Raw genomic sequence first — 63,873 nt, forward strand, 5'->3', positions numbered from 1 at the left:
ATTGTTTAATTTCCATGCCTTTGGGTGGGGTCGAGCATTTTTGTTAGAGTTGAGTTCCACCTTTAGTGCCTTATGGTCTGAAAAGATACAAGGTAAAATTTCAATTCTTTTGATTCTGTTGATATTTGTTTTGTGTCCCAGGATATGATCAATTTTGGAAAATGTTCCATGGGGTGATGAGAAGAATGTATATTCTTTATCTTTGGGGTGGAGTGTTCTATATGCGTCTATCAAGCATAGTTGTTCTAGGGTCTCATTTAAATCTCTTATATCTTTGTTTAATTTCTGTTTAGAGGATCTGTCCAGCTCTGTAAGAGGTGTGTTAAAGTCCCCTGTTATGATGGTATTATCAGATATCATATTGCTCAGACTGAGTAAGGTCTGTTTCAAGAATCTGGGAGCATTTAAATTGGGTGCATAAATATTTAGAATTGAAATGTCTTCTTGTTGTATTTTTCCCTTGACCAATATAAAGTGACCATCTTTGTCTTTTTTGACTTTAGTTGCTTTAAATCCACATGTATCGGAAAATAAGATTGCAACTCCTCTTTTCTTCTGAATTCCATTTGCCTGAAAAATTGTCTTCCAACCCTTGACTCGGAACTTTAATTTGTCTTTTGAAGCCAGGTGTGTTTCTTGCAGACAGCAAATGGATGGCTTGTGTTTTTTAATCCAGTCAGCCAATCTATGTCTCTTCAGTGGGGAATTCAAGCCATTAACATTTATGGAGATAATTGATAAGTGTGGTAGTATTCTATTCGTCTTATTTGGTGAGAGTCCATTGCTTAGTTTTATCTTTTGCATCAGTGTGGAGGTTAGGTTCTGTCCTTTGATTTCTGAGTTCTTACTTTGCTGCTGATCCATTGTGGTGGTCAGTGTGCAGAACAGGTTGAAGTATTTCCTGTAGAGCTGGTCTTGTTGTGGCGAATTTCCTCAATGTTTGTATATCCGTAAATGATTCGATTTCTCCGTCAATTCTGAAGCTTAGCTTAGCAGGGTACAGAATTCTGGGCTGAAAATTGTTCTGTTTAAGTAGATTAAAGGTAGATGACCATTGTCTTCTTGCTTGGAAAGTTTCATTAGAGAAGTCTGAGGTCACTCTGATGGATTTGCCCCTGTAGGTCAACTGGCGCTTACTCCTGGCAGCTTGCAGAATCTTTTCTCTTGTCTTGACTTTGGACAGGTTCATCACAATGTGTCTTGGAGAAGCTCGGTTAGAGTTTAGGCGACCTGGGGTCTGATAGCCCTCTGAAAGCAGTGTGTCAGAATCTTTGGTGATGTTTGCGAAATTTTCTTTTATAATATTCTCTAGTATGGCTTCCATTCCTCTGGGGCATTCTTCTTCCCCTTCTGGAATTCCTATAACTCGTATGTTGGAAGGCTTCATAAAGTCCCATAATTCTGACAGTGAACGTTCTGCTTTCTCTCTCTTCTTTTCTGCCTCTTTTACTATCTGAGTTATCTCAAAAACTTTGTCTTCTACCTCTGAAATTCTTTCTTCTGCATGGTCTAACCTGTTGCTGATACTTTCCATTGCATCTTTAAGTTCCCTGATTGACTGTTTCATTTCCTTCAGCTCTGCTATGTCTATTTTATATTCTTCATATCGTTCATCTCTGATTTGATTCTGTTTTTGAATTTCCTTTTGGTTATTTTCCACTTTATTAGCAGTTTCCTTCATTGTTTCCATCATTTCTTTCATTGTTTTCAACATGTGTATTCTAAATTCCCTTTCTGTCATTCCTAACATTTCTGTATAGGTGGAATCCTCTGCAGTAGCTACCTCATGGTCCCTTGGCGGGGTTGTTCTGGACTGGTTCTTCACGTTGCCTGGAGTTTTCTGCTGATTCTTCCTCATGAGTGATTTCTTTTATCTGTTTCCTTGCCCTAATTTTCCTTTCACTTCCTCTTGCTCTTTAAGTTCTTGTGCCTGTGGACTAAGGGTTACAGGACCAGAAGGGTGAGAAGATTGAAGAGCAAAAAAGGGATGAAAGAAAGGAGGACCGAGTGATAAGAAAAAAAAGAAAGATAGAGAAAGGAGAGGGGGTGGGGATAAGGAATATTGACAAAAAGAAGAGAGGCAGAGAAAGAGGGCGACAGGGCAATACAGGTGTACAGTAGGGTACTTTGTCACAACCTTAAAAAACCCCACCTTCTGGGGGTGCCCAGTTGGGTGGTTCCCTTGAGGTCAGCAGCTCTTTGCTAACCTGATCAGATACAGTACCCCACCTCCACCAAGTAGAGAGGAAAGACAAAAATGCTATAAATCAAACCAAAACAAGCAAACAGAAAACTTTACGGGGATACAATTGGGTGAAAAACCAAATGATAGCGGTAGAAACACTAGCAAAAATGAAGTTGTAGTTATTAAAAAAGACAGCAATGGGAAATTATAATTAAACTAGAAAAATTGAGAAAGAAAAAGGGATCTGTATGGAAAAGATTGAAATTAAAAAACAAAAGAACATCAACAACGTCAAAATAAACAATCAAAAAAACAACCAAACAAAAAAAAAGAAAAAAATACACAACCAAAAACAAAGCAGTTTGTATATGTTATTGAATATTGTCTGGGCAACACGTGGTCTTCTGGGGTATGAGATGTTAGTCACAGTTCTGATACGACTGGAGGCTGCTGATTTCTCAAACCCCAGCAGATGGACACCCTAAATCTCTCTTCAGCCCACTTAAAAGGCACTTTGAACTTGTAAACTTGCTGAGCAGAAGCTTTCCCAGCTTTCTGGCTGGAATCACTGCTGAAGTGGCTATCCACTTACCCAGTGTGCCAAAACCGGTCTCACTCTGCCCCTGAGGGTTAGGGCTGCAAGGCGGCTCAAACCACCCTTAGGCTACTTGGTTGCTGGGTTACCAGCTCCCACCTGTTTCTAGCTCTGCGACCCTGCGGGAGCTTGCTGGTGCAGATCACTGACAATGGTTCCGTGTGACCCACCGCCACACACTATTAGCTCCGTCTGGCTCAGCGGCTCAGACTGGGGCCCTAGACAACAGCCAGAGTTCTCCGCACTCCGGCTCAGGCCTTCCCCAAGGCAGTTCAACTCAGAGCCAAGTCCAAGGACATCAAAACAGTTCACAGGTAAGGCCTTTCTGGTTTGCAGTCTCGCTGCTACTGAACTTACAGTTGTGGGCGGGTTTAGACGGATTGAACACACGCGACCACTTGCCGGTTTTCCACGGTTTTAGTCCTCCTCTTGGGGTCCAGAAGTCTCTCGCTGACTCCCTGTATCCTCATAGGAGTGATGATAGGCAGTTCCCACCAGCCAGAGAAGCCTGGAGTCCTATCTCCCCAGACTCACGTGCCCAGATGCAAGGAAGCTGTTACTCGGCTGCCATCTTGCTCCGCCTCTCGAAAGCAGACAGATTTTCATCTTACCTTACTCCACCATCTTGCTGGAAAGATACCTCTTCAACAGAGGTATAAATAAATATGCTACAAAATAGCATATTTATTGTAAATAGCACAGGCTTTAGAACCATGTAGAACCTTAGTTTAATTAGGATTTAATCTTCGTTAACTCTATGATTTCAAGCACATTACTGATACTTTCTAAATCTACTTAATCTCCGAAGTGAAAATGATTTATAAAAGGGCTGTTGTGAATATTAATAGTAATGGAGTTTTACACACTTTAGATGATCAATAAATATTAGCTCCTTCTCTATCTGCTCAATCTGAAGTCTAAACTATCATCTAAGCTATTTCCTTTAGTCTTTTTTTTTTTTTTTAATCAAGCGCAGGCTGCCTTTTCTCACCACTCAGTGCACTTGCTGTGGCCAGGAGGCAATCCACACCTTCCTCCTGATACACCACTTCCACACCCATTCTCACTCTTCCATCCCCATTCAAAGCTTTTCTTTCACCTAGCTCTACCACCTTTTCTTCTGGTGGCTGTTAACACCTAGTATCTTCCAAGCCATCTGCCCCATTCACTGAGGACTTTCACTTAGTTCAAGTTCTTTTCATTCTTCCTTGGTAATCATGTTGGAGAATTAAGTGTCTAACATGTCACCTTTATGGTTTCTTGACCATATGGTTACTATCTAGTAATCTCCACCCCACAGAGACCACCCCTGCAAATGTCCACACTCTTGTCCGGAGCAAGAATTCCAACTCTGAAATCTTAAACTCCAGTGATTCTATCTTGGTTCAAACCCTCCTAGTCTAGGTTCTCCACTTTTCCTTCTACCTTTTCTTTTCTTTGTTTTTTTTTTTTTTGTAGAGACAGAGTCTCACTGTACCGCCCTCGGGTAGAGTGCTGTGGTGTCACACGGCTCACAGCAACCTCCAACTCTTGGGCTTACGCGATTCTCTTGCCTCAGCCTCCGGAGCAGCTGGGACTACAGGCGCCCGCCACAACGCCCGGCTATTTTTTTGTTGCAGTTTGGCGGGGGCTGGGTTTGAACCCGCCACCTTCGGCATATGGGGCCGGCGCCCTACTCACTGAGCCACAGGCGCCGCCCCCTTCTACCTTTTCATTGACTTAAGATATTCAAGCCCCATATCCTGTCATCTCATTTTGTGTATTTGCATTTACTTTTTTCATGACTAGTTTAGCCAGCAGTTTATTGTATTTTTCCTCCGAAAAAGCTTTTTTTTTTTTTCTTTCATAAAAAAGCTTTCAGAAACTAGCAACCCATTTGTTATAGCCTTAGGTAAAGCTAAAAATGCCCTCAGCTGTGATGAGGATGACACCTTTCCAAAGGTCACAAATATCCTTGTTGCTGCCTGGCTCCCAAAGAATAAGTCAGTATGCACATAGCAAGACTTAATTTATCCCATAAGTATTCTGAGGGGAAGGAGGGGAATGCTATTCTCAAGGATCTAGGAATGTCCTATGTAACTTTGGGAAGTTGTTAACAGTTTGGATTCTACAGTCATTCAACTGCAACAAAACGATTTCTCTTGAAATCCATATCCAGCTCAATCATATTTAAAAATCAAAACTGGATCAAACCTACGGTCATCAAACTTTCTATCATTTAAGAAAAATAAAAACAATTATTGAGGGAGGAAGACTGAAAAGCTGACAATTCCACCTTTTATTTCCCCTTTCCTTCTTTATGGCTTATAAAAGCAGAATTAGGGGAGGATAAATCTTGGCTCTAAACGTAGCTGTGTGATCCCGGAAAAATGACATAACTTTCACAGTCTTCAATGTATTTACCCTCCTAAGGAGTATTTAATGATTTTCAAAAAGCCTCGCTGGTCTAATAGGCTTAATACACTTGGAATCTACTGCCCCCTAATGGCACTTCACCAAATTGCAGATTCTTTTCGAAGCATAGAATCCTAGTTTTAGTGTCTGTTCTATATTTTATCTAATTTTCCTTATTAAAGTCTGTTATCAATCTTCCTACTTAGAAGCCATTAGTATGTATTTTACAACCAAATGTCCACTTAACTAAAGTTTAAAACAAACTTTTGCTCTTCAAATCTTTCCTGATTTCTTTGGACATTTTTTTCCTTCTTTGAACGTTTTGTTGCAATTTCCTACGATAATGATGGATTTTTATAATTTTTTTGTGGTCTTACCAATTTTTGCTTCATATATTTTGAAGCTATTCTAAATCAGTGTATATAGTACAAGATTGAATTATTTTAACTGTGTAGTAAATGGAATTTATCCTTAATGATTTTTGTCTTAAAAGTCTATTTTACCTTACATTAAGGTAACTCTAATAGCTTCCCTTTAGAGAAAATATTTTCTTTTATCACTTTCAAATGTTCTGTGTCCTTATGTTTTAGGCATATTCCTTGTAAAACACATTGCAGGATTTTTTTCTAATTTGAACAAGATTTTTGGTCCAATCTAAATTCTTTTAATGAGTTTAGTCCTCTTGATCAAATACCCTCAAAATCTATTCCTAAGAGTATTTCCTTGGCTCTGGGGGCCAGGATATGCTGCCTAATTTTTGTATTTGGGGAGTGTTGTTTCTTTCCACCCTCGTCAGGCCCAGCCAGGCTTTACTAGGATTTAACTCTAGTTATAGGCAAGCAGACCGAGTAGGTGGGAGCAAGTATTACTTTGAGATCACAAGCAGTGTCCTCTTCAACATCTTGCAGGATACACAAGGTATCGGGTCTTATTAGAGAAGGATGGACTACTTCCACAAGACCAGAGGATCTAGTAGACTGCAGAATCAATTACCTTAGGGGCATCCATCTAGATGTACCCATGGCATGTTTCAAGGTTCTAGGCTTTCCCCACCAGGGCTCTGCCTAACTTTTACAAGATATATATGGCTTGGCTGAACATTCATGTTCAGCCTGAAGCTCAGCTGATTCAATCCTTCCATTGCAGGAGGTAAGACTTACTTGAGAGCTTCACCAACCCTTCTGTAGGACTTCATTACAACCTAGCAACCTAGCAATAACCAGCCAATGTTCTTAGACATTGTTCTCCCATATTTCTTTCTTCCTTTTCTTTTCTTTCTTTCTTTTTTTTTTTTTTTTTTTTTTTCAGTTTTTGGCCTGGGCTGGGTTTGAATCCGCCACCTCCGGCATATGGGGCTGGCACCCTACTCCTTTGAGCCACCCTCTCCCATATTTCTTAAACAGGCACCGCCCTCTCCCATATTTCTTAAACACCTGCTATTACTGAACCTTCTGAAGGATTCCCCTCCATGGGGACATTTTCCTAAGTTATCACTTGTATCTGGGGTCTTTAAAACCAACCCCAAGTTGAGTGATTTGCTGGGATTCATATAACCAAGCATAGACTGATACTTACAATTATGACTTACTGCAGAGAAGAAAAAGCAAAATTAGCAGAGGGAAATGGCACATGGGCAAATCCACAGGAAACCCAGGCACAAGCTCTAGGAGTCATTTTCCATTGTCACAAAGGATGAGCTAATTCCTCCGGCAACAATATTTAACAACATAAAAAGTGCTCATCAGGGAAGCTTGCCTGATTGAGCCTACAAGTCCAGATTTTAGAAGGTGTCAATCACGTAAGTACCCTCTACCTAGCTTCTACCAAAATTCCAGAGTTGCAGAGGAAAGTAGGTGTTCATACAAACCCTATCATTTAGACAAACATTTCTGGCACAGTAAACCACACTTAGGGCCAACTTCACAAACGGGCCTTTCTAAAGACAACAGATTCCGGCCTGCTATGTTATTCTTTTCTACACACCATCTGTGAAGTATCTGGCAACCAAGTCCTGTGGCAAGGACTATATGAACTCCATTTATCAAACCACTTTACCCTCTGAATGGAAGATGAGCCAGTTCCTAATATCCCCATGTTATTACCTGTTTCCTCAGATTTCACTTGTCCATTTATTAGTCTGGGTTCTCCTAGAAGCAGACACCAACACCAAAGGGATTCACTGTGCAAAAGATTTATTAAATAAAAGACAATTCTGGTGGAGGAAAAATAGGGAGCTGAGGTTGGTGGGAAGCTAGGAGGAAACAGACCACAGTTCAGGTATGAAAGGAGGAAGGAAGTTTGGGTGAAAGCAACTCAGACTATGCTGTACTCCTAAGAGGGTTCACAAAAACCATAGGGAGTCCTTCAGCTAAAGTCAGGGAGTGTCTTGTCATGATCAGTCATTGGCTAGCAGCAGCATGGAGAAGCTCAGCTTCAGTAGGTACGCAGGGATGGATTCCAGAGCACAGCAGCTGGGCCCTCACTATGCCATGCTCCCTCCTGCAAGAGAACTGAGAGATGCATTCTCATGGCTGTGACCCTTATGGCTCTCAAAATATACCTGAAAAAGATTTATTATTAAGCAAATATTTAGCACCAACAGCACATGGTGATTTGCAATACTTTTAACTTAAAACAAAGGTTACTCTTATAAATAAAACTACCTAAAACAGAACACTGATTAACAATAAAAATGGAGCTGGGCGTGGTGGCACTTTGAGAGGCAGAGGTGCAAAATAAATGAACAAAAATCAAAACCAATGAAAATGCAAGTCATTTATAAATTGAACAATATCCTATGAGGACAATAAGTCCTGGAGAACAGACTTTTTTCAAATGACTTAGTGAATGGGGAAATGAAACTAACACGCAGGAAGCATACATGTATTAGCACTAAATCAAAGTTAGTCAATAACAAAATGTATTTCTAAATGTTCGTAACTCAAGTCATTCTCTGAAATATGACTTATGTTGTTTTATAAAATTTATTTTACATATAATTTTACTTATACATAAAAACGTATTTAAATACTTATATATTTATATGTTAAAGCAGAAGAATAGACTCTTAAATATTCTCTCTATTGGTTTTCTAATTTTTATCATTACTCCTTCATAGATAACATCAGCTGTCAATATTTATAACAAAAAATTGTTATATCCTTTGCGTGAGCTTTATGACATATTGGTACAAATAACAGAAGCTATTAGAAATAAATAATAAACCAAAATATTTAATGTAAAAGAAGCACAAAATGTTTATTAAAAAATGAGATTAATATCATTTTAGTGTAGATGATGCCATCTTTATTTATTTACAGGCTAATAAAAAATATTAAACTCAACTCAACTAGACATAATACATTTGTCATAAATGGTGTAGATTTGAAGCTGACCATAACAGGAAGACTGAATATGTGGGAATAAAAGACTACATAAAAAGGATGTCCAATAATGTACAATTTACACATGAACCAGTATATCTTTTTCTAAACACAAAAACAAAATAAGTTCACTGTGGTGAGGAAAAACCAGCACCATGGACAAAATGTGCTAATTTCTGCTGACTATTCCATTATGATTTCCAAGACCAACAGAAGTTTCATCTTTCTACACCTCTTTTGACAACAGTCCCTTAACCCCAAGTGTTTCTTTTCTATCACATTGATAACAGAGACACCTCAGAAGAGAATGTTAGAGGTTAAGTGTAAATACACACGTGCACGTGCACACACAAACCCCTCATGTTCCATTAACAATTTTTTCTCAACTGTCCGTTTCTGTATGCATGTGTGTATTTTTCTTTCCTTTTTTCATTGGAATGGTTTTGCAATAGTTTTCTCCTGTTTGGTTTTATTCTAGAAGCTTTAGTGTTTCTCTCCTGTAAGTGTGAAATATTAAAACTGGTTCGTTCTTAGTCCTTTAGAAAGTCATAATTCTTAGTTCATCCCCCAAATCTATAATTTTTAGTTCATCCTCTAACACCTTAGTTAGGTGTTAGAAAGTACCTAGTTAAAAAAGTTCATTTTAGAAACCTAACGGGAAACTCACAGTAGCATCTGAGCAACAGTGTCTCACGTAAGCCTGCAAACCATGGTGATGCAAGAATGAAAAGGAAGATGACCTATGGAATTTTAAACTACTTGAAAAGCTTTTCATTCTTTTTTTTTTTTTTTTTTGCAGTTTTTGGCCCAGGCTGGGTTTGAACCCACCACCTCCTGCATATGGGGCTGGCACCCTACTCCTTTGAGCCACAGGCGCCACCCAACTTTTCATTCTTTTTATCAGCCCTTGAAAGTAACTTATATGATAAGTATCTATGATAACCATCTCATACAACTCTTCAAATAACATAGCAACCTCACAAAATTTCAATTCAAGGTTCTAAAAAAAACCCTTTTCAATACATTTATTAGGTAGTTGTTAAAAATCAAAGTGTCATAGTAGTAGCTTACATTTCCTAAGGATTCAGTCATAGTAGGTAAAGAATGTTCTCTGAAAAAAAAAATGTCATGCTCATTCCATCCCAGGTTGTATTTTAAGAAGAATAACATGGTTTTATGTCAAAGCAAAGAAATTTTCAGATCTGCCACTATATGGAAATTTTTTTGACTTAAACAAATACAGTGGCTAAAATCCAGTTCACAAATCTCATGTCATGCATGGGGGTATTTAAGGGCTGTCCAGAAAGTATCCAGACATGTAGTAAGAAAAATAGAGACACATGTGGCCGCATACATTCTGGACAACCCTCATATGTGCTTGGCATGAGCGAATGCATATGGAACAATTTTTTCTTTTAAGAGGCCCACCCCTTCAAGAGCAAACAATAACATATACCTTGCTTATCATTTGTACAATTAAATACTAGCTTTTGCTTAGAGGCAACGTTATGTTATAATGTATTTTAATATCAGTACCAGTAGACACTAAGAAGTGCGCTTCTATTACACATTAACATGGTGATATACAGATGAACAAAACCACCCAAAACAAACCACAAATGAGCAACAGTTAAGACATTACATTTATAAATAGCAAAATCACAAAATAAAGTATACACATATTATAAATTTTACCTTTGAACAAATATATAGTGCATCTGGGAAAGACAAGAAAATGTGTTTTATCATAGAACATCTGTACGCTACAAATGAAGATACTGGTAATATTCTAAAAGCCTGGTAGGCTTTCTCCCACTTAAAAGTCCCTTCAATATATATCCTTTAAGACGGTGATATTAGCAAAACTATCACTTCTTGAAATGCAAGGTTTTGACTTTGCCCAGCAGATGAGGGCCTGCAGAACAGTAAAAAAGAGAGGAGGCACTCTACGCTTAATCCTGGGGTAAGAGAACTAGCAAATTCATAGTTTGCATATGAAAAGTGCTTTAGTCAAACATACACTGACATGAAAACCCAACCGAACAAGTACCACATCAAAACGCCTTCACCTCATGTTGCCCACCTTTGACCCCAGCTTTTTACATGGGTGAATCAGCTACTAAGAGAGAAAACCACTGTTTGGATGCAATGTATTTTATGACACACTAATAAATTTGAGCTTTTACTTTTAGCAAAATTTATCTTTAAGTGCCAGTACTATCACAAGACAAACTTTGTGAACAACTCACAATGTGTAAACCTTCAGGGATCCCAGAAAATAAGCACTTGAGACTGAACATTAATGGTAAAGGCTCCAACACCATGCATGGATCAACATAATTGAGAGCAGATATTTTACCCCTTCTCTCTTTCTTTCAAAAACCAGTTGATGGTTAAATGTACAGTAACTTTTCAGAAACTATTTCTAGCGCAGCACTGATTGATAAAAGATTGCTTAAAGAAAACTATTTTGGACTGCATTGAATAAAATGGAAAGGCAAACTCATTACAACAAATGATCATTAAGAATTGATTTAGGTATCAGGATGCACAATAAAGTTTTTTTTAAAACAAGCCTACGACCATTCTTCCAGTTAAAAAAAAATTAAGCCTACACTTCTGCAATTCACTGAGTAAAGTTCTGTCCTCTGAAACACCACAGTTAACATTCAGAAATATATAACAGGAATTCACTTACTGTCTGTATTTAAAGGTTATTTCTTATAAAATTCCAGTTAGCACTGTCCTACAATGGAAAACATGCCAAATAAAACAGTAGTGTTTCATTTGGTGCTCAGTAGCCTAGTAATATTCCTTTGGGAAACACATGCTTTGGTGCTTACAATTTCAAGAAAATCAAAACTGCTTTACATGCAATAGCTAATTATGGTGTATCACAGAAAACAGGGGGGTTTATGCATTAAGAATTGTTCACATGAAGCCCTGAGGTACCCTCCTTTCATTTAGGTAAAAACCAGCCTCCCTTGACCTTGTATCATCTTTGTCAACATCTGCCTTAGTGCCCCAAATTCAGTATAGTCTGATTACCAATCTCATCTGGAGATACAGTCAATTTAATAGGATTTTTTATGATATAGACTGTGCAGATCATCTAATTTCGAAGCGCTATCATCTAGAGGATTTTCACTCGAAGTTCCCAGGTCTCCATTTTCATGTGCATCAGTTACTGCCTTCTTATTAAATCCTGAAAGAAACGAAAAGAAGAAAAGTAGATACCTTCTGCTCTAAAAAAAATTTACTTTTATAATTTTACTATGCAAAAACAACAAAGGAATGTCCACTATAATTAACAGTAATGAGAATTCTTCCTTGTTATGGAAGATATAAAATATTGTATAGATTTTAAGGTATCTATTAGCCTTATCTAAAAATTATATTAAATTTCCTAACAAGTTTTCTATGAAACTTAGAATTGATAGGTATAATAGTAAAATTCAATTTTACTTATTATACACAAATAGCTACTGAATTATGAATCACATTTTTATACTTTTGCTTTTGTAACCATTTAACTTTGCTTCACAGAGGCACATACTAATTGATCACTAAAAATCTACTGTGCTATTTATGTCTCTATATTTGTGCCAATACCATGCTGTTTTGATCACTATGGCCTTGTGTACAGCCTAAAGTCTGGTAGGCTGATGCCCCTGCTTTTGTTTTTATTACTAAGAAATGCCTTTGTGCAAAATTAAAAAAAAAAAAAAAAGAACTGCCTTAGCTATATGGGTTTTTTTCTGGTTCCATACAAAATGCAGAATTATTTTTTCCAAGTCTTGAAAGTACAATGTTGGTATTTTAATAGGGATGGCATTGAATTGGTAGATTGCTCTGGGAGGTACAGACATTTTAACAATGTTGATTCTTCCCAGCCATGAGCATGGTATGTTCTTCCATTTGTTAATATCTTTTGCTATTTCTTTTCTTAGAGTTTCATAATTTTCTTTATAGAGATCCTTCACCTCTTTTGTTAGGTATATTCCTAGGTATTTCATTTTCTTTGAAGCTATTGTGAAGGGGACTGTGTCCTTAAATAATTCTCATCTTAGCTGTTATTGGCGTATACAAAGGCTACTGACTTGTGGACACTGATTTTATATCCTAAGACATTACTGTATTTTTTGATGACTTTCAAGAGTCTTGTGGTTGAGTCTTCGGGGTTCTCTAAGTATAAGATCACATCATCAGCAAAGGGGGAGCGTTTGACCTCTTCTGCTCCCCATTTGGATGCCCTTTATTTCCTTCTCTTGCCTGACTGTATTGGCTAGAACTTCAAGCACTATGTTGAATGGTAGTTGTGATAGAGGACAACCTTGTCTGGTTCTAGTTCTAAGTGGAAAGTTTTCAGTTTTACATGATTCAGTAAAATATTAATTAGCTGTGGGTTTGTCTGTACTGCCAAAATGATATCTAGCTAAAATTTAGGTCAATCTACTAAATAGATAATAGGTTTGTAAATAAATGTTAGCTATAACACCTATTTAGCTACAGACATGTGTAAAACAATAACCAATACATATATTTGTTGTGATTTGAGTCAGTCAATAGCAATATATCATATAAGCATATATTACTGGTTATTTAAGTCACATTTTAAGTGTCTGCATGGATGACAGAGAAGGCTTCTAGTCTCAGTTGCAAAAAAAGGAAGGGACATGTTTTCTAATCCTGACAGAACACATCAAAAGGAGTACAATACAATTAAACTGTATATAGCCAGTTGCCTAACCACATAATGTTTTGACATACTGTTACAATAGTTTTGCTCAAGATGCAAAGGAAAACAATTGCTACTGCTATCTTTGTGTAGACTATTCATAACACCCTGGTTTACTGAGAGGGTAACAGGTCATCAGTTCACCATAAAACTATATTGAGAGTTCTCCCAACTTTTTGATCTCAAGATGCCTTCACATTCTTAATAAGCATTGAGAATTCCAAAGAGCTTTTGTTTATGTGGGTCATAGCTATTGATATTTCTCATATTAGTAATTAAAACTAAGAACACTAAAAAAATTACTTTGTTAAAAATGACAATAAATTCAATAAATGTTAATACAAAAACATATTTCTTGAATGACAAATAACTATTTTCCAAGTAAAAAATTTTAGTCAGTAGCATAACTTTAGAATTTTGCAAATCTCCTTGATGGCTTCCTAGAGGATAACTAGATTCTCCTATCTCTTCTGCACCATCTGTTAAAAGTAAAGAAAGTTCAGCTTCACATAGATAAGTAGTTGAACCTAACACAGATAAGTAGTTAGAAAAGGGAAGAGTATTTTAACAGCCTTTTCAAATAACTGTCATTATTCTTCTTTGGTATTAAACCAAAATTTGACAATGTGAAATTTGAAACCTTATCAATGAACTTATAATCTGTTTACTATCTTGCATTTTGAATGGATCTTTTACCCATTAATAATTTTGTAACATTATGCACTGGTCATCTGAAAAGTTATACAGCAATTTCAAAAATTGACACAGTTCATTTTATTCTATCAAAAAACAATATTCATTAATATCACCATCAATCTCATTAGAGAAGTTCTTAGGTATTGGGAAGCTGTCAAGCTCACAAAACTAATGCATGTTTTACTAAATTCTAGTTTTTACTTGAGAGCTCACATTTTTATCACTGGAAATAATATTGTCAGTTATCTTTCTTGAAGTGATTATGCTCATTTTTAAAAAAATGCTGCCAAATAGTCTGAATAACAGTAATTTTTCAGAATTCCTTCAAGTAAAAATGGCCTTCCATGAAAAAAATGACTAGTTCAGCTAGTAATTTAGTCACTTGTGTACTTTTCCTTGAGCCCAGTATCTTTGTTCAATATGCAAATAAATGCTTTATGCTTCCTTCCCACCTCACCAGAATATTAAAATAACATGACTCAAAGTCAACATTTAATACAACAACTTTTACTTTTTCATCAAGAATATTTTTAGGCCAGGCACAGTGGCTCACATCTGTAATCCTAGCACTCTGAGAAGCTGAGGCCCAGCAGATAGCCTGAGCTCACAATTCGAGACCAGCCTGAGCTAGAGTGAGACCCCATGTCTAAAAATAGCTGGGTGTTGTGGTGGGGGCCTATAGACCCAGCTACTTGGAAAGCCCTGGAGTCTGAGGTTGTAGTAAGCTACAATGCCAGGGCACTCTACCGAGGGTGACAAAATTAGACTCTGTCTCAAAAAACAAAAAACCCAAAAAGAATATTTATTTATTTATTTGAGACAGAGTCCCACTATGTCACCCTCAAGAGAGTGCTGTGGCATCACAGCTCACAGCAATCTTAAACTGTTGGGCTTAAGAGATTCTCTTGCCTCAGTTTCTCAAGTAGCTGGGACTACAGGTGCCCACTACAATGTCCAGCTATTTTTTTTGTTGCAGTTGTCATTGTTGTTTAGAAGGCCAGGGCCGGGTTCGAACCTACCACCCTCAGTGCATGTGGCTGGCACTGTAACTACTGTGCTACAGGTACCAAGCCCAAAAAGAATATTTTTAAGTGAAATTGGCATATTCTTCTTTTTACCACGATAGTGGATAACAAGAAAGAAAACAATGATTACTAGGTACAGCTGGGTGCCACTGCCTTGATTCATGTTAAGGCACCAGAAATGTGACCTCAATGTTTCTGTACCATTGGTACAAATAACAACACAGCAAAAGAAGATAAATGATGTCTTAGTTTTATTATGAAACATTTTCACCTCATAGGCTCCCCTGAAAGATCTCAGGGACCCTCAGAGATTCATGGATCACAATTTGAGAATTGGTACTCTATATAAAAGAAAATGCTAAATTTTTTCCTTCAAATGTGTATAAATAATAGCAAAAGAACCAAACCAAAGATCCTCAAGATAATACAACCTGGTTCTAATAGCAATCATAAGACAATGGCTTAACTTCTCATTCATTCTTAGCCTATAATTCATTGTATCAATATTATGAGAGAAGAATTTACCTTAAGACAAAAAGACTACGATATATTTACTCGAAATAGCATGTTGTCTTTGTTTCAGAGTCTAGAAAACTTGAATTTTATTTATTTTTCAAGGATCATTTATAGTTGAGTAAATAGTAATACACTTAACAATCAAAGATCAATCTAGTAAAACATATATGTAAATAAAATGTTAGCACAGTTACTTGTGTATAATAAGGTGTAAGCTAAGGGAAAACTATTCATTCCTTTGGTTTCTCCATCATAAGACAGCGTTATTGAAAAACATCTGTGGCTGAGGCCTTTATATTTCAAATAATTTATTAATAATTAATAAAGTAATAATTTTTAGAGTTATTTTTACCTTGTAACACTTTGATTTCCCCACTTGTATCTTTGCAACTAGCACCAGGACTACTACCTCCTTCTAACTCATCAAGGTATAAACGGTAACGATGTCCACTCTCATCTTCATACTCTACATTTTCATCGTCAGAATCCACTTCAGGAGCCACATAAACTACTTCAAATTCGATCTCTCCTCTCTAAAAAGGAAATGAAAATGAGAAAGTCAAGTTATTGTTACTGTACCTAAAAAAAGATTTCCAAACTCTATGGGGGGAGGCTTCTGAGTAGGGAGACTTCAGATATTTCTCCTGAATATCTAGAATCTAAAGAGATTAGAATGGGCCTGAGAGGTCGTCATGTTCAGAGCAACTCTATCAATCCCCTCTACAAATAATTTCCTTCAAACATTATTGTAGTTCTTTCTACTGATCATGATATTTTTGCTAATCTATTTAAAATGAAAAAGGTAAGTATTAAATTTATACTTGTTTTGGAACAAGTCTCCAGTTTAAAGTCATTCTGCCATTTTGTACTTCACATAGCAATTTAGCAAATCCATCTAAATAGTCAGATATTAAATAATCTAGCACATAAGGGTACTGTACAACCTTTTCTAAAACTAACTCAGGAAACCCCTATATGACGATTCCTTGTTTCTTACTGAATAGGTCTTGAACCTTTTTAACTTCCACCAAGTACCACAGCATTAATAAAGGTATTCTGTCTAGTGCTAATCATAGTTACTATACTCATTATGCAAAACTACAGCCTTCAATATTCAGAATAACCCTGTTATAGTCTATTTTACATGAATGAGCAACTGAGCGAGTCCTGGAGAGAGCAGACAACTTTGCCAAAGTGATAAACAAGAATGCAGGAAAACAGAAATTGGACGCCAAAGTTCTTGCTCTTTCTACTGTAATAGACTAAATGTGTAATACTTGTATTGTCGTTCTTTAACAACAAATGCACATTCAAGTAATAAGTTACACATTGTTATATGTTAAAAAAAATTCCAAGCCACAATTATTATTTAATAAGAGACTGCAATCAATACCAACAAGCCTGGCGTTTGCAACTCTCTGGAAATTATGTCCTGCTTTTGTTCAAAAAAAAGTATACCACTTTTGACAGCTACCCACAAAGTTATACTCTCTTTGGTGCTCCTCTTTCCCCGCATTTTAAGGTTATACCTCAGAATTAACATGTGCTTAGCATTTACAACTATTGGCAGCTCCTTTAGGACAGCTGATAGTTATCCCACAACTTTAGGTAATTCATCTAGTTGTGCTAGTGAATGAATGGCAAGTTGGGCTGAGAAAACACTAACTAAGAGTCTAGGGTAGCATTCTTAGATCTCAATCAGACAATGCCAAAAATACCATCTGGCAGAGAAAGATGAATGATGCAGTTTTAGTAAAGTTTTAGATGACAGAATCAGACCTGTGAATAGCAGTCATGGAGACACAGATTTCAGGCTTAATAGGAGGAAGAGCTTCTAAAAATCACCACTGTACACCCAAGGAACAGAATTCTTGATCATCAAAAAGCGAGTCCTCCCACGATGCAATTATTTAAGTAGTGACATTGCAGAGGTTTATGCATCGTGTAGAGTTTAATTGATGAGCTACAAATTCACTTTCAACTCTCAAGTTAAAAAAAAGTATATATTATGCTTTAATCATCAATGACAGGCATACTACACTGATGATCTAAGAAACATCTCAATAAACTACCAACACCTCTCTAATTCCCTCACCCCTATTCTTGAAGGAAAATAAACACAACATTTTAAGTACACTGGATAACAGATATGACTCTTGAATATGAATCTCAATTCTGTAACTTACTTGGCTCTGGAACTTTGAACAAATCTTTTAGTCTCCAAGAACCTTAATTTAGCCGTTTTAAATGAGAGAGTCAGGCTAGATGATTTCTAAAGATCCCTTCAGTTCAAATAGTCTACGACTAAAATCAATTCACTTTTAGCACTGTCTTTTCCGCAATATTTTATATTCAGTATATGTGTATAACACATACATATGTTACATATTAAAAAGTATATCTTATGCTTTACAGAGAGAGAAAGAAGGAGGGCAGGGTGGGGGAAAGAAAGAGCAGAGAGAGGAGGCGGGTGGGGTCTTGGTGTGTGACACACCTTTTTTGGGGGCAAGACATGATTGTAAGAGGGACTTTACCTAACAAATGCAATCAGTGTAACCTGGTGTCTTATACCCTCAATGAATCCCCAATAATAAAAAAAAAAAGTATATATTATGCTTTAATCATCAATGACATTGCTTTCCACGTGTGAGGTTATATTCCAAGGACTTTATATGTATTAATGTAATTGAACCTCACAACTCTGTTTTAATCCCTACCACACAGATGAGGACACTATGGCACAGGCGACTCAAGTAATTTGCTCAAAGTTGTGCAAGAATAATAAACAAAATGTTTCATTTTCAGTAAATTCTACTGAATGTCATCTACATAAATCCTGCCTAAATCAAAGGAAATAAGAACCTTTCTATAGACTTTACTACTTGAAAAACCCTGTAGGGAAATATAAAGTATTCAACAGATTCAAAAAGAACCAATTCATAGATCCAGTTTTAAATACATGAAGGGAATTTACCTGCTGGGAAAGAATGGTTACAGCTTCTTTATGCTTTGTGTCCCTTAAGTTAACTCCATTGACTGCCAAAATAGCATCCCCAACATGCAGCCCTCCGCATCTATCAGCAGGTTGCCCGGGATGAATCTCAGAGATGAGGATTGGAACACCATGTTCTTTTCCACCCTGACAACAACAAAAGGCAGTACATTAGTTTACTCTTTGTAAAGTACAGTTACAAATGATTCTAGAGATAAAATATTTTCTAAAAAATAACTTTTAATAGGCATCTGTACTGTATAAATGCTGGGTGAAATTATATTTACTACTTAGGTAATGATAAATAAATTACTATGATTATGAAAGGGTAAACTGGCTAAACTCGTGGAATATAAATTACAAAAAAATTAGTACTCCACAGCACCATTATACTTTGTCAAATCTACATCACCATGAATAATAAGATAAATTATTTTATGTACCACAAAAGTAACTGTAAGATTGTAAGAAAAGTTAAAATGTAAAAAAATATGCAATGTAGAACTGAAGAAATACAGTATTTGGTACCATGACTCTACCCCATATCACAGTTTCGTATGTGTGTGAACTTGTGTATGTCTTGTTTCTCCTGCTAAAATTTATGCTCTTTGAGGGCAGTGCATTAAAAAATGTAGGTATTCAATGAATATATATGAGATAAACTTTATTATTATAAAAAACATTTCTAGAGTAAGCAATACCAGAATTCAAATAAATATACACAGTATATTACCAAATGAAAATTAAAATAAAGCTATTACTAAGTGAAAATTAAAATAAAGGTGACCTTATTCAGAAAAGCACTGAGACTACAACTGACTGACTCCAAATATATATACCTTACAGTAGATTGCTCTCAGGGATGTTGTCTAAAACAACCATTTTTAAAGGCATCAAATTAAAAAAAAAAAAGAATATATAGTATTTTGGCCCAAAAGCCAGGGAAATCTGACAGCTAAGAAATGAGACAAGAGAAAAATAACAGACACTCTAGAGAGAAGAACAATACTTTCTGGAGCCATTTACCACAGAAGAAAATAGCCACGTCTATTCCTGAAGGCTCCCAGAGGCATCACAGGTATAGAACTATGTAGCCAGTCATAATGAAAATGGTAAGCTATGTGTACTAAAGGCACTCTTAACAGCGTTAGGCAGATTTACAAAAAAAAAGAAAAAGAAAAAGCTTACATGAAAGCGTTGGTGCCCATAGGGATAAATTATTTTATTTTATTTTGTTTTTTTGAGACAGAGTCTCACTCTGTGCTATGGATAGAATGCCATGGTGTCCTAGCTCACAGCAACCTCAAACTCCTGGATTTAAGCGATCCTCCTGCCTCAGCCTCCCAAATAGCTAGGAGTACAGGCACCTGCCATAATGCTCGGCTAGTTTTCCTATTTTTAGTAGAGACGGGGTGTCATTCTGTTCAGGCTGGTCTCAAACTCCTGAGCTCAGGCAATCCACTGCACCCGGCCTTATAGGGATAAATTTAATTATTAAAAAATGCATATTCAGAATACTCTGTTTTAAATGATGTTCAACAAAGGTGATAATTATACTAGAAACTACAGAAAAGGAGACTGGAAGCACTACTTCTTACTGTAATTGAAATGCCAAGGCCTTCGTGATCTTCCTTAAGGAGGAGAACTTTCCTAATTGGACCAACCCCTTGGCTTTTCTTTAAGGAATCTTGATCCTTATGGAGGGAAAAAGATAAATTAGTATCACTTAAATAGCATACAAAATAGAGTAAACACATACTATGTAACTTGCTTTTAGAAATCTACATTAATTGCTTGGAAAAGATACACATGCAGTGTTAACAAAATAATAGATAAAACAGAGAAATGAAAATAATTATTCTGTTGATTTTTTTAAATATTCATACATCTTTTAAATTGCAGGAATTACAAAAGAAACTACTTATAAGAATTAACTGATGAACAAATATCTTTAAGAAATAAAAGTCAGTAACTATCTTAATTAGAAAATGTCTTAAGGATTTATAATCATTTTAACTGAGTTGAAGAGTTGAAAAATTCTAATTGGACCACTAATCATTTCTTCATTCTCTAATGCTCTGAGTCCATCTCTTAAATAAAGGACCTTACTCCATTAATAATTCTTTTTCTGGTACCTTTGCTCTTTCCTTCTTTTCTAAACTCCTTTTCTAGTCAGTGGGTAAAAAATTCTAAGGCTCTCCAAGGCTTTAAAATAGTGACTATGTTTCAAACACAAAAACCAAAAAACACTTCAGATCCTTCACCTTCTTCTTTAGCAAATATCCTCTCCTCCCACTTTCCTTATGGGCCAACGTTCATCCTCACCATATCTGCTTCCTTGCCACCCACAATCGGTACTCTGATCTCTGTAATGAAGGTTTTTCCTCTAGCTGTATAATTGGAATTTTCTTCTCTGTGATCACTGGTAACCAATATTGCTACATCCAATCAACATGTTTTATCATTAATTTACTTGAAAGTTAACACTATCAACTCTGCCCCGTTCCTGAAACCCACTCTCACCCTTGGTTTCTAGTACACGACTTTCCTAGGGAGCCTGTGCAGGCTTGACAGCTCCATCTCAGACTCCTTCCTTTGGTGATGCTTTTCCTGCCCTCATTCCCTAAGTTCCTATCTTTGGCCTCCTATTCTTTTTACTTTATACTCTTTCTCTAGGTGACTTAATCAATTTTATAGTTTCAATTACAATAAATGGATGATTTCCCTAATATTTTTCAACTCAGAATTCTCTTCGGAGTTTTAGAATCACATATCCAATGGATGCATCTAGGATGTGCCATGGGTACCTCAAATACTACACGTCTTAAACTGATCTCATCATCTTTCCCCCAAACCTTTCTTTTCCTCTATTTCCTTTATTAATGGAAATGCCAGATCTCAGTCAGCTACTCAAACCAAAAACCTAGACTCTTCCTTTTCATCTACTTAACCAAAAGCAACCAGTCACAAAAAGTCCTTCTACTTCCAATTCTCTCAAACCTGTCATTCCTTTCAAATGCCACTTTCCCTGCCTTTGTCACGTTCTTCTTAGATTACCATAGTATCCTTCTAACATACCTCCTTGACTCCAATCTGGCCCTCTTCCAATATATCCTCTTCACTATGCCAAAGTAACTGTCAAAAAATGTAAATCTTATTAAGTCTGCTATTTTATTTAGAAGTCCCATGATTACCCGGTTAAAGTTGAAACTCCTTTATTTAGTATAAATAACTTTTGCCACCCAACCATTACATAACTTGAGCTTCAGGTTTAGCTACTTTCATAAGCATGCATTTATCACTCATACACATCTGGTACAAACTACTTTGTCTTCCTCCTAACCTCTCCATTTCCCAAATCTATTGGACCTAGAAGTTAATGGAACCACCAGTGTCCTGGAGAAGACAATGGTATTAGTGCTTATGGAAACCCTCACTCCTATTCCACCAACTCTAAGCATGTATCAGTTCTTACAATGATCTTAGCACAGGCAACAAACCATTTTACTATCTATGGTGATAGGTTATCTGGTACTAAGGTGTGATCCACTGGGTGAGAAACATGCTTTCATATATTAAGGTCTGTATTATTAAACAGATGTTGTAATAAAATGTAATAAAGATTTATCCAGACAGAAAGGAAAGTTCCTATGCAATGGTAGTTACTGAAGACACGAGAGGACACATCAAATTCCATCTTAATCCAAGACCAAACAAGTGTAAATGTTAGTTCAGAATCTACATTTGGACTTAATTACTAAAAATTCCCTTAAAGAACTAACCCAAAGTATTTGTCAAATCATCAGTATGATCAAATGCTATCAGTCAAGCTTAAAACCAATTCAAGCATGCTCAATCATGGTCCTGGAACATTTTGAAACATGATCTAAAGGACCAGCAACATGTATTTGGTAAGCATGCTTCACTGTCTACAGAAATGTCATTTTCAGGGCATTAGTAAGTCTGTGAAGAACTACTAAAATTTCTATGAAACTTTAAATATGTCACTATTTTGAATAAGTTGAATCTCACTTCTACTTTTAAAATACCACTAGAATAAAAGAAAGAATGGAAAATCCTGTGGTTAAAGAAAGGAGGAGGAGGCTGAACAGGAAGCAGTGACAAAGGAAACATACGTGGCCTGGTGGTGCTTGCATTGGTCGTTTCAAGTCATTGCGTCCTCTACAGGCTCTGATCACAGTCTTGTGGCGATGCAAGTGTATTTCAGCTTCTAACTGGTTCCAAAGCTTATCATGAGCAGGTCCCTTCATATCTCGTCCTAGTAATTGTATTTGCTGGACTCTTCACATTGGGAAAAGAGATCAGTTAGTTGGATTTTCACTATTGCTTACTATTGACAGAATTTGGCAGAATTACTGAAGCTAAGCAGCTTTTGCATAAATCTCAAATTAGTAATAAAACCAAATACTCAAGAACTTCCTGACATCCCTCATATTTAAAAAGAGGGATCATAGGAGGAGGCAAGATAGCTGACTGGAGACAATGATTGCCAAATCGCCTCAGAAAGAAGGAAAAGTTTTAGCTGAAAAGAAAACAGAGCACAGGTGTAATTTTGAGGGAAAAGTGCCAGACCTACCAGAGATTTCATAGGAAGATCTGTCGAGCAGAACAAGAAGGAGCAAGATTTTGGTAGAAATCAACCCCTGAGAGGCTCGAAGCCTGTATCACCTTGATACCAAAGCCAGGAAAGGACAAAACAACAAAAACAAGAAAACTATAAAACATATCTCTTACGAATATAGATGCAAAAATGCTCAATAGTATAGTACTAGCAAACTAAATTCAACAATATATCAAAAAATAATCTACCACAACAACTGAGCTTCATCTGAGGGAAGCAAGGATGGTTCAACATATGTAAATGTGATTTACCACATAAAAAGAAGCAAAAAAAAAAAAAAAAAAGACCATATGTGATCATCTCAATAGATGCAGAAAAAGCATTCATCAAAACCCAGCACCCTTTCATGATAAAAATCCTTAACGAACTAGGCATAGAAGGAACATATCTCAAAATAATAAAAGGCATACATGACAAAACCACAGCAAACATCATACTGTGGTTGAAAAGTTGAAAGCATTCCCCCCTAAGAACTAGAACCCCAAGACAAGGGTGCCCAAGGGACTTCTTGAATTAATAAAAAATTTAGTGAAGTCTCAGGTTATCAAATCGATGTACACAAATCAGCTACATTTCTATATACCAATTAAGTCAAGCTGAGAGTCAAATCAAGGACTTAATACCATTCACAATAGCTACAGGGAAAATAAAATACCTAGATATATACTTAACCAAGGAGGTGAAAGACCTCTACTAGGAGAACTATGAAACACTGAGGAAAGAAATCAAATGACATAAACACATGGAAACACGTATTAATTCTCATGTTTCAGTTAAATCAATGGTGTTAAAGTGTCTCTTCTACCCAAAGTGATTTACAATCCCCATCAAAATACCAATGGCATATTTTCACAGATCTAGAAGAAAAAATTCTACACTTTATTGGAACCAGAAAGGATCCTGAATAGCCAAAGCAATCTTTAGCAAAAAGAACAAACTGGATATAAGAGTTGCAGTCTTATAGTACAAGACTACAGTAACCAAAACAGCATTGTAGTTGTACAAAATGGAGACATAGACCCATGGAACAAAATAAAGAACCCAGATACAAAACCATTTACCTACAGCCAACTGATCTTTCACAAAGCAGATGACATACACCAGGGAAAGAGCTTAACAAATGGTGCTGGGAAAATCGGATAGGCATATGCGGAAGAATGAAACAGGACCCCTATCTCTCATCACTCATTCCATCCAAATTAATTAAAGATGGATGAAAGACTTAAATATAGGCATGAAGCTGTAAGAATTCTAAAAGAAAATGTAGGAAGTCTAGGCAAAGATTTATAACTAATACTCCGTTGGCAATTATAGTAACAAATATAAATAGATGGGATTTGTCTTCTACACAGATAAAGAAATACTCAATCATTGATTGAGCAAACACACAACCTACAGAACAGAACCTCCATAGTTGACCACTACCCTACATTAACCATCTCCTTAAGTTGGCCTAATTTTTATAGACTAGCCTATACCGCATGTACTGTAAGTACAGGAAGCCTAGTTCTTACGCTAACAAGTTTGTTACAGTCTCTTGGGTGGTCAACTTACAGAGGTTCTACTGTATTTGCTAATACCCAGAATCTACAAAGAATTTAAATCAGCAAGAAAAAAAAACAAACAACCCCATTAGAAAGTGGGCAAAACACATGAACAGAAGTTTTTCAAAGACGGTAAGACAAATGGCCAAGAAACATATGAAAAAAATGCTCAACATCACTACTCATCAGAAAAATGCAAATTTAAACCACAATGAGATACCACCTTACCCTTGTTAGAAGGGCTTTTATTAAAAAGTCCAAGAATAATAGATGCTGGTACAGAGTAGAGCAGGAATGCATATGTGAAGGCCTGACAATTGAGTTCATGCACTCGTCCCACCAGTGCTTTGGAGGGTGGACTAGGCACTGGCATCAGTGCAGAGCTTCCCAAGGGTGTACTTTGAAGGTACAAAGTACAAAGATACTTCATATCTATGAAAACTGAAAAAAACATGTATATTCAAGTGAAAGCCAGTTTAAAAAAATTTCAAAACAGGAACCAGTAAGAACTCCTTTAGTTATATACTCAATTCATTCAAATACATCTTAAAAACATAATTAAATAGAAATAACAACATGAATTATATCAATTAATGTGTGTTATGTGTCTTGATATAACCCAAGTAACTAATTAAATTCAAATACTACTAAGTATTCGTTTTGGAGAAGATTAAATGTTTGAAAACATGTCTTTTAATGACAGTTTCTTTTTACAAAATATTTTCTTTTACTTCATTTTATTATTTTACTTTACTTTTACCTTTACTATTTTATTATTATTACTTTTTTTTTTTTTGAGACAGAGTCTCAAGCTGTCACCCTGTGTAGAGTGCAATGGCATCATTGTTCATGGCAACCTCAAACTCTTGGGCTTAAGCGATCGTCTTGCCTCAGACTCCCAAGTAGCTGGGACTTCAGGCATCTGCCACAACGCTCGGCTATTTTTTAGTTATAGTTGTCATTGTTGTTTGGCAGGCCTGGGATGGATTCGAATTTGCCAGCTCTGGTGTATGTGGCTGGTGCCTTAGCCCCTTGAGCTATATTTTAATGTTATTTTGACAGGGTCTTTATCTCTATTGTTCTAGTCTACTAGAGCATAGTGACAACATCACAGCTCACTGCAACCTCAAACTCCTGTGCTCAAGTGATCCTCCTGCCTCAGCCTCCCGAGGAGCTGGGATTACATGCATGTGCCACCACGTCTGGTTAATTTTTCTATCTTTTGTAGAGTTGAGGGTCTTATTCTTGTTCAGTCTGGTCTTGAACTCTTGCCCTAAAGTGATCTTCCCTCTTTAGTCTTGCAAAGTGCTAGGATTAGGCTCAGCGCCTGTAGCTCAGCGGCTAGGGTGGCACCCACATACACTGTAGCTGGCGGGTTTGAACTCAGCCTGGGCCTGCCAAACAGCAATGACAACCACAACAAAAAAAAATAGCCAGGCTTTGTTGCGGGCACCTGTAGTCCCAGCTACTTGGGAGGCTGAGGCAAGAGAATCGCTTAAGCCCAAGAGTTTGTGGTTGCTGTGAGCTGTGATGCCATGGCACTCTACCAAGGGCGACGTAGTAAGACTCTGTCTCAAACAACAATAACAACAACAAAAAAAGACAGTGCTAGGATTATAGGTGTGAGCCACTGTACCCGGCCTGATTATTTTAAATGTAGTTAAAAGTTATTACAAAACTTTTACTTCAGGATAATGTTAATTATTTTTTCTTTGCTCCACATAAGTTTTTACTGTAACATTAAAATAATACACATAAAATGACTTAGTATTAATAATAAATCACCAGATAACTTACTTAACAAAATCAAGGCAAGAACAACTGTGTATTATTGTGATAAAATCACTGTCATTAACTTAACATGTTGGAATTAAGTTAACGTGTGTGTGTGTGTAAACTATATTTATTTATTATGGGTAAATAACTCTGCAATATATAATGCAGTCAATATTAATTTAACAACAGTAAACTATAATCAACTGTGAAACAATTCTGAGAAAAAAGATTAATGTTCCATTTACCACAAGAAGTAAGAGTCAACCTCACTGAACCAACCTGCCGCGTGAGAGCAGAAGCATCCCATGTACTACGCACCTTCCTGCCAGTTCCTTGTCCAGGTACTTGGCAGCCAGCCTTGCCCCATAAACTTCAGCCTGGAGAACAGCTATATGTCTGCGAAGGGCCTCATTCTCTTTTCTCAACAATTTCACTTCGGCTTCAAGTTGAACTTCTTTCATTTTTTCTTTTTTGTTTGCTTCCAGCTCTCTTTCCTATTGTAATTTTTTAAAAAACATAATTTAATGATAATACTTTTAAGACTCTTTAGTAGTCAGTTACATTCCTTAAAACATACAAAAACATATGGTTTATAATACAATGAAAGTATGATATATAATAAAAACTGCTACTTCATTTCTATAAAATGAAACATAAAAATTTGAATCTAGTTCTTTTTAACTAGTACCATAACATCTCGGAACCACTTCCAGATAATTGTATGCCAGATTGAGGGCAATATTATCATAACATATTAAAGGAGAAGCTTCAATGGATAGTTGAATTTGGTATTTACTTTTTTAAAATGACTTAAGAAACTAGACTAATATAGAAATAATCATTCTTGCGGCTGTTCCCAAACATATAATTATGATTCAAGCAAGCTGAAATCATAGACAGAATTATGTTTTATAGCTAATTTATCTTGGAGGCTTACAAGAAACTTTCAATGCTTAAAGGAAAAGAAACATTTTACTTTTTTAAAAAATATTTTATAGTCATGAAGAACTGCTAGTAACAACTCCATTGAAACATCGGCACATTAGAAGTTTTTCTATGGATAAGCGTATCTATGGTATGTATTATCACTAAACTTTGGCATCTAGCACATCTATTTGAATGTTAAAATGGACACAGAACTGTTTTCTGAGGAAAACACTAGCCTCCCTTCCCTCCTAAGAAGCAGGATGGCCATTCATTTTTAGTTCTCATAAAAGAATGCCGTCCTCTGCTCCACTCGGTGGACAGTCCATATATGTGAATCTAAAGGTATCGGCCAGAGACTATGACCTCAAGATTTTGCCATCAAATTTTTATCACACATTGATGTGTAAGAACTAATGTTCAGATTACCTTAAGAGCATATTACCTTAAGAACAGTCTGTCTGTTTCTAAAGGTCAAGCATTACATATATATCCTTTTAGGATCTAAGCACCCAACCGAGACAAAGCAAGTACAAAATGAAAGGCACAACATCCTGCCCGAAGACAGGCAAATCTAAAACCAGACACACAAATTGTGGGGCCAAATAAAATCCTTCTGAGAGCTGAAAAAGCAGTTATTTTATTTTAAGTGTTATGTCAGGATAAAGAAAACCATCCAAATGGTGCAAACATGCATTTATCCTGAACAGAATTGCTTGTACTGACTTACTGACCTGAAGGATACATGTGAAACTTAGTAAATGTAGAATATAATTGTCTTAACATAATAACTAAGAAAATGCCAGGAAGGCTGTGTTAACCAGTGTGATGAAAATGTGTCAAACTGTTTATAAAACCAGTGTACGGTGCCCCATGATCACATTAATGTACACAGCTATGATTTAATATTAATAAAAAAAACAAATCCACAAATCCTATGAAAATATGGTTATATTTGTTCAAGAGATGTAGAAGAATTTATTCACTCATTATACAACCATGTCCCTTTACGAGGACTTAAACAAAAATGTACCTGAGCACCAGGAAAACTTCCCTTGGGGAAGTGCACTGTTTCTATCACACGGGCACTGATTAATTATTTTCCTTTTTGTTCTGGACTTTAGCAAATTTCTAGCAATTCATGGAATATATTTTTGTTACTAATTTGTCAGCTTTGGTATACTGTTACTAAACATATTTATATATATGATATATATATATATATTCAAATACAAGGCAGTAAGTACCATAATCCATTTATAGTAACAAAAAATGTATACACATTTTAAGAAAGAAAAAACTGTACTAAAATTGTAATATTCAATATAAACCAATTAACAAAGGATGACAAGTCACATTGGAGTACCTTTTGTAATTGCAGAAGTCAAATGTGACTTGAGTATTAAATGCCAACGTAGTTTTTCCCTTTCTTAAAATGTGTATACATTTTTGGCATCCTATGTATACACACATACACACAACACAAGGTAAAACTAATAACAATTACTAAATGCTAGATGGATCTATCACATCTTTGATTAAAAATATTTGTTATATATGTGACAGACAGAAGATTAACAGGCCTTTTAAACTGAAAAAAATATAGCCATTAGAACGAAATTTCTAGATATTATTTTTAAGAGGATTTGAAAAATGAATAATCTATTAATAGAATCCACCTTTTATAAAAACTTTGAAATTATTAAATCTTGCTTTATTTCAGAATCTATTAAAAGGACAGATACCAGTTCCAAAAGAAACCAGAGTTAGGATAACAATTTCTTTTCTTTTTTTTTGTTTTTTGAGATAGAGTCTCACTCTGTGGCTCAGGGTAGAATGCAGTGGCACTCTGTAACTTCAAACTCCACTCAAGCAATCCTCCTGTCTCAGGCTCCTGAGCTGCTGGAACTACAGGAGTGCATCACTATGCCTGGCTAATTTTTTCTATTTTTGCTAGAGATGGGGTCTTGCTCTTGGTTCAGGCTGGTCTTGAACTCCTGACCTCAAACAATCCGCCTGCCTCAGCCCCCTTGAGTGCTAGGATTACAAGCGTGAGCCACTATTCCTGGCCACAAAAATGCTTTTAATGACATTTATTAAGGTTGATGCAGTTTCTGGAAAAGTATTCCTAGAAGACCAAGATTTCTCTGGCTTATGAGCTAAATAAACTTTATGTTGAAGATTATCTATTTTCAATTAGTTCCATTTGTTATTTATACCATATTAATGAAATCTGAGAAACATATTAAGCTACTACTTAATGGAGTTTTAATGATTCAAACCCTAATGAATCTGACAAACTGCTAGTTCTGAAGTTAATAGATGTAAGAATTACATTTTTACAAACTCCTAGGTCTGAAGTTAATAGATGTAAGAATTACAACTTTAGTTGTCTTAATCCTATTCTTATAGAATCATTTCTAAGTTTAAGAAAAAATTTTATTTCTTAATTAACCTGTTTGTTATTAGGTAACCAAGAGGTTCATTTTATATTTATCAATAGATACCCAAAGAGTATCTTCAAAAGTAAAACCAAAGGACAATTCCAAACCTATGTTGGGGTAGTTGGAAAAATACTAAGAATTTATATATTTTTCTTTTCTAAAATAAATTCCATTAAAGCATTTCAAAATTAGGTTATTTCAAAGGCTACACAATTATTCTTAAGACTGTTGAAAAGTTGCAATGCATGGTAGATGAAAAAAAATCAACATACACCCTCTTTTTCTGGAAGTTATTTCAAATAGAAACTTAAGGGGTTAAAAATTAGGCCTGCTTAATATATCTTCAATACCCTCCAGTGAGAAAACCAATCGTTATCTTGAAGGAGGGGCTTCAGCAAGGTACAAGGCTCATAAGTTGCCAAAAATTGATAGGTTTTGCAAATAATAGCTAGAAATCATAAACAAGAGAAAAATCTTTAACAACATGCAGTAAGAAAAGGGTAATGGGCTACCCACTGAACTTTTCAGGTATTTGTACATTAAAAAATGGCCATCATTAACACCATTTTCAAATACAAAGAGTGTGACAACATGTAATATGCAAATAAAACGTTAAGAACACTTCAGCGTGACATATGAAAGCAAAACAGAGACAACATACTTACCAGCTCCTCCACAGAAGGGACAGACTTCAGATATAAGAAAAAAGTTTTATAATTAGAAAAGTATGAAACAAAGGAATTTATCTAGTGGTATATTTATTACAAGGAAAATTCTTACATGTTGATTTGGATGAAGTTCTTTGGAACAAATATACAATCTTTGAAATCTATAAATAATTTTATCAAAATTAGTCAACACAACTGGTTCAGTGTTCTTTTTATTATAGTACTCTGTTTAAAATCTAATGTTAAAATTTCAGGTAAATTCTTTTCTAGTGAAAATGTAGACCATTTCTTGATATTAATTATCAAATAGTTCAAAGCAGCAGTTATGCTGACTTTTGCGTTGGTTAAGGAAAACACTTAAATGGGCTTTAGGAAAACATAAATATTTACTTAAATTTTAACATATCAGTATTAGAAACAAATTAACCGAATGAAATTAACTAAAAACAAGTAAAACTTAAAAATATACTATTCTCACCACATCATCATCATTTCATGTCCTACCTCTGCCAAGGTATTTTACAACTGTCTTGTCTATTACTGTGTCCCTATATCGTTAACAAATCAACTGGCACGTACACACTCAAAACATACGAGGTTAAATTGAGAGTTAAAATTTTTTTTTCCTACAGCAACAATCTATGTTGATTAAGAGGACAACAGATAATTACAGTAAATTCATGCAATAAAACAATATGTAGATATTACAAAATGTACAGTGGCTGTAAAAATGTTTATTAAGAGCAAAAGAAAGTACATGCTACTGGTTGGCACCCAATTCCATTTTCTACTTCTTCCTAATTAACAGAGCTCCCATTTGACCTGAAGTGGCCATGTGACCAACCAAGAGACTGACATGCAGCTAGGGACAACCAGTGAGATGGTGGTAGAAAGTAATGAGGAGGATTTCATAAAAAGTCCTCTCCAGAAGGGAACACGGCTAGGAAACACCTTTTTGCCCTTCCCTTAGAGTTGTCCTTCTTCCTACCTGGAACGCAGACATGAAATCCTGAGGATGAACATCAAGAGCTAAAAATGGTAGAAGGAATCTCTTCCTTTTTTTTTTTTGAGACAGTCTCACTTTGTCGCCCTGGTAGAGTGCCGTGGTATCACAGCTCACAGCAACCTCAGACTCTTGGGCTCAAGTGAGTCTCTTGCCTCAGCCTCCCAAGTAGCTACCTGCCATAATGCCTAGAACACCCAGCTATTTTTTTAAGAGACGGGGTCTAGCTCTAGCTCAGGCTGGTCTCGAACCTGTGAACTCAGGAGATCCGCCTGCCTTGGCCTCCTGGGGTGCTGGGATTACAAGCCTAAAATACTGTGCCCGGCCTGGTAGAAGGAATCTACATCCCTAATATCTGTGGAGCTGCCACATCACTTCTGGACTGCCTGTCTCAGGATTCTTGAGAGAAAAATAACTGCTATTCAAGAATAATCCCAACGTTACTTGGGATTTCTGTTATATGCAGCTGATCCTGATACAGCAGGGCAAAAAAATTATTACTGTCATAATCACAGATATCTTTTAAATATATCTATTCACATATTCTTGAATAGGAGAACATTCTCTTCTAACTATCAGTCGGTTTTTGATGTATCACTGGTTATCTCTAGGTGACAAGACTGTGGATGATCTTAATGATCACAAACTCTGCATTTCTTACATACTCTAGATTTCCCACAATGAGCACACATTACATTTCATAATTTAAACCCCTCATTAAAAATTGTTCTCCACACCCTCTATAATACATGCGAGTGCATGTCAATCTCTAAACTACTTACCAATTTTGCTTTAATGGTACCGGAGTCAACACTTTGACCAGTTTTGGCATGAAGCTGAAGCTGAATAGAGTGCAGCTGTAAAAGCTGATCATGCACTTCTTTCTCCAGTACAACTTTCTCAGCTTGGGTCTCTGTCAGTTCAGATTTCAGATCCACCAACTGTGCCTTAAAAAACATTAAAAAAAACCCCCCAAAATTAAGTATGCCTAACTTTTTCTTTATTTAATGATTATTATTCAAGAATGATAATTCAGGCTCGGTACCTGTAGCTCAAGTGTCTAAGGCGTGACCCACATACACCAGAGCTGGCGGGTTCGAATCCAGACTGGGCTGCCAAACAACAATGACAACTACTACCAAAAAATAGCCGGGCATTGTGGCAGGCACCTGTAGTCCCAGCTACTTGGGAGGCTGAGGCAAGAGAATGGCTTAAGCCCAAGAGTTGGAGGTTGCTGTGAGCTGTGATGCCACAGCACTCTACCTAGGGTGACAGCTTGAGGCTCTGTCTAAGACAGAGACCATCTTTTCTTTTTCTTTTTTTTTGAGACAGAGTTTTGTTCTGTCGTTGAAACTAGAATGCTGTTGTAAGATCATAGCTCACTGCAACCTCGAATTCCTGGACTCCAGCAATCTTCCTACCCCAGCCTTCCAAGTAGCTGGGATTACAAACCCATGCAACCAGACCTAGCTAATTTTTTTTATTTGAGAAAAAAATTAGAGAAAGGGTCTTGATCTTGTTTAGGCTGGTAGTGAATATTTTTTAAAAGGATACATGAACACTAGAAGCATATTATCTGACTGAAGTATGTCATCTATCTGAACCAGTGGTTCTCAACCTTCCTAATGCTGTGACCCTTTAATACAGCTCCTGTGGGTTGCGACCCACATGTTGGGAACTGCTGATCTAAACTAGTGTAAGTGAGACATTCCAGTGGCAAGAGAGCGCCACTATAAACATGCCTTCTAATAATACAGAATGCTACTTCCTTTTTACTTTGCTTACTTTAAGAAGCCTTTTCACCTTTATCTTCAAAGCCCATGAAAATATACTAGAATGGAATGGGTCATCACCTAGTACAGACAATATGTGCTATGATGGATCACTAACATTAAGTAAGTGGTGTTCTGCCTCCCACTCAGAGGCCACTAGCCTCAATTAACTTCATCACTATCAGGTAGAGGTATTTTTAAGTGCTAACTTATCGTCTTCTAAAGATCAGAGTTGACTGTTAGTTTTCAGTTATAGTGTAGCGAACAACTCTTCAAGACCACTCAGTCATTCAACCGAATAGTTTGAAGTTTCTTACTTTTGCACAACTCATATATTGTGCATAGGATACGTCTGTCCCTTACGTTTTTGGTTTTCCCAACTAGCCAGTATAATGCAGATTAGAAGAGTGTCTTTGCTTCCTACGCAACTCAACATAGTTTTACTAAGCATCTAAGGGGCTTTAGAACTATGCCAGGACAATGAGAAAAAAAATTGTAGATAATACTCTAAAAATTACACATCATAATTTCTGTATGCCTTTGACAAGCTTTCATACCAGCCGAAGTGATAAGTATGCACATGAACCAACAACTGCAATAAAAGGCAAGTTACAGATATACCTAACTGGCCCCTCCCAAGGAATTCAAAGGAAAGGAAGGCTTAAAGAAGGTGAGTAAAAAGATTCAGACTGAAAGTAAATTTAGAAGGGACTTGAATGAAAAGGAAAACATGGACAAAACAGAAGCAGTAACAAAATCTAGAAATGAGAAGACTAGTATGGCACTCATTAAATAAAAACACTACATTTAAAGAGTCAGAGAGAGTGGGCGGCGCCTGTGGCTCAGCGGGTAGGGCGCCGGTCCCATATGCCGGAGGTGGCGGGTTCAAACCCAGCCCCGGCCAAATAAAAAAAAAAAAAAAAAAAAAAAAAAAAATAAAGAGTCAGAGAGAGACTAAACACATCTTTGGTAAATGCTCTGGTTATAGATCGGGATCAGAGGCTTAGAATGTATTACCATGACCCAACTGCACCAACTGTACCCAATAGTACCTAAAAGATGCTCAGTAAGTATCTGTGAAGCTGAAATGAATTCTAACACTAGCCCTGTGATTCTGGATAAAACATTCTGACTCCATTGAAATTTCTTCAATTTTAAAATAGGGGTAATATTTAAAAATAGGGTCAACATGGCATTGACTATTCTCATAAAATTATTAATCTTACATATGTAAGCACTTATTAGAATATGAAAATGTTATTATCAAGGAGATTAGACCTAAGGGATCAAATATTGACAGAACGGACAAGAGTGGAGAGCAGAGGTGAGGCTGGATACAATAGGGTGATAAACCAGAATGGGTAATGAATAGGAAATTACTATACGCTCTCAATGACATTTGTGTTTTCATTTTTATACACAGCCCCTATTAAAATACAATTCAATACCATAAAACTCAAGTCCACAACTTAGTCAGTTTTAGTGCATTCATAGAGTAATGCACTATACAATTTTGAAGCAGTTCATTTCAGTAACATTTTAGCAGCATACATGCAGGTAAGGAGGTGAAGACAAGAACACTACAACAATACCCTATTTGTAGCTTTCTAAAGGACATGTTATCCTTTAGATTAATTTTGTAAATGGAATTAAAGGATTTTACAATACTGAAAAGAAACTGTTAGCAACAACTACTTACAGATGCACCGAACAGTGTATCTGTAACTAGTGTGGTCTACGACAGTGGATGTCCAGTAGATCAGGTCAATAATACTTTTGACAACAGTGAAGCCAATGATGGAAATAGTAAGATATGAAGATAGCTTATATAGACATAAGGGAAGAAAGGAAGACAAATATAAAATTTAGGCTGATTTTTCTGTCAACCATGACATAGTAAGAACTTTCCCACAGAATACGGGCAATAAAGAAACAAGTGACAAGTTGAAACTTTGGATGGGATCAGGAACACAGAGATGAAATTTAATATCCTAGGACTAAGCTACAGGACGAACAGAGTTTCAAGGACTGGAGCTTGAGTAATAACCAGTCAGGATGGCCTGAGAGGTGGAAGAGAAGCAGAATGCTATCAAGGAAACCAAAGTGTAGTAGATGAATACTGTGCTACATCTTGGTTTTTTTACTTCCTGGAGATTGCTCCATATCAGTAGAGCGTTCTCATTCCTTTTTTACATGTGTAAGTTTTTACTCACGTAAAAACTTGTATCAGTGAAGTACACAAATAAATTACAGGGAAAAACTATCCATTTAATTACCCTCCCCCCTAAAAAGCAGGGCAGCACTGTCTCTCCTTGTGCCCTCCCCTAATCACAACCTCCACCTTTATCCACAAAGGTAACCACCAGAATAATACACTGACTTCCACCACCACAGAGTTTTGACTGTTTGAATGCTACATAAATGGAATCAGATGGCATGCATTCACTATGTCTGAGTTTTCTCTCAGGAGTGTGTTCATGAGATTCATTCATGTTGATCTGTGTAGCTGTACTTCATTTTCATTGCTCTAAAGTATTCATTAAATAAATACATGGCAATCTACTACTTGTCATTCATTCCACTCATTTAACTTCATTCTACGTTTCATTCTATTTTTTGATGGGCATCTGTGAAATTGTGAGTTTTTAACTACTAAAATAATGTTGCTATGAATCTATCTTTTGATACATATTGAGTCTATTTCTCTCGAGAATGTATCTAGCCGGGAAGTTTCTGGGTTAAAAAGTATATATTAATATATATTAAACCTCAGCAGAAAAGGTTAGAAAGTTTCCCAAGTAATCATAGCAACTGACATGCCCACCATGAATGAGAACGCTAATAGCTTCATATCCTTGCTTTCACTTGGCATTGTCAGTCTTTTAAAATGTTAGCCAGTCTGCTAAGAATGTAGTGGCATTTCATTGTAGTTTTAATTAAACTTTCCTCAAACCTGGTAGGATTGGCCGCCTTTTCCTATGTCTACTACAAAGTAACAGTAGACATAGGAAGTAAAAAACAGTAGACTTGGAAGTAAAAAAGCCAAGATATGGCACAGTAGCATGCTACTGACCATATGAACAATCTCTTTTGAGAAGTGCCTGTTAAAATCTCTTATTTATTTTTCTACAGGTTGTCCACATTTTTCCTATTGGTACATGACTGTTTTCCACAATGGCTGAGCCATTTTACATTTACACCAGCAATATATGGGGGTTTGTTAAGAGTAGTCTTGAATATCTGTTCTTCTTTGGGGACTCCACTTAAACTGTTATGCATATTAATTATTCTTTTTCCTGTCTTTCACGTTTATAATTTTCTCTCAAATTCATTTTTTGCCTTATATACCCTCTTCTTCTTGCTGTACTTACTGCACTACATAATTTTTATGTCCCTACTTTGAAATGATTTGTTTCTGAATTCTTTCCATATCTCTACAATCATTTTTTAAGTTTTTTAGTTATTCTTTTTGAGTTTTCCTATTTTTGAATTACACTGCTTTATTTGCAGTTGAATAATATTATTAACTTATTTTAGTTTATAGTTTTCATCTGTTTTGTGGCCATCTTTTTATGATATTCATTATTTGCTTCTCTGTTATTCTTTTATTTATTTATTTATTGGAGACAGTCTTGCTCTGTTACCCAGGGTAGAGTCCCATGGCATCAGCCTAGCTTGCATTACTCCTGGGCTGCAGCAATCTTCCTGTCTCAACCTCGGGAGTAGCTGACAGGTATGCGTTACCATGCCTGGCTAATTTTTCTATTTTTAGTACTTTGCTCAGGCTGATCTCAAACTCCTGACCTCTAGAAATCCTCCCACTTCAGCCTCCCCAGAGTACTAGTATTATAGGCGTAAGCCACTGCACTGGGCCTATTAATTTTTATCTTTTTTGATTATAAAATTATATCCAGTTTTTATTGGATTCAAATGAAATCTTTTCTTTTACATATTTGAATGACAAATGTTTTAACATAAGTTTAGGAGACTTCCACATAGGCCACCTGCAGTAAGCATGGGTCTCTTTCTTAGTTTCATATTTTGAGGCTCCCTCTTCTGCCCTAAAAGTGAAAAACCATGGTCTCTCAAGGTAACCAGAGCCATTGTTTTGAAATCTCCCTCCTATGAATGTATCTCTCCTCCACCTTTAATAAAAATTTTCACTTCTGTTCAAACTTCATGTTTCTTCCCTGCACAACTGTGATTCTACTTGTAGCAGTGTTCATTTAGAATTGGACTCTGCCTTCCTTAAAGTAGTTTTTGTTGGAAATTTCTAAAATTCTTAAAGTACACTCAAATTATTTCTAATGTGCTGTCAGTTTCTTAGCGTGCCCCAGTCGTCTGTTTTCATTCACCTGCAACCTGAAAGCAGGTTTGCCTGTTCTCAGATCCACTTTCTAAAGTTTCTCACTCAAAGTGGTTCTCTCCTTTTGGAATTTGTTTTTGATTTCTCAGTTTCTAGGCTCCTCTTTCCATTCCTTCCTCCACACGAAAGATTTAAGTGGATCCTGCTACCCTGATGTACGCATATCTAGGGTTACAGAACTGAAACAGCTTGGAGAACACAGAAACAATGATTATGACCATTAATACTGAGATCATGAAACCAAGGCCCATCAAAGCTGCTTTTATTTCCAGGGCTATCCAGCTGGTCAGTGGCAAAACAGCATTTGAACTCAATTCTCACCCCCAGGACAGGGTAGCAGAAATACATCAAGCAGGTAGCCATAAGGAAAAATTCACCTCTACAGCTACAGCACATACGTTTAACTTACAATAGTCACACCACCTGCCTACCATATACCAGGCACACATACTCCATGCATTATCTCTAAGTCTTATCATACCCTCCAACTTTTAATAGTTATGAAAACTGGAAGTCAAGATTTAAACAATTTGCCCAAGACCACACAGCCAATAAATTAAGAGACTCAAAACCAGCTTGACCATAAACACAGTCTGGGCATCTTTTGCCTCACTGTCTTACCTAGATCGTACTATAACACGTGAAGAGTGAGAGTTAAAAACGAAACAGCTGATTTTAACCTTACTTAAATTCTCAAGTAATATATTATTTTTAAAAAGCATTAAAAAAAAACAGTTAAAGAGTATATTACATATAGGTTTCACCTGGTAAACAATTTTTTTACTTTCTTACATTTGATCATATGTGTAAAAGTTCACTTGCAGAAAAAAATGAAATAAAACTGACCATCAAGACATTATTTCCTTAGATGTCATTAAGGATAAAACTAAACCTTAAGACGCTTACCTTCACTTTAAAAAGTTATTAAATCAATCACTGGGAAGATTTTCTAAGGCAATGATTTTCGAAATGTAGTTCCCACATCAACAGTTATAAGATAGATGAAAATTCAGGGCATACTGCACAAAGTAGGAATGAAGTATTCCCAGGAACAGAAAACAGAGATTGAGAGGCATTTTACCTACATAACATTATAGGATTATCATCATCATTCATTTTTATTTAATAAAATCATTACTGTTCTCATTTCTCATCTCATATTCTTTCAAAACATCCAAAGTTCCAGCAAGATAATTCCTTCCTAACATAATTCTGAACTACTCGGTTCCATTCTCTGGCACCAAATCAAAGTAATTTTTTTTTTTTATTAAGAGTTTCCTATTAACCCACTTTGTCTACAGTCCAGACCTTAATCTTCTACATTTAAAACCATCTAAAAGTATATAACAGCTACATTTTCTTCTTTCTAAACATAGGGTAGTTTTTATTTCTTTACCTGGCTTATGGATAAAAAACAATAATTTTATTGTTTTGGGGGAGGGTCATCCTAAGATAACAAATGAGTGAGAAGCAGGTTGAGCAGCAGGAAAATTGGATCCTACTCACTTGTGAGTTTCGGCATGCCAGCCAGCTGACCCTTTTTGATAAAATTTTAGAAGGTCCTACATAAAAAAGCCTGATAAACATCTTTGTTTTACAAATAAAAAAACTGAGGCCAAAGAGATTACACAAGGTGTTCCTAATTATAAATTGCGTAGGATTAAGACTAAGACTTCCTCACAACTCTGGTGACAGGAAAAATTCTGAGGAAGCAGTCAACAAGCTACAAATCTCAGAACTAGACCAAGCTCTATCTCAGCAAGAGATTCTGAACCCTTTCTCCACAACACACTCCATACCTCCGACATACACATGGACAGGCCCTGGAACTTGGGAGCGTACGCAGGATGAATATACAGACATACACACGGTCATGGGAACAGGCACAGGTGCAGGCACAGACAAGATTCACGCAAAAACACACATCCTGCGAGTTGTTTAGGAATTCCAAAGAAAATCGTTGACACTAAACAGAAAGTTAACTGTAATGAGCTATACAAAAACTAGCTAGGTATGGTGACATGTGTCTGTGGTCCCAGATATTGAGAGGCTGAGGCATGACAATATGCGAGCCCAGGTATCTGAAGTTACACTGAGATATGATGACACCACGGCACTCTAACCCAGGTAACAGAGTGAGAACTTGTCTCAAAAAAAAAAGTACAAAAAGTGATTATTTCATCCTTTTTTTTTTTTTTTTTGAGACAGAGTCTCACTTTATCGCCATCAATAGAGAGATGCGGTATCACAGCTCACAGCCACCTCCAATTCCTGGGCTTGAACGATTCTCTTGCTTCAGTCTCCCGAGTACCTGGTACTACAGGCACCTGCCACAACGCCCGGCTATTTTTGTTGCAGTTGCCACTGCTGTTTTAGCTGGTGGGGCAGGGTTCAAACCTGCCACCCTCAGTATATGGGGCCGGCGCCCTACACACTGAGCCACAGGCAACACCCTACTTCATCTTTTAAATATCTGTACTCTATGTTTGAAAATACTACTTAGGATGAGTATAGATTAGAATTTAACTCTCTAGCAATTTTTCCATTTAATGCCAGCATCTAAAATTGATCATCTATACCCACCTATTTTCCAAAAAGCTTTAAAGCCCATATAGTTTTATAAAATAAAAATATAAAAATAAAACTCATCTAGAGATGGCAGGATGATATCACTATAAAAATACTAACGTATTATAGCTCATTGAGTACTATATTAAATTTAAGGCTAAGTTTCTAATTAGTAAGAGAATCTTTAAAGATTATTTAATTCTTCTCGCGTTAAAAGAAGCAATGCCATTTTATCTGGCAAGACTATCTTTTCTCCTGGAACAAAATCTTTAAAAGAATGTACATAGGGATTCTTATATAAAGGATCCTAAACTACCCAACAGACAGCAGAGGCAGAACCATTCTTTACAAGTTCTTTTTTCCTATGACAAAAATCAAGGTGACCGTGTAACGAATGTTACAAGTAATGAAAGCATTTTGATCCACTCCTTTTCTTTTCTTATATACCTTCAAAATATCATTTAATTTAACCTATTCACTTTGTAAAGAATCTTCATCTATTTTTAATTTTCTTCCCATGCCTGAGGTAGTTAACTGTTTTTCGCACTATTACAAAAAGCCAGGTTTTGGTGAGAAAGAAATAGCATGAGATGTTAACAAATGGAAGAACATATAATGCTCATGGCTAAGATGAGTAAACATTGTTAAAATGTCTATACTACCCAAAGCAATCTATAGATATAATGCAAGCCCTATTAAAATACCCATGTCTTACTTTGAAGATCTTGAAAAAATAACTATTTTTTATGGAATCAGAAAAAACTCTGAATAGCTACTGTAATTCTACAAAATAAGAATAAATGGAAAGACATCACCTTATCAGACTTCAGGTTATACTACAAGTCTACAGTAATCAAAACAGCAATGTATCGGCATAAAAACGGACACACAGATCTACGGAACAGAACTGAGAAACTATAGGTGAAACCAGCCTCATACCACTATCTGATCTTCAATAAGCCAAATAAAAGCATGTACTGGGAAAAAGAATCCCTATTTAATAAATAGTGCTAGAAGAACTGGTTAGCCATATATAAAAGACTGAAACTGGACCCATACCTCTCACCACTTAACAAAAATTAACTCACACTGGATAAAAGGTTTAAATCTAAGGCACAAAAATGACAAACAACAACAACAACAACAACAACAACAACAAACTCTAGAAGAAAGTGTGGGAAAAACTTTTACAACATTGGCCTTGGGAAAGAATTTATGAAGAAGCACTACTGACAATTACAGCAACACCAAAAATAAATGAGACCTGATCAAGCTTAAAAGCTTCTGCACAGCCAAGAATACAATCAACAAAGCAAACAGGCAACCATCAGAATGGGAGAAGATATTTACATGTTACAAATCTCACAGAGGACTAAATACCAAAATTTACAAAGAACTCAAGCAAATCAACAAGAAAAGAGCAAACAGTTCTATTAATCTAGAAACATGAACAGATTCTTTTCCCAAGAGGAAAGATGAATGGCCAACAAATACATGAAAATACATCCAGTGTCCCTAAGCCATCAGAGAAATGCAAATCAAGGCTCCCCATAGCACAGTGGTTATGACGCCAGCCACATACACTGAAGTTGGTGGGTTCAAACCCAGCTCAGGCCAGCTAAAACAACAATGACAACTACAGCAGAAAATAGCTGGGCGTTGAGGCGGGTGCCTGTAGTCCCAGCTACTTGGGAGGCTGAGGCAAGAGAATCGCTCAAGCCCAAGAGTTTGAGGTTGCTGTGAGCTGTGACACCACAGCACTCTACCGAGGGTGACAAAGTGGGACTCTGTCTCAAAAAAAAAAAAAGAAATGCAAATCAAAACCATTTGAGGTATCACCTAACCCCAGTGAGAACAGACCACATCACAAAGTCCCAAAGCTGCAGATGCCGGTGTGAGCACAGTGAGAAGGGAACACTTAATGCTCTGTTGTTGGGATTGCAAACTAATACAGCCTTTTTGGAAAAAAACATGGAGAATCCTCACAGACCTTCCATTTGATCCCACAATCCCATTAGGTATATACCCAGAAGAGAATACATCATTTTATCATAAGGACCTTTGGATTCGAATGTTTATAGCAGCTCAATTCACAATCGCAAAGATGTGAAAACAACCCAAGAGCCAATCAACCCAGGAATGGATTAATAAATTGTGGTGTATATATACCATGGAATACTATTCACCATACAAAGGATGGAGACTTACATCTTTTGTATTTACCTAGATGAATGTGAAGAATATTCTATGTATCTCAAAAATAGAAAAGCAAGCATCCCATGTACTAATACTATGTTGAAACTGGTAGATGAACAACTACAGGCCCACATGAGAGAAAAAACACAATTAAATTAAAGAATGGGGAAGGTGGGTGGGTTTGGTAAGTTCCGACCTAATGGGTATAATGTGGGGGCGTATGGCACACTACCTGGCTGAAGGACTCAACTACAACTTGGACTTTACCTACAAATGCAAACATTGTAACCTGATCATATATACCCTCATATTAATCTGAAATTTAAAAAAAAAGCACCGCACATCACACACACACACATTCATGATTACAGGAAGCCGATGAGTCCTATTCTAAAACACAAAACTATGACCAAACAGAAAATGTCAAATTTGAAAACCTCTGCCATCCCTCAAGAAAGAAAATACTACCTCCTCCTTCTCATTGCAAGTCAGCTCTTAAAGCGGTCTGCTCATCTGGTATATATATAAAAGTTCTGATAGGGAAATCAGATAGGGAACTCTACCTATTCCCTCCATGTTTTTCTATCCAACTATAATGACCACTACTAATTCCACCTGTTATTATTTTTCCCCAGAGAAATAATGGTCTGCAGTCTGGACAAGCAAACATTATCTTCACTATAATCTCTAGACAGATACACTTTTTGTCCAGATAAGGAAAGTGAAGCGCAGAGAGGTTAACTTACTTCTTCAAGGTTATTAAAAAGCCAGTAAATCCAGCACAGTGGTGCGAACCTGTAATCCCAACTACTCAGGAGGCTCAGGCAGAAGGACTGCTTGAGCCCATGTGTTAGAGGCTACATTGAGCTATGACCACACCTGTGTATGCCAATGTCCTCCAGTCTGGCTAACAGTAAGACCTCATGTCTTTAAAAAATAAAAAAAAGCCATTAAAAAAATACACACACACACACACACACATTTATAAATGTAAAAGCTGTATGAAAGAAACTAAAAGAAGAGAATTTGCAGGAGGGCTGTATAGCTTTCCTTCTAGGAGTTTCAGTTATTATTGAAGCAACAATCCCCAAGGTTTAAGGGACCAACTCAGAGGGTCTGGAAGGGCAAAACTATTTTCATAATAAAAAAACATTAGTTTTTTTTTGTTGTTGTTGAGACAGAGTTGTACCGTATGCCCTGAGCAGCGTACACTGGTGTCATAGCGCACAGCAACCTCAGACTTGGGGGCTGTGGGCATCCTGCTGCCTCAGCTTCTGAAGCCGCTGGGATTACAGGCGCTCGCCACACCCAGCCCCGGCTGGGTTTTTCATTGTTTTCATGAGTCGGGCTCTCATTCTCACTCACACAAGTCTTGAGCAATCCTCCCGCCTCAGCCTCCCACAGAGCTGGGATTACAGGCGTGAGCCACCTTGCCTGGCAATAAAACATTATTTGTCTTTTTCACTATGTTGAGATTTGTACTGAAGATACAAAAGTAATGAGCAAAATGTTGGCATTTTAGTACAAGTCAATGCAGGAGCACAAAACTGTGCTGGTAGTCACCGTCATGCACTTGCAGTTTACAAAAGTTTATTTAAGAATATTCTTCATGGGCCCTGCGCCTGTAGCTCAGCGGCTAGAACGCCAGCCACATACACCAGACCTGGCTGGTTCGAATCCAGCCCGGGCCTGCCAAACAACAATGACAATTACAACCAAAAAATAGCCGGGTGTTGTGGCAGGCGCCTGTAGTCCCAGCTACATGGAAGGCTGAGGCAAGAGAACCGCTTAAACCCAGGAGTTAGAAGTTGCTGTGAGCTGTGATGCTACAGCCCTCTACCCAGGGCAACAGCTTGAGACTCTGTCTCAAAAAAAAAAAAAAAAAAAAAGAATATCCTTCATGAAGCAGTAAAAAATATTAATTTTAAAAAATTCTGATCCTTGAGTACATGTCTTTTTAACATTCTATGGAATAGAATGGGAAGTATGCATAGAACATTTAAGCTGCAGACCGAGCACTCATGCCACTGCTTCAGTTGCAAGCTGAACATGTTTTTGTGTAGAGCACCATTTCAATTTGAAAGAAGAACTATTGTTATTTGAATTAAAATACTTGGCAAACATGTTTGTTCTTGAGAATCAATAAAGTGAACACCATGCTTCAGGTAAACAACTGATGACATTTATTGCCAAAGATAAAAATTTACTTTCAAGTGAAAATGAGAATGTTGGGAAACCTGAATCCATACTCATAGCTTGACAGCTTCCCACCATTTAAAGATTTTTCGATTCAGACTTGTGTTACTAACAAATTTGAATTTTTAATATTATGAGATGTGTCAACATTTGTAAGATTTTCATAACTTGGCAACCAATTTCAAAATGACCAATGTATGATGTTATTATGAAATCAAGCCTGGGTAAAGATCCATCCAAAGTGCTGGGCAGATTAATGTATTTTAATGTAATATCGTATAAAAATTTCATTTACACAGTTTCAGACTCCATGCTACAACTGACGTTTAATAAATTTCCTATTGTCAACTTTTACTCTCAAAAATAATGTCCACAATTATCTGAAAAGGCAATTAAAATATTTCTCCCTTATCTAACTACAGATCTCTGTGAGGTCACATATTCTTCCTATTGTTTAATCAAAACAACATAACACAACAGACTAAATACAAAAGCAGATGTGAGAATTCAGCTATCTTCTATTAAGCCAGCCATTGCAATGATTTGAAAAAATATAAAACAATGCGATTCTTGCCAGTATTTTTTTTATCTTGACCAGTTATTTTTTTAATTTAAATATTTATATTAATATGTAACATTTATTGTTGCTATGTTTAAGTGATAGATATAACAAATATTTAAAGTTTTATGTTTTAATTTCTAATACAAGAAATACTAGTACATATAATTCACATAACAAAAGCTCACTGAAGACCTCAAAATTTATGTAAGCCTATAAAGGGGTCCTGAAACAAAAAAACCATTAGAGAACTTGGCCTTAGAGGTTCTGAAACAAGGCCCACGTAGAAGGACATATCATGGGAGATCACATCATACAAAGCTTGTTGTCCAAAATAAAGAGTCTGAATTTTATTCAAAGTGAGATGGAGAAATTTTAAGCAGAACGACATGATCACATTCATGATGGTAGCGCACTGAAACCTCAAACTCCTGGGTTCAGGCGACTCTCCTGCATCAGCTTTCCCAGTAGTTGGGGGCTATAGGTGCCAGCTAATTTTTTTTACTAGAGATGGGGTCTTGCTATTTGCTCAGAGTGTTCTCCAACTCCTGAGTGCAAGGGATCCAGCTGCCTCAACCTCCCACAGTGCTGGGATTACTGTGTGAGACACCACACCCAGCCTTTACTGTAGCAGTTTTCAACCTGTGGGTCGAGATCCACAGGAGCTATATTAAAAGGTCGCAGCATTAGGAAGGTTGCGTATCTTTTTTTTTTTTTTTTTTTGTAGAGACAGAGTCTCACTTTATGGCCCTCGGTAGAGTGCCATGGCATCAGACAGCTCACAGCAACCTCCAGCTCCTGGGCTTAAGCGATTCTCTTGCCTCAGCCTCCCGAGTAGCTGGGACTACAGGCGCCCGCCACAACGCCCGGCTATTTTTTGGTTGCAGTTTGGCCGGGGTCGGGTTTGAACCCGCCACCCTCGGTATATGGGGCCGGCGCCTTACCGACTGAGCCACAGGCGCCGCCCCTTTAGCGCGTATCTTTTAAAGTACTTTACTATGAACCTCAAAATGAAGTTTTAAATAATATACAATGTTTCCCTTAACCTCAAAATAAAGTTTTAAAGAATATACAATGTTTCCTTTTTTTTTTTTTTGTAGAGACAGAGTCTCACTGTACCGCCCTCGGGTAGAGTGCTGTGGCGTCACACGGCTCACAGCAACCTCCAACTCCTGGGCCTAAGCGATTCTCCTGCCTCAGCCTCCCAAGCAGCTGGGACTACAGGCGCCCGCCACAACGCCCGGCTATTTTTTTGTTGCAGTTTGGCCGGGGCTGGGTTTGAACCCGCCACCCTCGGCATATGGGGCCGGTGCCCTACTCACTGAGCCACAGGCGCCTCCATGTTTCCTTTTTAACTCAGAGAACTTAATTGCTTTCTCTATGATTAAACTAGAGATAGAATGGGGAGGATAATCAATCGACCCAATACTTTAGGAATGTCAAAGTACATAAAACCTATACTATGATGTGTAAAGTTATTTGTAATCAGTTCTTTTCCTCAAAAAAGAAATATCATGAAATATTAACTCACAAATTATAGTCTTGTGAATTACATACCCAGGGAATAAATGAACCTGCAGATCTGTCCTTCAACAATGTGGCAGGCACTATGTTAGACACCATGGGTATAGAACCAACAAGACAAACATCATCCCAGCACTCATGAAACTTACAGTACAGAATGAATATTGGTAATCCTTAAAGGTTTTAGCACAAACTAGAGCTGTTTCAAAAAAAATTCATTCATTCAAGTAAGTATTTGTTGAGAGCTTACATATACCATGATCTGGGACAAAAAGATGAATAAGACATAAATTCTGCCCTAAGACATTCACTGTCTATTAGAAAGAGATAATAATATATTTCCATTTATGATGGAAAGCGTGATAAACAGTATTAGAGAGGCATGTGTGAGATATATCAATTCAAAAAGAGGTGAAGAAGGATGGAAGCTCCCTGAGTGTTGAAAGGAGATCTGCTAACACATGGAGTGGAAAAAAGAAAAGTCTGAGACATGAAAACCACTTACAGGTGAGACAGGGATGTAAGCAGTTCAGAAAGGTTGGTGTTTAATAATAAGTTCCAAATGCCTCATCTTAAACAGGGATGTAATTACAGAATTACAATTCTGTAATCCATTTACTTGTAAGGCAATCCCGTATCTACCCTCAGAGAAATTATACAGCACTCAATGTGGCTTAGGAGTAATGAGGAAAGAAACAAACCCCTCCCCCCAAACTTCTAGAAATCAAAATAGGTTCACAAAGAGATAATGCCACCCTCTAAGTCAGTTTTCACAAAGCATCTGACAGCTCAGATTATTTCACCTAAAACATAATTCAGACCCTCAAACATTTTATGTTTTAGAGGTAGAGCTAAGTGGCAACCACTAATTATAGTACAGCATAACAAAATCCAAACAGTGTCAAGGCCTTAGCCTCTGCCTACGGAGCAGAAAGGAATGGGCTGAGGAGGCCTCTACAGAGATGATGATGTAAGCAGAGTTTTGAAACATGAGTGGGTGTCTGATGTCATGGACAAAGGGAACAGAGAGGGCACTACACACAGACACCTATGCCGTGAAAGAGCAAGGCCTGTTTATACAACTGCATACAGACCAGTTTTATATATATATATATATATATATATATATATATATATATTTTTTTTTTTTTTTTTTGAGGCAAAAGCAGCTAAGAAAAGGTGAAAAGAGATAAAAAACAGCCTGGGCACCAATCACCATGGAGAATTTTAGCCAATATCTTTCCCACCAGACCTGCACCCACTGAATCCCTTACTTTGGTGAATAGTAATACATTAACTTCCTAGGGCTGTCATGACAAATTGTCACAAACTAGACAGCTCACAACAATCAAAGTTTTTTTCTCTCACAGTTCAGGACACCGGCAGCCTGAAATCAAGGTACTTGCAGGGCTGGTTCCTTCTAACTCTGACAGAGAAAGTGTCCCATGCCACTCCCCTAGCTGTTTGTGGTTGCTGGCAATCTCTGGCATTCCTTGGCTTGTGGATGTAGCATTCGAGTCTCTCCTTTCCATTTTCATATGGCTTTTTCTGTGTGTGTTTTTTTCTGTCTCCTATTGGTACATTCTCACCAGATTTAAGTCCCACTCTAATCTACTACTGTCTTATCTCCACCTTCATTTACATTAATTGCATCTGTAAAGATGCCACTTCTAAATAAAGTCCCATGCTGAGGTTCTGGGCAGACATGAATTTTGGGGGAACACTATCCAACCCATTAAACGCATTAACCAATACATTTCCCAAACGAAATGTGGTATTATCCCTTACACTTCTTTTTGCTTATTTTTTTGCATCTACATAATTATCAAATCCTGTTGATTCTACTTCCTTAATTTTCAATTTATCTCTTCTTCTTTATACCCCATTACCATTTTCATTTCAATAACACTCTTGTCTATATAATAAATTCCTTTGCCATGATGCTGGGTGAATCCAGTTATTACTCTCATCACTGTGCCTAAAATAGGCTAAGTATTGCCAGAGAAAGTCACACAACAAGACAGACTGGTTGCACCATGAATTTATGATAACTAACCCCAAAAAGGTCCTCAACAATTCCTGACAGTCCCTCTGTGTCTCCGACCAACTGGCTCTCCCACTCTTCCACAACTATTTCAAGCCTATTCTACTTTCCATAAGTTCTTAGTATCACCTACATTTAGCAACTGACCCAGGCTCCTGTTTTACCGGAAAAACAAAAGCCATCACACAAAAACTCCCACAACCTCCAACTATCTATCTAGTCATTTCGTCTTCCTTCTAATACATGCCCTCTCTAGCTGTACTTTGGATCCCATCTTTGTTCACAATGTTACTGAATTAATTACCCTTCTCTTTTCTATAATTCTCAACCTTTCCCTCAACTAGATGCTTCTGACTTATAAACATATTCGTTTATTTTTTCATTTAAAAACAAAATGAAAACAATACCTCCCTTAAATCCCACCCTCTCCCTTCTACCTATCCAGCCACACTCACTCTTACTTTTCTTTTTTTTTGAGACAGGGCCTCAAGCTGTCACCCTGGGTAGAGTGCTGTAACATCACAGCTCACAGCAACCTCCAACTTCTGGGCTCAAGCAATTCTCCTGCCTTTGCCTCCCAAGTAAGTAGCTGGGACCACAGGTGCCCGCCACAACGCCCGGCTATTTTTTGGTTGCAGCCGTCATTGTTTGGCAGGCCCGGGCTGGATTCGAACCCGCCAGCTCAGGTGTAGGTGGCTGGCGCCTTTGCCGCTTGAGCCACAGGCGCCAAGCCCACACTCTCTCTTTCTGCCTGCTTTACATTCTGCCTCCACCATCCCCAACAAGGTGTAAATGTATATTTGTGCTGACTTCTCTAGCTCTGTAGCCTTGAGCCCCTTATTATAAAAAAAGAATAACCATACTAATAAATCTATCTAATGGACTACTATAAGAATTAGATAAATTCTTTAAAAAATGAATTAGATAAATTAATATATATAAAGACTTAGGACAGAGCCTGGCTCATAGTAACTGATCAATAAGGTTGGGAACATAGTCATTGCTAATATTATTGTACATCCAACTATCTATCCAGGCAACCAGCCACACAAGATGGACATCTTGGAATTATCCCAAATTCCTTCATCCTCCCAATCCAATCCGTTCTTTGTCAATTTCTACCTCTCCAGTCTCTCTTGTTCACTTTCCTCTGTCTCAGCTCTTACTCCACACTATCATTACCTCACATGGATAATTTTCAGAACCTCCTAAATGATTTCCTGCCTTTCATTTTTGTCATTCTCCCCAACTTTCTCCACGCCATAGTCAAAGTGGACTATTCTAACTTCACTGAGGTTACCAACTGGTTTAAAATATTTCTCATCGTTATGATAAAACATGAAATCTATCATGTGGCCTATGTAAGGGCCTGTGTGAAATGGTCCCTCCCTGCCTGTTCACAGTTACTTTGCTTCTCTCTTCTTTTGCCCTCTGCTCTCTCCTAACACATACCAACATTCTTTCAGTTCTTCAAACCCACAATGCCCTTAGGTGGGTCATCATAGGTGCATTCGGCTTCCTACTCCCTGTAGTGCAGTACTGAATGATATTAATATTTCTGTTAGCCCAGTTATATACTATTCATACAGAATTTCTTTAGGTAACTTCTTAGGGAAGTCTTCCTTGACACTCGAAAACAAGCTCTTACTACTTTTATATACATTTCATTATTCTCATCAAAGTTGCAATTTCTCATTTACATAACTATTCTCCCAACAAATTCCTCTAATAGAACTGAAGTTCCATAATAGCAATGGCTATGTCTTCATTATAACCCAACTGCCCAACACAGCACCTGGCACATGAGTGTTCATGAGGATACGCTAGATCAATATTTAACTTCAATGTTACAAAATAGCCTGTTTAAAAACAGGACAGATTTAAAGCAGCACAAGAACAAGTACATCACCAGTTCATTATTCATGTGGCTCTAAATCAAGGTTAAAAGTTCCTCTATGAATGGCTGTAACCAACAAATCACTTTAAGGAGACATTAATTCTGCTACTGCTGAAAGAAAGGAAGGTGTGTTACAAGGTATATTGTTGTGCTGTTATTTTAAAGAAGTGAACAGGTGTAACACTGTATTTCAAGGCAGAGAGGTGAATATTTTAAAATACTGGTTCACAACTTTTGGTCTACTACAACATACCTACTGCTACTATTGCTTCTACTACCACTGACTTAAAAGGAACAGGCTGAGGCACAAAATATTATTTAAAGAGTTACTTGAGCCAAAATGAGGACAGGTGATCAGGACACCCATTGCCTTGGGGAGTGTTTTGGCAGCCTATGTTACAAGCAGGTTTTTAAAGGTAAGGGGGAATAAAGGGTGGGCTGATACAAAGTTGTCTGTCTCATAGGTTTAGAGGGATAACATTGATTAGCAATTGGCTATACACTGTTGAACTACAAATTATGAGTTATGGCATCTAGAGTATGGAATTTTATAGCCATCTGGTGTCAGTCTAAAGCCCACATAGCAGGTGGCTCCAAGAGATAATAGCTCAAGGGGGAGTGACATGACTGCTGTTTCATTCTAAAGCCTCTTTTGGCCTGCCAGTTTAAAGGCACTCACATTCAGGGGTCCTCAAACTTTTTAAACAGGGGGCCAATTCACTGTCCCTCAGACTGTTGGAGGGCCGGATTATACTTAAAAAAAAAAAAAAAAAACTATGAACAAATTCCTATGCACACTGCACATATCTTATTTTGAAGTAAAAAAACAAAACAGAAACAAATACAATCACACTGCCTCATGTGGCCTGTGGGCCACAGTTTGAGGACCCCTGCAAAAGTTTCTTTTCTTCTTTTTTCTCCCCATCCTATTACTATTATCCCAAATAATGCCTGTAACTCCAGCATAGTCATCACTAGGTGACTCACCATAGCAGACATTTTCAAGCATGTGGGAAGTAAAGATATAATTTGAAATGGCACCACCTCAAAATATTCTGACAGTCTCCAGCATTCCCTTCTCCTTAGATATGACTCTTCCAAAAGGCACTTATGGCAAGAAGCAGTCACACGGACATCATTTATATATAATTTTAAAATGTAATCTATAACTCTAAAAAACTCAATAGAACTACCATGTGATCCAGCAATCCCACTATCCCACTACTGAGTATACATACACATGTATCTAAAAAAAAAAAAAAATCAGTATGTCAAGCAAAATCTGCACTTCCATGTTTATTGCAGCACTATTGAAAATACCCAGGAGATGGAACCAATGTAAGTGTCCACAAGAGATGAACGGATAAAGAAAATGTGGTGTATATATGGAATACTAGTCAGCCATCAAAGAGAATGAAATCCTGTCATTTACAGCAACATGGATAAGCCTGGTAAAGTGAAATAAGCCAGGCCCAGAGAGAGAAATATTGCATGCTCTCACTCAGATATGAAAACCGAATAAGTGATCTCACAGAAGCAGAAAGTAGACTAGTGGTTTGCAGAGGTGGGAAAGGGAAGAAGAGAGATAGGGAGAGATCCGTTAACGGATGAAAATTTCAGCTGGATAGAAGGCATAAGTTCTGGTGTTCTACAGCACTGTAAGTGATGACAGTTAACAGTTTATTGCATATTTTCAAATAGCCAGAAGATTCTGAATTGTTTCTAAGACAAAGAAATGATAAATGTTAGTGATGGATATGCTCATTACTATGATATGATCATTACACATTATATACATTGTACTGAAATATTACATCATACCTCATAAATATGTACAATTATTGTATCAATTAAAAATAACAACTACTAGTTTAATTTAAACATGGTGTTATCTACACAAGGACTGGACAGAAAAGGGGGCAGGCGATGTGGAAGGATACCGAAGACCAATTTAAATTTACTATAAATTACCCACACTGGAGATATCTACATCTTGATTGCAAAAAGAATATTTTATTATGGTAACATCTCTCTAAAACCGTGGCACTTTGCCACACATTTGTTATATCAAACAATAAGTGGCCTCAAATATATGCCTTAATGTCCATATAATTAAAACAATAGAGCGAATGCAATTTTCTTACTAAGGAATAAAATGGGAGAGAAACTATAGAATTTTTTTCTAAAAAATCAAGATATCAGAAGATTGATAACGGTATATGGAACAACCCCTAAAATTCTCCAGATGGTACAGGAGCAGTTCTTCTTTAAAAGGCAGCACTGACAATGAAATCTCCTTCTACAGCAATATACAACTGACTCCATGAAAACTTTAGAAACTGCTAAATGTGTAAAGATTGACACCAAAGACAGACAAGTCAACTGTAACTGAAAAAACACACAAGGAAAAAAAAAAAAAAATCAAGCTATGTCTCTCCCTCCCCCTTTTCTAAGATTTTTAAACCAAGGTTTTCAAGCATGTTGAAAAAACACGCTCATGTTGTGACAGCATTTCTTATTCTGAAAATAGTGGAACCTCCTAAACCAAGATGTGGACTCCAAGTAGGTAATAACAACTTCTGTGAACACACACAATTTATTACCACTCTGAATATTCATCTAAAATACTTAAAGACAAAAAAAAATTGACTACCACTTCCTACTCAAAGAATGATCCTTTCCCCAAATTTAGCTTTTATCTCTGACATCAAAAAACATCAATGTTTAAAGTTTCCTTAGATCAGTTAAAAAATATATAAGGTATTGTTTAATTTGGAAAAAGGTGTTTCTCCCCAGTAGATAGTTGCAGTTGTAAAAGACACCAACAGTCTCAAGTCGTGAGACCATTAGTCTGTTTTCTGCTGCTTATTAACAGAATACCTGAAACTGGGTAACTTATTTTACAAAGGAACTTATTTCTTAAAATTATGAAGATGAAGTTCAGGGTCATTAGGCTATATCTGGTGAGAGCTGCCTTGTTGATGGAAGTCTGTGCAAGGGGAGTAAATGCGCTAACACGCTTGTTAGGTTTCTCTTTCTCTTCTTATAAAACCACCAGTTCCACTCACATGATAATCCATTAATCCAACTGGATTAATCTACTCACCAACCACTTTTTAAAGGCCCCACATTGGGGATCCAATAATTTCAATAGAGCCACACTAGGGTTTAAGTTTCTGATGCATGAAATTTTGGGGGAGGGTACACATTCAAACCATAGCATGTGGCAAAAACTAATCTTGATCTTAGTTGTTTAATGCTAACATACTATTTCTAAAACCCATCGAATGCAATTTTACCACCCCAAAAAATAGTTACCTTTTGGAAATTACCACTAATCAAAAAATTGAGAGACATTTTCAGTTATCTACAATAAGTTTTACTTTCCTGTCAGCATTTTCATTCCAAACTTTTCAAAACAGATGAAAGAAATTAAAAAGTCCTTTCTATGAAGAAGAGCCACAAAATCTTGGCTATGTAAACCTATAATAATCAAAGATTAATTATGCCACATTTTTATGTCTAATTAATAGGAGAGAAAGCATGCTGCACATCTGACATTCCTATTGGTTTGGATACAATGGTCAATTACAACTTGTAGCAATAATGATTTCTTTGGGGCTCTGCACCTGTAGCTCAAGTGGCTAAGGTGCCAGCAACATACATCAGAGCTGGCAGGTTGGAATCCAGCTGAGGCCTGCCAAACAACAATAACAACTACAACCAAAACAAAGCCCAGCGTTGTGGTGTGCCTGTATTCCCAGCTATGTGGGAGGCTGAGGCAAGAGAATGGCTTAAGCTCAGGAGTTGGAGGTTGCTGTGAACTGTGATGCCAGCGCACTCTACCCAGGGTGACAGCTTGAGGCTGTCTCAAGAAAACAAAAACCAAAACCAAACAAAAAAAAATCATGGTTTCTTTGGAAACCCAGGGTTCAAACAGCTTCCCAAGTCACTGATTATCCGATTTTTATCTACTTTAAAATGAGAGATCCATTCTCTAAAATTGCCTACTGAGAAAGTGCTCTTTATGCAATAATGTTAATCTACCATGATATTTAAATATTATAATAATGCCCTAATTTAATTTTCTGCACAATGTGGTAGAAATTTGTTTGGACTCACCACCACTCCACCCTCACCTATACCCAGAATTAGAGAGTAAAGCAAATGATCATTTTTTACATTCTCTCAAAAATAAATTCAGACTCTGGGAAACACAGTAAAGTACAAACACACAAAACCTCAATGTTAGCAGTCACTTGAATAATTGCAGCTACTACAGGTATCTGCCTGTAATTTAAGGACTAACTGTGGATGTAAACCAAGAAAGGCACAGAGACTAGCTTACGTATCCCACTAAATTTTCCTAAGAGCTTTGATCAGATTCCTCTAAATAGTTCATGCCTGTCTCTGTGTGCAACGTTAGAGACGCTGGCCCGAAATAGTCACAAAAATAATCAGGACTGTTATCTGTCTGAAAATACACAAATCTGGTTTATCAATGGGAAAGTGGATCTGCAAAACTCAAATGATAAAAGGTGGGCTACGGTATTTCCATGACAGAATCATTGTTAAGTTTGATAATTTAACACGTACAAGGAAGGCTAGTGCAATTAGTTTGTTTCCTCCTCAGTGAGATTGATACTAGGAAGGTGGATGACAGGACCCCGGGAGACCCACACGTCGGTCTACACTCTTTTCTTTCGCAACCTCAACTCACTCCTTCCCTTCGCACACATACACACGCACACTCCCATCACATTCAAAGCCCAGATGCCCCAGTGAGCAGTTTCTAGGGTAGTTTCACTGGTGCGTTAAATGGGATCTGACACCACTGGCAGCCTGGGGTTGAATGCCACCCCGCAAGCGCCCACGCCTCACCTCTAGCTTGTGGTTGATTTGGGACACAGTCTGGGCTTTATGGCAAAGCTGTGCAAAGCAGGAGCTAAGGCTGGTCATCTTCTGTCGTCCCTCGTAAGTGATGTCCGCCTGGTCCGGATCGATCTCGCCCAGGAGCAGATCTACATCCACGAAGGCCTTGTCGAACTCCTTCTCCAGCACCTCCAGCCACCGGAACATGGACACTCCGCCGGGGGAGACCCCCACGGCACAGGAGGCGCCCCCTGGGCCCCCTCCGGCTCCTGCCGGGCATGGGCCGCCTGCCGACATGGCGCCGTCTAGGGCCTCCCCCGACTGCAGCTGACCCTCGCCGCCCACCTGGCGCGAGGGGAACTGCTGGGACTGCGGGGACAACCCCCCGCGCGCACGCACGCTCAGTCTGTCCCTCCTTTCCCCTCGCGCAGCTAACGCCGGCAGTACGGCCCTACAGTGCAGTAGCAGCGAGGTACAAGCGGTGGATGAGGCGGCACACGGAAGGCTCGGGCCGTCCCACTTCCCGGCCCGCCCCCGCTGCGCATGCGTCGCCAAGAGCTGGGCTGACGTAGCTAGGAGGGGCGAAGTGGGCGGGGTCAGGAAGCGACCTTGGCCTATGAGAGGCCTCTACTTGGAGCCGGCCTGTAAGCGGCCATATTGAGAACTGGCAAACAGCATTCTTGGGTACCTGGGAAAGGGCGGCGCGTGGTCTCTGCTTCCAAGTTGGAAAGGCTGTAGGAAGAGAAAGATGTCCACGTCGCAGAAAGAAAGGGTTTCCACAAGTTTGACTTCACAGTGGGCGGAAGCTGTTCTAAAGTCTTCCTGGAAGGTTGCTGCGGTGGCGTTCTGGGGCAGGGAAGGGAGAGCGAGGAAGGGCGGTGTGAGCATGCGCAAGAGCCACGTTGTACCTTTTCCATTTCAGTTCCTGATTAGGGTGGGAAGGGTAGGCACGCTGGCTGTTCTTGGTAAACGGGACCATAAATTCCAGGTAGAAACTGCCTAACGCCTCACGTTGAAATGGCTGCGTTAATAGAGAAATTTTTGTCTTGTGATTAAAAGTCAGGCAGGCCTGGGTCCACGTCTTCACTTCTGTCACATACTTAGTTGTTCCACTTTAGGTGTCGTATTTCACCGGGACTCATAGTTTCTAAGATTTACCTCCTCCGTAATAAGGTAAAATGCTTAGCATTGGTGTTTAGTACATGATATTCCAAAAGTAATAAGTCATGTCAAGGGGAGATACAAACAAGGCAGTTTCATCAGATTGTATTAACACAAACATAGTGTGACCTACTTCACACCTAAGCCCCACCTTAGTGTTCCTAGGCTACAAACCTGTATAATGTTACAGTCCTGAATACTGTAGTAACTGTAACACAATGGTAAGTGTTTGTGTAACTAAACATAACTAAACAGAGAAAAGGTACAGTAACCAAATGGTATTATAATCTTCAGGGACCACCATCAAATGTGGTCATTGACTGAGACATAATTAAAAGGTACAATTATTTTGAAAATTGAAAATGTCCACGTGTGACATTTCAGAAAAACAAAATTATGAGGCTTCATATCTTTATAAATATATTGAATGCAGAGCCCTCTTGAAGCACTGAGGACACAAAAATGAGACATGACCCTTACTCAAACTGAGATAGGCTAGTGAGGCTATTAACCCTCACAATTACAACTTTAAATCTGAATTTTAGGGTGCCTTGAAAAAGTGTTCAGCAACTGCTGCTGTCTGGCATTTTGCTTACAAACTCTCAACACCCTTGCAATTCAAGAGTAGCCAGTTCTAGAAAGGGAAAGAGAAACCAATGAGAATAGGATGGTAGTAACTGTGACTCCTGTATTGCCTAGAGAAATACTTTGGCTGAATAAAGAGTCTTCTGTGGTATATTCTTGGGACTGACCTTTCACCAATGTAATACCAATGACGAGCAAGAAATGACAGCTTTGGTTTGCACTCTGGGTATTGCAGGGACAGACTGCTTAATATCAAACAATAAAGTCCTTTGGCTTCAGTAAATTTTGCTAAGCAAAACTAACCATGAGCTCATTGCCTTGAGCTTAAATAAGGATCTTCACACTAGTTTTAGTACACAATAAATAATATGAAATGAAAATTTGCATCTTTCACCATTCCCTTCCAAAACTAACTTAATTTTCATCTGCAATACTTGCTAAAGCTGCCAAGCTCTCAGGCACTTTGTTTACACATTACTATACAATCCATTTTCAAGAACTTGAAGTAAATAAGATTAACAGAGGGGAATACAGAAGCACTACAATAAAAGCTTTCAAAAGTGCTTACTGTGTTAGGTATTTTGTTATTTGCTTTATTTCTTTGGTCCTCACAATTTTTTTTAGGTAGGTACCAATTTTTTGTAGATGAATCTCAGAGAGCCTAAGTACCTTGCTAAGGTCACACAACCAGAAAGCAACAGAGGTAGGATTTCAATCTAAATCTTTTTCTCCAAAGTCTTTGCTGTTAAACATGGAATATGGAGGGATGAGATAATTTGTTTCTTCTTGTATAAGTTACCAGTATGATAAATGGACAAGTCAGTTGCAAAAGTTTTCTTTCTCTTTCTAGTTATAAGCCATATACAAATCTATTAACTTATAGGAAACATTACCAAAAAGTAATTGTAATACTCCTTTTCTATTACTTACAACTCTTTAGTTTATATGAACCACATCCAAATATAAATTCCATTTCTTTTTTTAAAATAATCATTTGACTTCCTGCTATGTCATGGGGGTACAGCGGAGCTGCTTTCTAAGTGTTTATGTGTCCAGTGTTCCAGTGGTTGGTAAATACCCCCATTTTCAGGATTTCAGAACTCAGTTCCATTTCCCGTGGCAACCTTTACCATTCCAACTAGTCACACCCTCTTTGTCTCAGCATAGTTTCGTGTTATATTGACTTTTTCATTATAGTATGAAGCAGCTGCTACATCCCTGTGTGCTTGCCAACTGCATGACTATTTCAAATGCTCTTGAGGTGCCCTCTGTGTAAACATAAGGTGCTGACCATCTTACTGCGGTTTTGCCATGCTCTAAGTCTCAGAATACAGGAAGCAAAAGGGAGGGCTTGGCCTTCAAGTGCTGCCATCTGTTGGCGGTGTTCTCCATCTACACCTACTGCCTTACTTTGCCTCTCAAAGCTTGTGGGATTCATTTTTTCCACAGATAATTAAAATCTTGATATTTCTATTTGCAGTTGGATTGGCAGAAACTTCCAAAAACTGTTTCATGAATCATTCTTATGATATATTTTTTAAAAAATCTAATATAACTTAAAATATCACAGTGAACTCCTTCACAGCAATAATTGTATATTGTTTATATCCCAGTTCCTCACACAGGATCTGGAGTATGGTAGGAATGCTGTAACTATTTGTGGAATGATCTCAATAATTAAGATATTCTAGCATTTTACCCAGGAAACTCTAGCAGTTACTTTCCAGGACATACCTTTGATGCATGTTACAGAGCATAGCTAAATAGATTTTTAAATTGTCTAAGAGGTTTGAAACAGCTATAACATACATGTTAGTCTTTAAAACTCAAGAAATGTTTTTCCAAACCTAAAGGGAAAGGTTTATTTTATAGTCATGTGGCTTATTTGATTAATAAATCCAGTATAACTTAGGCTTCAAGAATTATAGTTAAAATTTACTGGACATTACAAAAATGACCAAATTTTAAATCCTGTTGTTACATTTGTATTCCCTTACACTATCAGAGACTGACTATAATAGCTTTTATACTTTACCTGATGAACACCCTTCATTTACCCTTTCCCACAGCTCCAGATTTGCTTCACTGTTATCTGTAATAAAACCATCATTCATCAACAGTGGTGTTAGAGTTTACTAGTCATTTATTCTTCCTCTTTTATCCACTGTCAAGTCACTGTTTCTCAGATTATCACATTTTTATACATCAAACATAGATTCCCTCTTACCCCCTTCATCATTTTTTTCTTATAGATTAGTTCTGATAAGCCCCCCAAACGGTTGCATTACAAACACCCTTCAATATTAATTATTTTTTCTTTGCATTTTGATTTAAAAATACAAGCTATCTAATTAGAAATTTTATTGCCTTTTAAATGAACGAATCAATAAAATATAGTGAAATAATTACACAAAAACCCATGTCACAAGAATTGCTTTGTTTTGTCCCAGTTGATTGTAACTTACTCAGAATTTATTTGGCTTTTGTGGCCATGGTAAGTAAAGCAGTTGAGGATGAAAAGACTTCTGTTGTGAAGACTTGTCACTACACATGTGGGACTGGCCACATTTAACATTCCTTTCTCTGCGGAACTCTGTACCTTATGTGACTTGGTGAGAGCGAGAGTCCTTCCATAATGAACTGAAAATGTCAGATAATCACTTCCCTGGCTCTGAGATAGCTAGCGCACAAGGATGTGACCCAGACTCAGCTAATGCGAATCACTTACCTGACATTTTTAACATGAAGACAGTGAGGCAGGGATCAAAAGGCTGGCAGTGGAGACAGCAACATCTGGTTTCAGTAGCGGCTGCGCCAGTGATGTATTCAATTTCTGGTTCATGGTATCGGCCAGTGCATCCATGTTCTTTAGCATCAGCTGCAATGTTTGTGTTTCTGGCTACGCTTCCTTTATTCTTCCCCATTGCCAACTCTGGTTCTCCAGGCATTCTTACAATTCTGTGTGCTACCCAATTTTCTTTCAGTAATTCCTTTTCTGCTTTAACCGGCCAGAATTTGTTTCTGTTGCTTGCAACCAGTAACTCAAACAGATACAACTGTCATTTATTGAGACTCTCCTTTTTCCCCATGAATTTGACAAAATGAAATTTTTCATTTCATCTATTCCTTTCTTTAAGGTGGAAATTATTTCCCTCATTTTACCTTCATTGTATAGAAGGACAAAAATGAGGCTTAGACAAGTTAAGCAGATATTTTTTGTGTTTTACTTTAAACTTATGTACTTTATGCAATATACTCCAGAAGAAGCAAAAAATTTTAAAAGAATCATGTACGCAATTTTTTATTCTTTAAAATTTATTTTATCTGAGAGGTTTTCGTTTTTTAAAATACTTCTGTTTGGCTCTTGACTGATCAATTTTAAAATAGGAATCATGAACTGATGCTTATAGTCCCAGGGCAGGAAAAATTTACATTAGTTTCCTTTCTGAAATTCAGTTTCCTGTCTACAATGGGGAAAATGGTATGGATTAGATTATCTGTAAGGTTCTTTCCAGGGCTGACATACCATGAAAGCAATAAAAATCATTGGCATACCAAAAGCAAAGTTAATCCTTTTAACCACAACAGTAGTACTCCTTAAGATATTTCTGCAGATTTCTTGATCCTGTTATAATATGCCTTCTTTGGTATTTGCTCCCCCAATACTACATTTATTAGGTAATTTCAGAGTTTAGGCCAATTATTTCTTGCTCTTTGCTTTTAATAAATCAAAGAAGACCTCTATGTCCATTTCATAGAGGTATACATTTGTGTTCATTGTAGCATTTCCTAACAGTGGCACTCTCATCATTTGAGACCCTATAATTCTTTGTTATGGGGGCTATCTCTGCTTTGCTCATTGTATGGTGTTTAGCAGAATCCCTGGTCATTGCCCACTAGAGGCCAGTAACACTGCTTCCTTCCTCCACATTCTCAGGACAATTGAAACCCCAGGGAGAGAGACAATAAAGATAAAGAAGACAAAGAAATCATTCCAGGGAGAACCCTGGCTGGAGAGTCTGAACAAAGAATCTAATTCAGTCCGCATTCAAATACACAGCATATTGAGATTGCTATCTTTCTTGTGTTGAAAAATTAAACCTTGATTCTGGGCTGTATCTGGAACAGATTTGCTGAATGTGTCACTGAGTTTCCACCCTTGAAAAGGACGCCCATGTTCCTTTACTTGTTTTTTTCCTTACCCAAAGGAGCCAAGTAATGATGATCAGATAAAGTGTTATTAAATCCTTTGGAGAAAAGAACTGTATGTGTCACTCTCGGCCTTAGGTATCCACAAACTTAAGAACTAAAACCCCTACACTTCATACCCATGGCTCTTCATCAACATGAAGACTCCAAAAATCAGCAGAGAGAAAGCTAGAAGAAGCTGAAGGATGGTGGCAGCTCTGGTGGCTGCTTCTTAGCACAATAAATACGCAAAGGGCCTGTCACCTCCAGAGCAGGTACAACAAAACATGCATGTCCTTCAAGCACCCAGCCTATAACTTTGTATTATACTTTCTTTCTCTGCAGTCTATAGTATCAAAAAGACTTTGCCTTCTACTAAAAAACACTGACTTTTTAGTCTAACTTAAATAAATAAATAAATACGGTCTGGGAAACAGACAGATGTTTTGTCCTTCAAAATATTCTCAAACTTCTAATGATCAAATTTATTTACATTTACAATGGTAAAATCAGAAAATAACCCTAACATCCAACAGTTAGAAAGTAGTTAAACTATAGACAATATGGTTGATGGATTAGAAATTTAAGTTTATATTTATGGAGGCTTTAGCACAATAAAGAAAAAATAACAGTGATCAGAGCAGAATGTAAAATTATAAGGGGTATATCTACAACCTGAGAAAATAAAACTATTCACAGGCCAAAATATTAGAAATTGCCAGAATTGCAGTGAAGGTATTAGAAATATCACAGAGAAGAAGAAAAAAATACCATGTGTGTAATTTTAAGACTCAAAGAAATGAGAATCCTATGGTCCCCAATAAAAGGCAGGATATAGAATTCATCACTGTGCTGTATATTGGAAAAATTTGCTATTATCAATGGCAGATGAGAAGATAGGATTTTGCAGGCATTTCATTTCAAGTAACTGAATATAACTTTACCTTAAGAGCAATTTGGGGGGAAAAAAAGTCTTTGTCTTTTCAAAACCAAGATGTAGAAAAGAAACTGGAAGTATGTTTGACTTGGGAATGCGACCAAAAATGATTCTTCTTCCCGTTGTTTCAAATTATCTTTCATTGAGCATTACTTTCACATTTGAAAATTCTAAAACTTACAAAAAAGTATAGACAAAAGACAAAATATTACTAGACAAATCTATTACAAAACAAAATAAATAAATAAATCTGTGGAAAGTCAGAATATTGACAGAAAAGAAATCTCTTCATTGCTCTTTGTCTCATAATTAAGGAAAACAGAAGAAGAACAAATTAGACTAGAAAAGTCTTTTGAGAAAAGCACACAGAAATCTTTACTGTGGAAATCAAGTAAATTGATTATTAAATCAAAGATATTCTTGGTTTCAAATGGCAATTGCAGCAAAAAGAAGTAAGGTTGAAGAAAAGACGAGAGAAACTTCTCACTAGTAAAAAGGGTTTCTTAGAGCAATATGATGAGTTTTTTCACTTGTGGGGAAAGATCCTCTCTGTAAAATGTTCTGTTTAAAATGCTTTCAAAGCCCTCAGCAGGGATGACCAGAGCAGGACGAAAAGCCATAACACAGGCTCGGTGCAGGCGCCAGCCACACACACCGGAGCTGGCGGGTTCAAACCCAACCCAGGCCTGCCAAACAACAATGACAGCTACAATCACAAAAAAAAAAAAAAAAAATATATATATATATATATATATATATATATAGCCGGGTGCTGTAGCTGATGCTTGCAGTCCCAGCTTCTCAGGAGGCTGAGGCAAGAGAATTGCTCAAGCCCAAGAGTTAGAGGTTGTTGTGAGCTGTGACGGCCGGCACTCTATGAGGGCGACATAGTGAGACTCTGTCTCAAAAAAAAAAAAAAAAAAAAACACACCACAAAGGAGGCCTAGACAAGTGAAGCCTCTCCATCTATAGCTGCTGAAGTTTCACAACTGACACATTACTCTGGGGAAACCAGAGGTTCTTTTCTTTCTTTTTTTTTTTTTTTGTAGAGACAGAGTCTCACTTTATGGCCCTTGGTAGAGTGCCGTGGCCACACACAGCTCACAGAAACCTCCAACTCCTGGGCTTAAGCAATTCTCTTGCCTCAGCCTCCCGAGTAGCTGGGACTACAGGCGCCCGCCACAACGCCCGGCTATTTTTTGGTTGCAGTTTGGCCGGGGCCGGGTTTGAACCCGCCACCCTCGGTATATGGGGCCGGCACCTTACCGACTGAGCCACAGGCGCTGCCCCAGAGGTTCTTTTCTACCATTATTATGAATAAATGAAAATAATCAGCACATTTTGATGTTTTGTTCTCATCTGACTCAATGACATTTTTGAATGACAAAGATAATTTCCAAACATGATGTTTGGGTGGATCAAATGGTCAGTGAATGGAACAAGTTATCTGTGGCTCTAAGTCTCTCCTCATCGTAGCCCATTG

At 37.4% G+C, this 63,873-nt stretch overlaps 1 protein-coding gene across 5 annotated transcripts; it reads right to left on the bottom strand.

The window, feature by feature from the left end:
- Positions 1-8,406: 8,406 nt before the first annotated feature.
- On the bottom strand, positions 8,407-56,059 carry GOPC (golgi associated PDZ and coiled-coil motif containing). Of its 5 annotated transcripts, XM_053591910.1 has the most exons (10): positions 55,529-56,059; positions 32,308-32,472; positions 30,520-30,543; positions 26,805-26,980; positions 22,661-22,826; positions 21,603-21,659; positions 20,123-20,218; positions 18,507-18,671; positions 15,885-16,065; positions 8,407-11,762 (listed from the first exon to the last, which is right to left on the bottom strand). In XM_053591910.1, exons 1-10 carry the CDS (start codon positions 55,814-55,816, stop codon positions 11,632-11,634), a joined length of 1,449 nt encoding a protein of 482 aa, XP_053447885.1. In that variant the 5' UTR covers positions 55,817-56,059; the 3' UTR covers positions 8,407-11,631. The 5 variants fall into 5 exon arrangements, with proteins under 5 accessions (XP_053447885.1, XP_053447880.1, XP_053447882.1 ...); XM_053591905.1 differs by lacking the exon at positions 30,520-30,543 and having other exon boundaries at positions 55,529-56,033; XM_053591907.1 differs by lacking the exon at positions 21,603-21,659 and having other exon boundaries at positions 55,529-55,993.
- Between the last annotated feature and the right edge of the window lie 7,814 nt (positions 56,060-63,873).

The sequence above is a fragment of the Nycticebus coucang genome, chromosome 5 (assembly GCF_027406575.1).
Source record: "Nycticebus coucang isolate mNycCou1 chromosome 5, mNycCou1.pri, whole genome shotgun sequence".
Lineage (NCBI taxonomy): Eukaryota > Metazoa > Chordata > Mammalia > Primates > Lorisidae > Nycticebus > Nycticebus coucang.

Coding starts and splice junctions, on each gene's coding strand:
- GOPC (XM_053591910.1), bottom strand. CDS start 55,816: ATGTCGGCAGGCGGCCCATGCCCGGCAGGAGCCGGAGGGGGCCCAGGG. Junction 32,473..55,528: donor AAATCAACCACAAGCTAGAG/GTGAGGCGTGGG, acceptor ATGTTTTTTAAG/GCACAGTTGGTGGATCTGAA. Junction 20,219..21,602: donor GCCAGATTGGAGTCAAGGAG/GTATGTTAGAAG, acceptor TCCCTCCATAAG/GATCAAGATTCCTTAAAGAA.